This window comes from Chenopodium quinoa, unplaced genomic scaffold (genome assembly GCF_001683475.1).
Source record: "Chenopodium quinoa cultivar QQ74 unplaced genomic scaffold, ASM168347v1, whole genome shotgun sequence".
Lineage (NCBI taxonomy): Eukaryota > Viridiplantae > Streptophyta > Magnoliopsida > Caryophyllales > Amaranthaceae > Chenopodium > Chenopodium quinoa.
The window spans coordinates 669,471-741,559 of record NW_018745177.1 but is presented as its reverse complement, the minus strand read 5'-3'; the positions used below and the strand labels follow the sequence as shown (position 1 = coordinate 741,559).

The 72,089-nt window shown below is 39.2% G+C and overlaps 2 protein-coding genes and 2 pseudogenes across 2 annotated transcripts; 2 read left to right on the top strand and 2 right to left on the bottom strand.

The window, feature by feature from the left end:
• Positions 1–36,843: 36,843 nt before the first annotated feature.
• On the bottom strand, positions 36,844–38,088 carry LOC110710800. Its single transcript, XM_021889141.1, has one exon. It carries the CDS (start codon positions 38,086–38,088, stop codon positions 36,844–36,846), a length of 1,245 nt encoding a protein of 414 aa, XP_021744833.1.
• Positions 38,089–40,428: 2,340 nt separating this feature from the next.
• On the top strand, positions 40,429–44,110 carry LOC110710799. The gene is made up of 6 exons (XM_021889140.1): positions 40,429–40,776; positions 41,919–42,375; positions 42,596–42,990; positions 43,344–43,593; positions 43,639–43,823; positions 43,976–44,110. Exons 1-6 carry the CDS (start codon positions 40,429–40,431, stop codon positions 44,108–44,110), a joined length of 1,770 nt encoding a protein of 589 aa, XP_021744832.1.
• A 3,775-nt stretch (positions 44,111–47,885) lies between these two features.
• Positions 47,886–51,676, top strand: LOC110710854 (annotated as a pseudogene).
• On the bottom strand, positions 51,608–61,159 carry LOC110710798 (annotated as a pseudogene).
• Between the last annotated feature and the right edge of the window lie 10,930 nt (positions 61,160–72,089).

Here is a 72,089-nt window from a genome sequence, read left to right as displayed (position 1 = left end):
TAAGCTGTAGCGCCTCATTATGGAGTGTAGCTCCTGACGACAACTCTGTCATCTGGCGCCAAGCTCCACGGTGCGACGCCAGTCCTGTCGTTTGGCCGACAGTTCGGATTATTGGTCGAGTCATCACCTAGAGTCTAATTAATCTTTTTTTAACTAATTCGGTTAAATTTTGCTGTCAATAGTATTTATTTGAGTCGATGATCGAGTTTAGGCACTAAGTCCCATGGTCTTACATAAGAGTCCAAGCATGTCACTTACACTCAACGCACACACCAATACACATACTTTGACCATGTTTAAGAGAGTCTTGTGTGCGCGTTTTTTCTGTCATTTTTTTTAAGGGGGTAAGTCGGATATTAATCCTCCAATAAGAAAAAAAAAACTATACTTAGTTCCCTAAAAATATGTACATTATTTTTGCCAAAAATATGCACCCTTTTTACTTTATTCTTTTTTTTCTTCCTTAAAATAAACCGTAAAGTCAAGTTGATTCAAGTCAAGTAATTAAAACGCAAAATGGTTTAACTTACAACGAGTGGTCAAGAAAGGAAGGACGGTTAATCAAAGACAACCTCTTCGTACAAGTACAACTTTTCGACAAACCCATAGCTCGTAAGAGAAAAGCTAAGACTATAATGGAAACACAAGAAGAAGTCAATGATCTTAGGAACCAACTAGTTACCGTGACTGAGACACTGAAGCTTCTCGCACTCAAGATCGATGATCCCGTGAAGCAACAACAAATGGACCTCATGCAAGAGAGTCTAAGCAAGCTGTCTAGCGACTACAAATTTCAAGGGCTTACATCACAAGGGGTCTCGGTGGACAAAGATCTTCTTCCGCAGAAGTTCAATGCCAACGACATCCCAAAATTTAGAGCAACTGACAACCCTTACTTTCATTTAAGAGCATTCGAAACAATAATGAGTATTAAGGGTATCGATAAGAAGGTTTTCCCTTCTCTGTTCTCACTATCTCTCGAGACCGTTTGCCAACAATGGTTCTTTTCTCTCGAGAAAGAAAAGACCTCTACCTGGGAGTCCATAGCAAAGGCTTTCGTTGATAGATACAAGTGCAACATTCAAGTCGAGACTGACCATAGGAACTTGAAATCCTCAAGCAGAAAGAGAATGAAGGCTTCACCTCTTTCTTTAACAAATGGAGGGAAACCTCAGCTAAGATGATTGAGGTGCCAAGTGAAAAAGAGTCTGTGAGGCTGTTCATAAAAAATCTTCAAGAAAAATATTCCCAGCATCTCAAGTATCAAAATAATCTCCATACCTTCAAGGCTGTTTATGACATTGGGATCAATATTGAAGACGACTTGGCTAAGTTAAAAGCTGCCAACAATAACTCCAACAGTGGCTGGAAAGGAAAGAAGAACGACAATCCTTCTTCTTCCAAAACCGCCCACTCAAAACAACGTTAGCACTTTTAATTTAGGAAAAGTTCTTGCTATGAACAATCAAGGACAGAAGAAACCATTTAGGAGGAACTTTACTCCTATTGGCATGAAGTATGACACCGCATTTGATCGATTAAATGCAAAAGGTCTTATAACTCCTATTGGTGTAACACCCCAATAATTCTCTCTTTAAACTTGTGAGGACCCTGAACAACATTCAAGAGAATTACTGGCGTGCTACCGCCACGTGTTCAAACTTTAAGGCTTTATCAGAAAATAGCAGCGGAAAAACTAAATCAGTTATAAATAAGTTTCAAAACCAACGAATGAAACCAAATTAAGTCATACAACTTGGAACCATTAAGGCCCTTATTCAAAACCCAATAAAAGTAGTAAGTGATTAATTCCAGTGTTCGAATAAATTCAAACCCAAAAGAATTAATGTCAAATAAAATCGAATTAAAATAAATTCAAACTTGCAAAAGAAATAAAATGCAAACAATCAACTCTCTACTCAAGATCCCACAACCCTGATGAATGCTGCATGTGTAAGAACCTGTGGTAATTCTGCTCCCCAATATTACAAGTGTAAAAATTGGATCGTCACAGGGTCATTGAAAGGCGAAGGCCATGACCAAAGGAAGACACACAAAGCACGCAATCAGCAAAGCTGAGTACATACAAGCTGCAAAATAAATTAAGAAACATAACATGCTACTAATAATCAATCATCATGCATCATTAAATTATAGACTCAACACACGACTCAACTATTTATATTACTAAGACTCCATTAATTAATAATAGGTAAATCATTATTTTTATTCATTGGATTACGCAATAGACAAGGTTGTCCAACCCATGCTCCATTTGGAACATCAATAAAAGAAAAACCCCATGCCTCCTTTTGGAAACATCAATAAACATCCAACGACCACGGGCGCGACTCCGTGACCGTAGTTAGTATGAGATCTCACCTAACTCCTAGTTTGAAAAATATTTGAAATAAGAGACTCGTAGATCAGACGGCCTCGAGAAAAGTACACGGCTAATACCCCATGTACCCCAATCTCTGATTGTCATTACTCCAGAAGTGCACCAATCCAGAGTTTTATTGCTCATCCATCTTGCACTTTACGTGATTTACAGGTTTAGACTTGGTGATGACTCATATGCATAACAATACAATCAATCTAATATCAATTCAATCAAGTAAAACAACTTTTCAATTTCAATTCTTGATTTATTTGTGGCAAGCAACATTTATTATTTATTCCTTTACTACCTCGGTGTAAAAACACCTTGAGTGCATAAGGCACCCCAAAACCTTAACCTCGTCTTAGAAGACTTAAATTCTTCCTTTACTCATCCTGCTTGCATAATCATGAATGAGTAATAAATTAATCATTACACCAATAATATACCTTTTCCTCTAATTAAGCGCACCTTGCATAATTAGAGCACAAATAATACTTGCAATATAAAATAGTGCATGTTATACGAAATTCACAATGTATAACCAAACAATTTAACTCAGTCATCCCTATACATGATACTAAGTTCTCGATTCGTCGTCCTTAAACATGCACCTAAAAGAAAGGTTTCGTAACTTGTATGTACCTTGAGCAAACGAATTGGTATGCCACTTTACTAACTAGAAATCACCTTCAATAAACTCCTCTCCTAAGCCAAATAATAACATCTCAATCAATACCCAATCAATCAAATTTACAGCAATACTAACTTACTTTAAAACCTTCAAAATCCAAATCAAACAACACTTTAAAACCTTCCCTTTAGTTAAAATTAAAGGCTTATATATAGTTCTTTAAATTTTCTTCATAAAAATCTTAAAATACACTCTTATACATGAAATTACAGCAAGTTCAAAGTCTAATAAAAATCTGAAAATTATATAAAAACCCCTAAAAATCTCCCTTTTTAATGGGTGATTAAACCCTCTTTATAAAACATTAAAAGTAGTACTTAGAAACTATTTCCAACACTTAAAACTTCAATAAAAACATATATTTATGTTTAATTAACTTTAAACATAATTATTAATCAAACTCAAGGATAATATTTTAAGTAAAAAAAACAACTTCGTTAAAATAAAAAACCGCCCAAAAATCATATTTAGAGGCTGAATTTGGCCACGAGAGGGTGGTTCTCACTACCAAAGGTAGTGAGTCTTTCTTAAAACGTTGTTTCCACATGGAAAACACTATTATTTCATCAAAATCGGATGAGTTCAGAATCTGATCGGGATTAATATTAACGAACGAAAATCTAAAAACTAAAACACGAATTTACATGTTCAAAATAATCTGGAATTAAGTTAAACTAATAATTAGTTATAATCACCAAAATTTCAAAACATCATTACTATAAAAGCTCTAAATCAATTGTTCATAAAAACCCTAAAATCATGATTTTCAATAATTAAAAACCCTAGGTTATAAAATTTACAAAATCTGAAAATTATGATACTTATAAAATCAGAAATTATAAAGTTTAGTCATCAAAATACAACTTGATACTAATTAAATTACTTTCAAACAATAACATCAATATCCATAAATCAATAATTATAATTATACAAATTAATAAAACAAAGGAGAGAGAAAATAAGACTAACCTTTTGGTGTGGGAAATTTTTGGGGATTAATGGGGTATTTATAGGAGAGAATGTTGTAGGGTAAGTAAGAAGATTGGGCCTCATAAAATTATTGGGCCAATTAGGTAAATGAAATGGACTAGGCTTTGTTTGTATGATCATGAATTGTAGAACATAGGTTCATAAAATAGTTTGTGCTAAAATAATTTTTGACCAATATTAATAATTTGAAACTTTTGTAATTAAATTCCGGAAAAGTACAAATAAATATTATAAATAAAATAAAATTTCATTTATAAAATATTTAAAAATACAGGGGATTACAATTGGACCATTTGGGGACCCACCAGTCGAGAAGAGGTCGGTTATTGGAACCCCAATGCACACTACAAGTATCACCAAGGTAGGGGCCATCTCACCGAAAACTGTTGGAAGCTTAAGGAAGCTATCCAAGACTTAATCGATGAGAAGCTGTCGTTGCCCCCTGCCAGTAAGAAGCCAAGCATTGACAATGCACCACTCGCTCATACCCTGGCTATTTCTGATGAGGAAAACAAGGCTGACCCCTCATCTCTCATTAGACCTGTCAAAGAAATCCATGCCACAGAAAAGGAAAAGGAAATCTTTTTCGATGTCAAGGATAACCTTCCAGAACCGTCAAGTAAGGAAGATATACAATTGCTCATACTGTCTATGATGGAGGTATCGCATCTACTACGTGAAGCTCTCAAGGCTATAAAGGAATCCCAAAAGAAATGTGATGAGGTTCCACTTCCGAAAGATGAACCTAAAAGGGAATTCACACCAGTGAGAACGACTTTTGAGGCAAAGCATTTTCCCTTACAAGTCACTGAAAAACCTAAGAAGAGCAATAGAATCTACACTCCAATTGGGATCCCATACGCACAAATGTTCGAAATGCCTCCGAGAGTGACGAGATCAAACCTCTCGAACCGAGACCATTCGAATCGTTGAAAAGGAAGGATAGATATTACTGTCAGTATCATCAATCAGGGGGTCACACTATAGAAAACTGTTTCAAATTCAAGGATTTGGTTCAGAAAATGATTGATGAAAAGAGACTAGTCCAAGTTCAACAAGAAGAGGATGCAACCATTAATGGAGTTTGGGACAGTGATGAAGAATATGTTTATCTAAAGGACATAGTAGTACCTCCACCTTTTGTGTCATATACCACAGATGACATTTGGGCTGAAGAAGACTCATCGATTGACGTCCTCACAAGATCTGGGAGAATGCAACCTCCCGTTTCAACACAACCTATGCCAACCACACAACAAGTTCCCATATCTATCATTAAAGACAACGATATCGTTAAGCAGTTTAAGAAGACAAAGGTTGAGATGAATGTATGAAAACTTCTGGCAACATCTCGAGAACATAGGTTGGCTGTAATGAATGCCTTGGACAAAATTGGGATAGATTCTGACACTACTCCTGAGGGATTAGCCAACTTCCTCACAAGTGACCTTCCTAGTCCGATTAATTTCATCACTTTTTCTGACAAAGATTTACCCCCAGAAGGTGACAAACATTACAAGGCATTAAACCTCACAGTAGTTTGCAAGAGGATGAATGTTCCTATGACTCTTGTAGGCAATGGATCGACCATCAACGTCTGTCCACTTAGAACTGCGAGGATGCTTGGCATAAGGGACGAAGATTTAACTCCGTCTACACAAGGAATAAGGGCCTACGACAACACTCGTCGTCAAGCTCTTGGCAAGATTACCCTAAATGTAACGGCAGGAGCAATAGAACATGCTAATACTTTCCAAGTGGTAGACATTAAAGCTTCATTCAACTTGTTGTTGGAACGCCCTTGGCTTCATGATCTAAAGGTCGTCCCTTCATCTCTCCACCAACAAGTAAAAGCTATAGTTGGGGGAATTCCAATCACCATCGATGCTTCGCCTATGAGGATCAAATCTATAGAGAATCCGATCATTAATGTGGAGCACGATAAGGACGATGAAGATTTATGGGGCTTTAACGAAGAAGTCTCCTTAATCCAGGAGGATGAAAGGACCCCTCTTTTCCATGACCCCCATTCCAACATGATTGTCAATGCCATGCTGAAGAAACAAGGACATTTTCCTGGGATGACCCTTGGAAAGAAGAACAGAATGGCAAAACTACTGGAGTCACCTGGCCTCCCTAAGTTAGACACTTTCGGACTTGGTTTCGAACCGACTCGGAAAGATCTCAAGCGAGCCTAGGAAAAGTCAAAAGCACGTAGGGACGCTCGCATTCAAAAGAAAGCAATCCCAATGGATCAATACCCTCTTACGCTTAATGGTCAATTTATAAAAGAAGGAGAGGACTATCCATGCCATGAATTTCCCGAGCCATTTGTTTTAAACGGCATAAGACAACCGGGATTCAAGATTTTCTTGGATGGCTATTTCACTGATGAAATCCCAACTCCTGTCTACAAGGAGAAAGCACCCCCATGCTTTGACTTTAACGTCATGGGATTACTGTTTGGGCGAGAAAAGAATGAGCCAACTTATAAAGAGGATAACTCCTCGCTCATTGAAACATTCCTACAAAGTGAAAGCTTCGATCCCTCGAAGCTAATCACTCCAGCTAAAGGATCCCTACAAGGGTGGCGCAAGACTATCAAGGTGACTACTCCAAGCGGAAGGAAGATATCCATCACGACAGGGCATGGACCGATGTTTGAAGAGTCGTCTGAGTCTGAGTTAGAGTCTTTCCACTTAGAGTCTTCTAAGTCTTTAGTAGTAACACCTCCCCCTCCTATTTCTCCTCCTAGGATAGTAAGTGATCCAGTCCCTGAGGACATATCACTCTTTGGTGTAGTGATCTCAGAGTATAATAATATTTCTCATTCTCCTTACTTCTCGTGTTCTTCTCTAACCCAAGATGACGAGCATTGCTTAACTAACAATGAAAAAGACAAAGAAATTATTAAAGCAATGGAAACACTCGAAAAGAAAACACCGGTAATTGAAGAAACTGAAACAGTTGATATCTCAAATGATTCAACTCATAAAAGAGAAGTTAAAATCGGATTAACATTGAATAAAGAAGAAAGAACCGATTTGATTAACTTACTTTAAGAATTTATCGATGTATTTGCTTTGTCATATGAAGATATGCCAGGCATTAATAGAGAAATAGCTCAACACACTATACCACTAATTCCAGGAATGAAACCGGTAAAACAAAAGTTACGTCGAATGAAACCTGACGTAGCTCTTAAAATAAAAGAAGAAGTTCAAAAACAAATAACTGCAGGTTTCATCAAGGTATCCAAATACCCTGAATGGGTCGCCAACGTCGTCCCAGTTCCGAAGAAAGACGGAAGGGTGAGAATGTGTGTCGACTATCGAGATCTAAATAAGGCAAGTCCAAAGGACGACTTCCCTTTGCCACACATCGATATTCTGGTAGATAACACAGCGAATCACGCGCTTCTTTTGTTCATGGATGGGTACGCAGGTTACAACCAGATTCTCATGGAAGAAGAAGACATGGAGAAAACAACTTTAATAGCACCATGGGGGACTTACTGCTACACGGTAATGCCATTCGGGTTGAAAAACGCGGGTGCTACTTAACAACGTGCAGCAACTACCTTACTCCATGACATGATGTATAAAGAAGTCAAAGTATATGTCGACGACATGATTGTAAAATCAAAAGACCGTCCAGGCCATCAAGTAGCCTTAAGGAAATTTTTCGAAAGGCTAAGAAAATACAATATGAGGTTGAATCCATCTAAGTGTGCTTTCAGGGTCACCTCAGACAAGCTTTTGGGTTACGTCATAAGCTCTAGAGGAATAGAGGTAGACCCAACCAAGATCAAAGCAATCATGTCAATGCCACCGCCCAAGACTGAGAAACAGATTCGAGGATTTATTGGCCGGTTGCAATACATAAGTAGGTTCATATCAAAACTGACAACAATATGTGAACCAATCTTCAAGAAGCTCAAGAAGAATGTACCAGTAATATGGGATGACGAGTGTCAAAAAGCCTTTGAAAAGATCAAAGCCTATCTCGCAAATCCTCCCGTATTAGCACCAACACTTCCCGGAATACCTCTTAGGTTATATTTGACGGTTACCAAAGAGACAATGGGAGCTATGCTAGCACAAGAAGTAGAAGGCAAAGAGAACACAATCTACTACCTAAGCAAGAAGATGCTCTAATACGAAGCACGCTATACACCGCTCGAGAAGTTGTGCCTTGCCTTGGTGTGGGCCACAACTAAGTTAAGACAATACATGCTAGTGCATACCGTCTTCGTAGTCTCCCGATTAGATCCACTCAAGTATCTATTCGAGAAATCTACACTCAACGGACGCATATCAAGATGGATAGTCAATCTAGCCTAGTTTGATGTAAGGTTCATGCCACAAAAGGCTATCAAAGGATCCGTGGTGTCAGACTTTCTAGCAGATTTTCCAATAGAAGACTCGACGCCAATACAAGACAATGAATTTCCAGATGAAGACTTAATGGTCACTGAAGATGATACTTGGACCTTGTACTTCGACGGAGCCTCGAACCAAAAGGGATGTGGTGTCGGAGTACTACTAGTATCACCTAAAGAAGAACATGTTCCAATCTCCATAAAGCTTGATTTCGACGTCACCAACAATGCTGCTGAATATGAAGCATGCGTGGTAGGCATTGAAACAGCTTTGGCATTGGGAGTAAAAAAAGTTAAGGATATTCAGAGACTCTTCTTTGATCATCAATCAGATATCTAAAAGGTGTAAAGTAAGGAGCGAAAGCCTAGCCCCTTACCAAACCTATTTGGAAACTCTTACCGATCAGTTAGACAAGGTAGAATATACATATCTACCTAGGGAAGAAAACCAATTTGCTGATGCCCTGGCAAGATTAGCCTCAATGGTTAGGATTCCTACGAAAATCGAGCAAATGCCTCTAACTATAGAAAAAAGACACAAACCGGCATACATCCAGGCTATAGAAGACGACGAAGTAGTCCAAGGCGAAGAAGAAGAAGAAGAAGAAGAAGAACCGTAGTACACGGACATACTCAATTATGTCACCAAAGGAGAATACCCTCCTTGTTTCGGGGTTTTCTGATGTCCTGCGGGAGAGTTACAATTCCGAGACTGGAACCGGACGCCTGTACCTGCAAAATAACGGAGACTCCTGTGAGCTCCGCCTCCAACGGTCAAGTTAGTAACTGATTAAGGAGTAATTAATGCGGAAATTAAAGTGATTAGGTCTCTCTAGGTGAGAGTGATTAACGTAGGTAATCTGCTTTGTTAGCGAGATCAGCCGGTTATTACTGTGTGTAATTAATGTGTTTTTTCCGTAATGTTTCCGTGTTCTCCCTTAATGAGGATTAAGGGAGGTATTTATAACCTTGGAAAACGTGCCCATCCTAGGTTTAGGTAAACCTAGGGCCGATTGGGCTTCCCTCGGAAGTTGGGCCTGGGTGGCCGGTTTCTCCATTAGGCATGGAGTATGCCACATGTCGTGACATAACAGGTCCAAGGTGGACGAATAAGCGCGTGCCACGTGGGAAGCCCTGACTGTTCCAACTGGGGGACACTTGGCAGGACCTGATTGGTCCACGTGGCGCATTCCGATTGGTGGGAGCAAAATCCCCTAATCATTTGCCCCTCACAGGTGGCACGTGATTGGTCACGTGTTACCTGTGACAGGTGTCGCACTGTAACAGGCGACGACCTGCTACAGGTGTCAGTCGGCGAAAGGACGAGAGATTTTCCCGCCCAAATTTTGAATTCTGAAAGTGACCCTTCGCCTTCTCACTTCGCCTATATAAGGGAGAGTTGTCTTGAGTCATTTTCACACTTTGAGAACCTTTTGAGAACATTCGGACCCCTGAACTTGCTCTGACATTTTGGACCTTTTCTGCCTACCGCCTGTTCTGACAAGCCGACTGCACCGGATTTCCAGAACTTCATCAACCGTCACTCGTTCAGGTAACTCAGTTCTCTTACTCTTAATTTTCTTTTTATTTTCTGAAATGGCACCACGGAAGCACACGACACGACCTAGGTTAGTGATCAGCCGGTCACCGGGGACGGCTGAATCTAGGACTAGGAGTGCCGCCTGCCCTTTTCCGGACCCATCTTTGCCCTTTATACAAAGTCCGACTGTATCTGTGTCTATGCAGAGCAGGATGGCCAGAACGAAAAAGACAGCTAGGATCTCAAATTCAGACGGCTCCTCCCACAGGGTGCCGCTTAGTGAAACATCTGACAAGGCGCCAGATGTGGAAGTGAAACAAGGCGGCCTGGATGCCGGCAATTCTGTGGGGGGAGTCATAGTGACCCCTTCCCATTTAAAAGTTAACAAATCTGCTCCTTTTCAAAGAGAGGAGGCGGGCCCCTCCGGGAGAGGGGAGGAGTCGTCCTCCTCAGACTCGTCGGAGGACGATTTCCGAGTCAAGCTCTTCTGGCCATGCTTCTTTGGGTACAGAAGAGAAAAACAGCCGCCTGCAAGAGGCGAGACTTTCTCACGCAGTTGAGAAGGGGGACAATTGGGCGGAACCATCCGCCTCTTACCGAGAGCTAAATACCCCCTACTACTGCACGGTACCTCGGGGCCGAATCACAGCCATGCAAGAGAAAGTGGAGAGCTTTATTTCAAACCACACCATGGGCCCCGACTTTCTAGTGTTTGTGCCGGATCCAGAAGACACAGTCGTCTGGCCGGCTGGTTCCAGTTATGAAAGCTCCTGCTTTGGCTGCTACGAGGCGGCCATCAAGGCAGGGCTTCGCTTCCCATTACATCCGGCAGTTCAACGGATTTTGGATGGGTATGAGTTGGGGTTATGGCAGTTAGCCCCAAACTCCTGGGTCAACGTACTCGGCTATGTGGCCGGGTGCGAACTGCACGGGGTGGAGCCGAGCTTCGAGGCTTTCGCCCATATGAACTATCTCAGCCGGACCCCTAAGACAGGCGGTACCGGCTGGTATCAATTGACAAGCCACAGGGGCTACCTCATGACAAGAGGTAAAGCAAACAAGTGGAAGGACTGGCGGAGCACCTTCCTCATCATTGAGAGTTCTGACATTGAGCAGAACAAGCGCTTCAATAGGTGGAACAGGAATCCGCCCCTTCTTGCAGGCGGCCGTAGCATGCCGCCTGTTCCCCCCAAGGCTAAGAAAGAGATCCTTGATAAAGGACTCTTTAAAGTAGAGTCGAGGGTCGACTCTACTTCAGGGGTACGAGAGCAAGTACCCCTGCACTGCGTCCCGAGCTTCAAGTGGCTCTATGACGAGTACTTTTTGGCCGCCTGCGGCCTCAGCAGTCGGTGCTCAAGAGGTAGTCGGCCTGTCGAATACTCTGTTGTTCCATACATTTGTTGTTTATCTTTTATTAACTTTGTTGTTTGTTTTTGCAGCTGACGCCATGAGCAAAATCACCGCCTCCAAGACTGCGGCAGCCATGTTGCGGGCCTCTATTATGCAACAAGCTTCAACCGACTCCCCTAAGAAGGGGGCACCCTTGGTGAGCTCCGAACCTTTCACCCTTTTTTTTGGAGTGTTTATGCATATACTGACTTTTTTCTTCTTTTTTAGACGGGTGCTCCAAGAGCTTCATCTTCCCAACAGCCGGACCCCATGGCCCGGAAGACGACTGTTGGGAGCTCTCCTGGTTCTGCCAGGAAACTGGTGGCGGCTGAGAAACAGCCGGCCACTTCTTCTAAAACTCCAACTGGGCCGCCTAGAGGTATGAAGTTGTCCTTGTAAATTTTAGACTTGCTCCCTTTGTTACTAAGTCTAATCCGTTTGTTTATGCTTGATGCAGCCGGCCCCCAGGAGCCTGACTTGGTAGAGATGGCCAAGTCTATGATCAGGGCAGTTCCTCCAGCTGAAAGGGAGGCGGCCAGGGGTGTCGGCACCCTTGACCTTGACGGGATTGCAGGGGTCCTTGCTGAGGTATACTTAGCATATTTTTGAGTATTTGAATTTCTGGACGCCTGTTTTCTTTTTTGTTTGGAAACTGACGCCTGTTTTTTTGTACTTAGGCCCTGCTCCGAGTTAACGGCCTTCGCAAGCCGCTTGATCGGAAGAACAAAGAGGTAAAGGCTGCAAAAGCTATGGCCGCCTCTGACTGTGATAAGGCAATGTTTCAAATTGCCCAAAATGAAGTACTGACCATTGATATTCTTTATTATCAGGCGCAGGCTACCGCCGCTGTTCGGGCTCAGTTAGAGGCGGCCCAGAAGAAGAATGACGAGCTGGAGGCGACCATCACAAATCTCAAGGCCGAGCTGAAACCTCTTCGCCTGAAAATGTACTCTTACGAAGCCATGGAGAAATCCTTGGCCAGCGTAAAGGAACGCCTGGTGACCCAGGAGAAGAGTCTTACCCAAGAGCTCTCGGAAAAGGCCGAGCAAGAAAAGAAAGAGCTGGTCCGGGAGATGATGGAAGACTCCGCTCAAATCCAGCGCATGACCTGGGGCCGCCTCTTCCCCAGTGCCGACTTTGCCTCTTGGGAAAGAACGTACCGCCAGTGTTCGGAAACATATAATCAAGAGATCCTGGCGGCTGCTGAAGAAGAGGCGTTGGGGGAAGCGTTGGAGGAGGAGCCGGTAGTGGCGCTTGTGCCGCTTGGGGGTAAGGCATCAAAAAAGGATGCAGCTGAAGCCGAGTCCAGCAAGAAGAGTGCTGACCAGGCGGCAGCTGCTAATACTGAACTGCCCCCTTCTTAAGCTTTATGTATTCTTTCCACGGCCTGCGTGCCGTTTGCTTTGTATTTACCCGGCCAGGGGGCCGGGGCTTTGAATATTTTGCTGATCTTTAATGACCGGCTTATTTTTAATGAATTTTTGTTTTGCTTCAAATTTGTCTAAGTATTCCATATCTAATATCCAATTGTTCTCTAGACCGACTGTTTTACATGGCCGAACGTTGCAGACAGGTACGGAGAGTTAGTACGCCGCCTATGCCCCTGGACGACTGGTTGTCTGTTTCCAGGATAGACGATCAGTCGGCCATTTATCCAATCAGTATTCGAACTATTTTGTCTGGATCCTTTTTAGGCAGGCGGTCCTGTCATTTGTAAATTTAACCAAGTAGGAAAGTGGTCTGACCAAGTAAATAGAGTATTACCTAGTCGCCAAGGAACTGAGTAGTAGAGATAATAAGCGGCGGGTACCGGTTGTTTCCCTTTATTGCCAATGTTTGTTGGCTTTTAACTCATAATTTGTTAACCTAGCAAGAGTAGTGGTTGAGAGCCCCTGTTTGTTAAAAACAGGCGGACGACTCATACCTTTTAGGCTCCATACTAAGTTTGAGTGACTATTAAGTTAACATAGGAGTTACTTAGTCTTCGTCACAATCTAGATTGAGTAGTAGAGGTACCAGGCGGCGGATGCCGGCTGATCCCCTTGATTTGCCAATGTTTGTTGGCTTTTAACTCAATAGGTTACCTAGTAGGAATAGGGGTTTGAGTGCCCCTGTTTGTTAAAAACAGGCGGACGACTCAAACCTTTTAGGTTCCATACCAAATTTGAGGGAGTGACTATGAGTTAACGTTGGAGTTACTCAGTCGCCGTCACTTTTGTTTGAGAAGTAGAGGTACCAGGCGGCGTAGGCCGGCTAGACCCCTTGATTTGCCAATGTTTGTTGGCTATTAACTCAATAGGTACCCCCTGCATTTATCCCAAATAATACAGGCGGTCATCTGACTCAGATGTCAACTGCTACCACTGGTTTGGTTAGTGATAGAGTTATCCTTGTCTCAAAAACGGCTACGTGGTTGCCCTTGGGGACAGTCGTATAGGTGCCGTGTAATTAGTTTATAGAACAATGTTCCACCCAAAAGGGAGCTGCTCTCTGCGACGAATTTCATCCGGAGGGATGCCGTCGGACGCCTGCTATGATGTTGGGACAGGTCGTATTAGTTTTGTAGATTTGATCAGTTGGCTTGGCGCCTGGTCTGATCATTCGGCCTGTGGCCTTGGTAAGTTCTTGGTGAACGTAGGTGCTAAGTAAAAGGAGGGTAGCCGCCTGTTAGGCACAGGGTCGGCCATGCCCTAATCTTTTTAGCTAAGTATTAGGGGGGTGGCTATGTGTTTGGAACCAGTCGGCCATCTTCTTATGGAGAGTAGCCGACTATATGCCCAGACGACATGCCCCTATTGTGAGTAAAAACTCAATGGAGAGTAGCCGACTGTAAAGTTACAGACGGCATGCCCCTCTGAAGATAGAGTGAAAAACTCAATGGAGAGTAGCCGACTGTAAAGGTACAGACGGCATGCCCCTCGTAAGTAAAATTAAACACGGAGAGTAGCCGACTATTTGTTAGTAAGCGTGCCCCTCTTAGTACAAATTTGAATAGTAAGTGCACTTTTATTAAGTAGCTCTTGACTATTTACATCATTCAAAAGAAATATTTCTTAAGATTATCTACATTCCAAGTTCGAGGCAACGGTTGTCCGTCTGGTGTTTCCAGACGGTAGGTACCGTCCCTGACTTCCTCATAGATTCGGTAGGGTCCTTCCCAGTTGGGAGTTAGTTTGCCAGACTCATTAGCCCTACCAACTGCTTCCATTTTTCTAAGTACAAAGTCCCCTTCTTTGAGTGGACGCCTGTGTACTTTTTTGTTGTATGATCTAGTCATTCTCAGGCGATAGATCTCATGGCGCAAGACAGCATTGCCCCTCTTTTCAGGAAGTGAGTCTAATGCCAGGCGCATGGCTTCCCAGTTTGCCTCTTCGTCATATAGCATTACTCGAAGAGTCGGCTCGTAGTGTTCTATTGGAAGAACAGCTTCCGCACCGTAAGTTAGGAGGAATGGAGTTTCTCCAGTCGCCCCTTTTTCAGTCGTCTTAATGGCCCAGAGAACATGTGGTAGTTCATCCGCCCATAGGCCGCCTGCTCGTTCAATATTTTTCTTGAGACCGTCTGAGATGATTTTATTAAAGGCTTCTACCTGGCTGTTTGCTTGTGGACGGCCGACAGATGCAAAGTAGTTTGCAATTCCTTGGTTACCCAACCAGCTTTTGAGAACAGGCGTCTCAAATTGGGGACCATTATCAAAAACCATAGACATGGGAACCCCGAACCGAGTGATGACATTTCTCCAAATGAATGAAATTACATCTTTCGTCTTGATTCCCTTTACAGCCTCCGCCTCTACCCATTTAGTGAAGTAGTCGACGGCAACAAGTATGTACCTTCTTCCGCCTGTAGCAGGCGTATATGGACCCAGAATGTCCATGCCCCACTTAGCAAACGGTAGTGGGCTGTGAATGGTAGTGAGGTCAGTAGCCGGACGGTGAATTAGTTTGCCAAACCTTTGGCACTTGTCACATTTTTTCACCATCTCCATTGCATCTGCTTCCAAAGTAGGCGAAAAGTAGCCCTGCCGCCTTGCCCTTTGAGAAAGCATCCTACCACCTATATGAGAAGCACAGTAACCAGAGTGAAGATCGTCTAGTATCTCTCGTCCCTTTTCTGGAGTAACACACTTTAAGAAGGGTTGAAGGTACCCCTTTTTGTGAAGTTCTCCCTTTATCATTTCAAAACAGGTGGCTCGTTTTTTCAGTGCTGCCGCCTGTTGAGTATCATCCGGCAGTGTACCGTTTGTCAGATATGCCCTGATTGAATCCATCCAGGTTGAGCTTCTGTCTAGGATTCCAATAGGGTTTTCCTCGATGCTTCTCTTCTCCATTACTTCCCAAAAAACAGTTCGAGGAGTATCAGAGGAGGCGGATGATGCTAATTTTGACAGTGCATCCGCCTGGTTGTTTTCTGATCTCGGCACTTGGATCAGATGGAAATCCTCAAGGGAGCCGACTGCTTGTCGGACCGCCTGCAAATACTTGATCATGGCCGGATGGGTTGCTTCGTATTCGCCATTGTACTGACTCACTATCAATTGTGAATCGGAACAGGCGTCTATTTTTCTTGCCCCTGCCGCCTTGCACATGCGGATCCCGGCTAGTAAAGCTTCATATTCTGCCTCATTGTTTGAAGCCTGAAAACTGAAGCGTAGAGCATACTCGTACCTGTCGCCCTCTGGCGACTGACATATGACGCCTGCTCCACAACCATTTGAAGTAGAGCTTCCGTCCACATATACCTTCCATACTTGGTCTGGAACTTGAGAGTCAGGAGGACGAGTCATCTCTACAATAAAATCAGCAAAGGCTTGCCCCTTCACTGCTTTTCTAGGCTCGAATGTAACTTCGAGGCTCTGTATTTCTATGGCCCATTTGATCATTCGGCCTGACGACTCCATGATGGTCAGTGGCCGCTTGATAGGTTGGTCTGTATACACGACGACTGCATGTGCCAAAAAGTAGGGCTTCAATTTTTTAACAGCCATGAAGAGTGCAAGACCAAATTTCTCCACTAGGGGATACCTCAACTCGGCATTTTTCAGTACGTGACTGACAAAGTAGACCGGGAGCTGACAGCCGTCCCTTTCAGCAAGGAGAACAGCGCTTAACGCATGATCAGAGACGGCCAGGTACATGTAGAGAACCTCTTTGGGCAAAGGGCTGACCAGCCTCGGCAAGGAATGCAAGTGAACTTTTAATTTCTTGAAGGCGGCCTCAGCATCCGGCCCCCATTCAAACCTTGCCTTTTTCTTAATTGCCTGGAAAAAGTATAGGAATTTGTCGCCTGATCGGCTTAGAAATCTTCCCAAGGCCGCCAGACAACCTGTTAACTTCTGAACCTCTCGGATGGTACGAGGCGACTGCATGTCAATGACCGCCTGCACCTTCTCAGGGTTCGCCTCTATTCCTCTCTGATTGATAAGGAATCCGAGAAATTTCCCAGACTCAACTCCAAATACACATTTCTTGGGATTAAGCATGACATGGTGCCGCCTGAGTGTGGCGAAAGTTTCTCAGAGGTCCGACAGATGATCTTTCTGAAGTTTGGTCTTGACAATCATATCATCAATGTATGCCTCGACGTTTCTCCCTATCTGATCAAAGAACACAATGTTTATCATTCGTTGGAAGGTAGCCGGGGCATTCTTAAGACCAAACGGCATGACCGTGTAACAGTATAACCCCTGATCAGTGACGAAGGCCGTCTTCTCCTGATCTTTCTTCCATAAAGGAATTTGATGGAAACCAGAATAGGCGTCCATAAAACTCATCAAGGCATGGCCGGCTGTTGAGTCGACCAGGTTATCAATTTTAGGCAGAGGGTAACTGTCTTTGGGGCACGCCTTGTTTAAGTCTGTGTAGTCTACACACATTCGCCAGGTGCCATTCGGCTTTTTAACAAGCACCACATTTGCAACCCAGTCTGGGAAGTAACATTGCCGAATGAACCCTGCATCAAGTAATTTTTTAACTTCGGCGGCTGCCGCCTGACTTCTTTCTTCGCCATGGTTCCGCTTCTTTTGCCGTACCGGCTTCTTTTTTGGATCCACAGCCAGTTTATGTACCGCCAGATCAGGACTAATGCCTGGCATTTCATGGACTTCGAATGCAAAGATGTCCTTGTATTCTTTCAAGAGTTTGTGAAAGTCATCACCAAGGTCTCTCAGAGCAGTCGTCCCGACTTTGACTGTTCGGTCAGGACGTGAGTCGTCTAAGATCAGGTCCGCATGCTCACCAGCCGGCTGAGGGCGGAACTCATCCGGCCGCTCCTCTGCCAATGATTTCTATTTTCCTGCTTTTCTTGCGGCCCCTGTCTGGGATGCCTTTCTCTTTTTGCCGCCTGCTTCTTAAACAGGCGCACTCTCCTTGACATTGTCAAGGTCTGTTTTTTCACCGCTTGACCCAGTGGCCATAACAGTGGGCTTGACATCCGAGAGATAGCACTCTCGGGCCATCCTCTGATCTCCCCTTAGGGAGCCGACTGTTCCATTATCCCTCTCAAACTTGAGCAACATAAGAGATGGGATTATAACAACCTTGGAATTATTCAGGGTTGGTCGACCCAGAATCATGTTGTAGGCCGAGAGTTCCTCTACTACTAGGAACCGGACTACCATGTGTCGTCCTTCCCCTTTTTCGCCCAGGCGGATGGGTAAATCTACTCGTCCCAGTGGGTGGACGACTCCTCCTCCAAACCCCACTAAAGGGTGGGAGGCCGGATGTATGCAATCAGTCTGATATTTCAGTTTCGACAGACATTTGCTACTGATGAGATCTGAGGAGCTTCCGATATCTATGAGGATTCGGCCAACTCTCTGGTTGGCCACTTTACATTCAATAACGAGAGGGTCGTCATGCGGCCCCCTTACGCCTCCTAGATTTTCTTCAGTGATGACAATCTCAGGAAATGAATATTTGGACGACCGTTCTTGGTGAACGGAATTTACATCTAACCGCCTGATATTGTCTTTGTTGCCCCTAATAGTGGGGCCGCCTCCTAAGAAGCCGCCTGCAATGGTGTAGACGACTGCATCATCAGTATCAGAGCTGTCGGCATGCTGATGCTTTTTGGCCGACTGCTTTTTTGAGGAAGTGTTCCCCGTAGATTTCTTGACATAAGTGTCAAGATCACCTTGCTCAGCCAGGCGGTCTAGGTACCGCATGAGACTGATGCAGTCATTGGTGTGATGACCAACATCATCATGATAAGCACATAATTTATCTTGGTTCCGGTTGTTTGCAGAACCCTTCATGGGGACCGGCTTCTCAATTGAGATCCGTCCCTTGATTTCTTTTAGGATAAACTGGTTATCCTTGTTAAACGCATACTTTGGGGAGTATGGTTTGAATTCTTTTTTCTTTTTCTGGGCCGGCTGTTTAGAGGAATCAGCCGCCCAGACCTCTTTTCTTTTCTCATCTTTGTTTGACGACTGTTTCTGTCGTCCTTCTCTTTTGTCGAACCTTTTCCCGTCCGACTGTTTTATCGTACAAAGATCAGTCGCCTGTATATAGGCTTCTGCTTCAATCAAGGCCTCTTGAAGAGTCGCCACCCTTTTTCGAACCAAATCAAATTTGAAGGTAGACCCGTCTTTGAGACCTCTGAAAAAGTCAGTATAAGCTACCTCATCCGGTAACCCTTGAATCTGTATTCTCATCAGGTTAAACCGCCTGATGTAAGAACGAAGCCCCTCCTTCTCGCCCTGCTGAATTGTTCCCAAATCAAGGGTCGTTTTCTTCGCAGGGATGTTCATGGCGAAGTTGGAGGTGAATAAGTAAGCAAGCGTCCTGAAGCTATTTACACAACCAGTCGGCAGGTTGCCGAACCATTGTTGTGCGATTCCTTTGAGAGTCGCTGGGAAACACTTGCACCAAGTGGGATCATCCAACCCTTGAAGGTACATCAGGTTGGTGAATGCCATCAGATGGTCTTCTGGGTTAGTAGTGCCGTCATAGGCGCCTACTAGTACATTTTTCACTTTGGCCGGCTGAGCGGCTTCAGTAATTTCCTTGGAGAAGGCCGACGGCTGTTCACCAAGTCTAAGCAACCGTAGCTGCCAGTCCATAGGTTGGACGTTTTTTGCTGCAGGTCCACCAAACGGAGGTGGCTGCAAAAAATACTGTTGTTGCGGCACAAATGGTAAGTTTGGTACCGCCTGGTCACTATGAAAGCCGGACTGACGGGAGGTGCCGCCTGACTGACTCTCATGGTACGACTGAGTATGCCTCATCGAGGCATTTCGCAAACTGTCTTGAAAGTTTGAAGTAGAGGCCGACTCTGACAATCGGTCACTCTTCTTCTGCTCTAGCAGTAGCCGAGCATCTGTGAATGTTTGCTTCGACCCGTCCGCCTGAATATGACGAACATGTTTCCTATTTCCTGTAGGATAACGGAATTTTGTGAAATCAAGGGCAGGTGGCTCCCGCTTCCTAGATTTAGGATGAGGAGTCGCCTCTCGCCCTTGAACTGGCTTCCTCTTCAGTGAAGTAGAGGGTTTCTTGGCCGACTGCTCCTTGACTGGAGCAGGCGGCTTCTTGTTGATCAACTCTTGAATCTCTCCCTTGAAGTCCCTCATGAAGGTCATGAGTTCGTTCCTTGTGATGGGAGCAGACCCATCAGTCGGCTGTTGCCGAACAGGCGGTGCGCCTGCTGGCTTGCTTCCTGTTTGAAGATGCTCCCGTTCCCTCCTTTCGGTATGACGGGTACGTCGGGCCCTTAGGGTCCCGTCTGAAGCTGTATGAGCTTCAACTTCAAATTCACTTTCGGAATCATGGTCCGACTGAACTTGAGGGTCGTCTAGGGGACGCCTCTCTTCAGGAGTCGGTACAGACTTGGATGCCATCTCAGAAGTACTCTCCCCACAGACGGCGCCAAATGTTTCGGGGTTTTCTGATGTCCTGCGGGATAGTTACAATTCCGAGACTGGAACCGGACGCCTGTACCTGCAAAATAACGGAGACTCCTGTGAGCTCCGCCTTCAACGGTCAAGTTAGTAACTGATTAAGGAGTAATTAATGCGGAAATTAAAGTGATTAGGTCTCTCTAGGTGAGAGTGATTAACGTAGGTAATCTGCTTTGTTAGCGAGATCAGCCGGTTATTACTGTGTGTAATTAATGTGTTTTTTCCGTAATGTTTCCGTGTTCTCCCTTAATGAGGATTAAGGGAGGTATTTATAACCTTGGAAAACGTGCCCATCCTAGGTTTAGGTAAACCTAGGGCCGATTGGGCTTCCCTCGGAAGTTGGGCCTGGGTGGCCGGTTTCTCCATTAGGCATGGAGTATGCCACATGTCGTGACATAACAGGTCCAAGGTGGACGAATAAGCGCGTGCCACGTGGGAAGCCCTGACTGTTCCAACTGGGGACACTTGGCAGGACCTGATTGGTCCACGTGGCGCATTCCGATTGGTGGGAGACTTGCTCTCGTACCCCTGAAGTAGAGTCGACCCTCGACTCTACTTTAAAGAGTCCTTTATCAAGGATCTCTTTCTTAGCCTTGGGGGGAACAGGCGGCATGCTACGGCCGCCTGCAAGAAGGGGCGGATTCCTGTTCCACCTATTGAAGCGCTTGTTCTGCTCAATGTCAGAACTCTCAATGATGAGGAAGGTGCTCCGCCAGTCCTTCCACTTGTTTGCTTTACCTCTTGTCATGAGGTAGCCCCTGTGGCTTGTCAATTGATACCAGCCGGTATCGCCTGTCTTAGGGGTCCGGCTGAGATAGTTCATATGGGCGAAAGCCTCGAAGCTCGGCTCCACCCCGTGCAGTTCGCACCCGGCCACATAGCCGAGTACGTTGACCCAGGAGTTTGGGGCTAACTGCCATAACCCCAACTCATACCCATCCAAAATCCGCTGAACTGCCGGATGTAATGGGAAGCGAAGCCCTTCCTTGATGGTCGCCTCGTAGCAGCCAAAGCAGGAGCTTTCATAACTGGAACCAGCCGGCCAGACGACTGTGTCTTCTGGATCCGGCACAAACACTAGAAAGTCGGGGCCCATGGTGTGGTTTGCAATAAAGCTCTCCACTTTATCTTGCATGGCTGTGATTCGGCCCCGAGGTACCGTGCAGTAGTAGGGGGTATTTAGCTCTCGGTAAGAGGCGGATGGTTCCGCCCAATTGTCCCCCTTCTCAACTGCGTGAGAAAGTCTCGCCTCTTGCAGGCGGCTGTTTTTCTCTTCTGTACCCAAAGAAGCATGGCCAGAAGAGCTTGACTCGGAAATCGTCCTCCGACGAGTCTGAGGAGGACGACTCCTCCCCTCTCCCGGAGGGGCCCGCCTCCTCTCTTTGAAAAGGAGCAGATTTGTTAACTTTTAAATGGGAAGGGGTCACTATGACTCCCCCCACAGAATTGCCGGCATCCAGGCCGCCTTGTTTCAATTCCACATCTGGCGCCTTGTCAGATGTTTCACTAAGCGGCACCCTGTGGGAGGAGCCGTCTGAATTTGAGATCCTAGCTGTCTTTTTCGTTCTGGCCATCCTGCTCTGCATAGACACAGATACAGTCGGACTTTGTATAAAGGGCAAAGATGGGTCCGGAAAAGGGCAGGCGGCACTCCTAGTCCTAGATTCAGCCGTCCCCGGTGACCGGCTGATCACTAACCTAGGTCGTGTCGTGTGCTTCCGTGGTGCCATTTCAGAAAATAAAAAGAAAATTAAGAGTAAGAGAACTGAGTTACCTGAACGAGTGACGGTTGATGAAGTTCCGGAAATCCGGTGCAGTCGGCTTGTCAGAACAGGCGGTAGGCAGAAAAGGTCCAAAATGTCAGAGCAAGTTCAGGGGTCCGAATGTTCTCAAAAAGTTCTCAAAGTGTGAAAATGACTCAAGACAACTCTCCCTTATATAGGCGAAGTGAGAAGGCGAAGGGTCACTTTCAGAATTCAAAATTTGGGCGGCACCTGTAGCAGGCCGTCGCCTGTTACAGTGCGACACCTGTCACAGGTAACACGTGACCAATCACGTGCCACCTGTGAGGGGCAAATGATTAGGGGATTTTGCTCCCACCAATCGGAATGCGCCACATGGACCAATCAGGTCCTGCCAAGTGTCCCCCAGTTGGAACAGTCAGGGCTTCCCACGTGGCACGCGCTTATTCGTCCACCTTGGACCTGTTATGTCACGACATGTGGCATACTCCATGCCTAATGGAGAAACCGGCCACCCAGGCCCAACTTCCGAGGGAAGCCCAATCTGCCCTAGGTTTACCTAAACCTAGGATGGGCACGTTTTCCAAGGTTATAAATACCTCCCTTAATCCTCATTAAGGGAGAACACGGAAACATTACGGAAAAAACACATTAATTACACACAGTAATAACCGGCTGATCTCGCTAACAAAGCAGATTACCTACGTTAATCACTCTCACCTAGAGAGACCTAATCACTTTAATTTCCGCATTAATTACTCCTTAATCAGTTACTAACTTGACCGTTGGAGGCGGAGCTCACAGGAGTCTCCGTTATTTTGCAGGTACAGGCGTCCGGTTCCAGTCTCGGAATTGTAACTCTCCCGCAGGACATCAGAAAACCCCGAAACATTTGGCGCCGTCTGTACTTGGCAGGACCTGATTGGTCCACGTGGCGCATTCCGATTGGTGGGAGCAAAATCCCCTAATCACTCCTCATGCTGACAAAAGAGAAAAACGAGCATTAAGGCTTTTGGCTTCCCAATATGTACTCATAGACAACGAGCTACATAAAAGGGTACCTAAGGGTCGAGCTCTCTTATGTGTAGGAAAGAAGGATGCACAAAGAGCAATGAGGATAGTCCACGAAGGAATCTGTGGCACTCATATAAATGGAAAAATGTTAGTCCAAAAGATAATGCGAGAAGGATATTATTGGACTACGATGAATAGGGATTGCCATCAATACGTAAAAAGATGCCCTCCATCAATAATAAAAATGACGGAATAGGGATATTCTTGGACTACGATGAATAGGGATACCCTCCATCAATAATAAAAATGACGGAATTTTTGCGCAAAATTGTTTGTCACACTTCTCTTGCACACAAAAACATACACATAATAATAGCAAACAAAATAAACTCATAATAGCATAAATATACAAAATATGTCTAAAATATAGTGAGTCTAAGGCAAAGTTCTATAAAAAGTCAAAATAAAATATACACAGGAACAAACTACGGCGCCAGAGGACGTATACCAATCATATCGTAAAATTGCGTTGTACAAGGAGTCACCTCTCCACCAGCTCCAGCTCCAGTCTTTGCAGGAGGAGGAAAACTCAATGTAGGTCCACTCTACCCAGGATCAACCTGAGGCTGAGGCTGCGGAGGCTGCTGCGATGACGAGCCTACCTCGTACATCCCACCACCTCTGAAAGCCGAGGTAGCCTCTCCCTCGCCTACCGGTGCAGCATGAGCATCCTCAGAAGAGGATCCCGAGCCCTCTACAACATCAGCACGAGTAGCCTCAGAGCGACCACCTCTACCCCCTGACGTAGTACGACGACGTCTCGAGATAGACCTCGCCGGATCCCTCCGCACCTCAAGTCTCGTGCGGGTGTGAGAAGCAATAGGCTGGCCCTGTAAAAAGAATGAAATCAGAAATAAGGCAAAATCGAAGCGATAATGCAAAATATATATAAAGAAAGACTACCTCTCGGATAACGTCGTCCCGACAGCAGGTGGCCGCATTCCTCATCCGGACGAGCTGGCTCCGGAAGGCATCTATACATCGTGCCATCGCCGAAACTACCTCGCTCAGGAACTGTCAAAGAAATAAGTCAGTAAATATGCATAATATATGGACAGAAATTGCAAATAAACCAAGCTTACTCGAGTCTGGTGGCGAGGAATCGATCGCTCTACGAAGCGCTCACCCTCGGGAGCCGGAGGAATCATCTCCTCGATCGGCCCATATGTCCCCTGCTAATGAATGGACATACGGGGTGGCACGAACTCAGTAGCACCGTCCTGATAAAGCAAAAAAGTCAGTAAAACATTACTTGGGGGCTACTTAATGGAATTTAAAAGCTGAAAAATCTTACCCTCACATCCTCAACCGGTACGGGGGCTGGGGCTAATAACGGCAATAACTCCTCAGCATAGCCCTGCCCAGGGATCGCGTAGGACCGCCAAGGGGTACCAGATCCCTCGGACATGCTCAATAATCGCGCAATCGTTGAACATGTGACGTGGTGGAGCACCAGGAACGACGAAGACATCGGAGGAATGCTGTCTAGCAACTCTCTCTCCTAAGTACGTGATCGCTCCATAAGTCCCCAGGAAATAGCGACGCTCAGCAGAATACTGTGCGGCCCCAGGGACTGTCCAGCCGCCCCACGGCCGGTACACCACCTCAGGCCCCTACAAAGAACATCAATCAGGCGAGAGTATACCTAAAGCATCGTAAAAAGCAAACAAATAAAAAAGAGATGTCGTACCGCCATGATCCAGCTCCGGACATGTGTAGTAGACATATCCACATGGCGGCCGACCCAAGAAGAGCTCACTGGAAATCCGCGCGGTGATGGTCTCGCCGGCGCAGAAGAGGGGAAGTACTCGTAGAACCAGATCTACAAGGAGTAAAAAGTGTGAGTAAATGCTAGCTAATATGTAGAGCTAAACTTTATGGGGAATAATGTTTACCTCTACGACCTTCCAAAAGGCAGACAAAGCGACATTCGTCCCAAAGGATCGGTGTCGACACGAGTCCCTTAGTGCACGAACGAAGTCAGCGTAGGCCAAGCTGGCCCAGTCATAAGTCCCGATCTGGTTAAGATCGCGGACAGCAGGAAGGTAGTAAAGCAACGCCCTACTACCCTTGTCAGGAGAGAATGTCCCTGACAACAACATCAGTGCAAAGATGCGCACCCACTGTTCTCGGGTAGTCGCATCGTCATCAAAAGTCGCTGCCAGCGTCGAGCGACGAATTCCCCTAGCACTAAACTGAGTCGTCTCGACCTCAGCTTGGGCCCGAATAGCGATCGGCCCCAACAACTCCTCGACCTCCGCAAAAAAGACGTCGATTCCACTGTCGAACGGTAGTGGCACAGAATTGAACTCCAGTGATGTAATGAGACTGAAGTCCGTAGGGGTGACCATCATCTCGCCCCAAGGGAAGTGGAAAGTGTTGGTGGTGTCCCAGAAGAACTTCACTAAAGTTCGCACTATATGGTGACCCCCACTGGAGGCAACCATAGCCTCGGAGGTCTCGAACAGGGTAGCCAGTTCGCAAGACTCCCATAGGAGTCTTGTCTCCCGATCCCTAGCGATGTACATCTTGTACAAATCGCCCAAACCATCACAGCCGGAACCGTGATAGCGCGTCCTCCCGACCGTGATGCCTCGTCTCACCCTCTCAGAAATATGGTGGACGGGGGCGAAGAACAGGATCCGCTCATCCCACTCGGGAAGTCGACCAAGCGAAGTAGAAGGTGTGACGTCATCTTCTACGGGCTCATGCTCCCGTCGGGTGTTTCGGGATCGTGAACCCGAACCTCGCTTTCTAGCCATACTACATTATGAAAAATCATCATAAATTAAGGTTCTATAGTATCTAAGGTTCGCCTAGCCGCATGATACTATGTTCGCAAAAAACAGAGTACGTAGTAATAAAACAGAGCACAAATTCAAATTGAGCATAACGGCATTTTTCAAGCAATCAAACAATTTCTTGCAACACTATAGTAATTATTGTGACAAATTGGACAAGAATTGCTAGCAAAAACATCAACAACAAATTACATTGTTCTTCACGACCTTAGGAGGTCCAACAATGGCAAATTGCTCATTTCTTCACCAAATTGAGTAAAACAAGTCTCAAATTACTCCCAAGGCAATATATAAACATAATCAAGCAATTTCATGGCATAAAATTTGATAAACAAAGCGAATTGAGCATTTTTAATTTCGAATTTACATGAAATTCATGAATAAACATGCCAAAAGTTCATAGAAACTAATGTGAGTTCGAAGAAAACTTTAATAGATCGGGAAAGTAGATGAAAAGAGCTTTGATTTGCAACGAATTTGAGTGAATTCGGTTGAGAAACGAGCAAGAACCGAGCAAATGAAATGTTCTGGTTTTTTCGAGCAGTTTCGCGACGAGCAAAGCAGAAAATGAAGAAGAAAGGGGTATTTAAGGAAATCCCCGTGCTAGCGCCAAGCCCTAAACATTGGCGTCAAAAATTAGGCTTGGCGCCTGGCGCCAATCTCAGCGCCTGGTGCTAAGGCTAATTGTGTGGCGCTGATGGCTTTTCAGCGGCGCCAGAACGCCCAGCCACTTGGTGAGGTTGTTCTACCTTTCTGCAACATACTTTTGGGTTCCTTGGTATGCCAGTTAGCCCCTCTAAGCAATTTGACATGATTTTTAGTAATCGGCTTGATTACGTAAAGTGATCGACCTGATGAAAGATCGTCACACTTAGCTTAAAGCGCCTAAGCGTTGACTCATTAACAAAAAGCACCGACATAATGGTTCATTCGCAAAAGGCACCGATATACAGGTTCGAAGCAGCAGAAGCACTGACATACAGACATAGCAGGAGCGAAGCTCAGGCGAACTTTTAAAGATCGACATATGGAGGTCTTCGGTAATTTCCTTAGGAAAATTATCGCATCAAATGAGGATGACTTCAAGCGAGGATATCTTTGACGAAATTCCCTAGCTTGCGGAGAGTTGTCACAAACAGCTGAAGGTAATTTCAGGCGAAGTTGTCTTCGATCGTTTTCCCTTAGGCATGGAGGATGGTCAAAATGCGAAAGGAGATTGTTTCAAGAGAAATAATCTTCGATAGTATTCCCTTGGACGTGGAATATTATCAATGCGGATGAGGATTGTTTCAAGAGAAATAATCTTCGATGATATTCCCTTGGACGTGGAATATTATCATAGCAGAGGGGGATCGTTTCAGGTGAAGCAATCTTCTAATTTGGAAGCAGTTACGGGCGTAGCGATTTTCAAGCGGGATGGCATTCTCTAGCTTGCAGGAGGTCATCAAAACAACAGCGAAGCAGCAACAAATCGGTTACTTTCAGAGACGTGTGCTCGGCGGTGTAAGATACGCGTTTCTTGACTCTTTTATCTGTTTAACTAACGCTAGTTTGCAGGTATCGGCGTTACAAGATTGATTTAGGATCGCAGAACGTTCTGAATCATTCTTCGTCCCTATTGATACTTTGACTTTTGTTTTCGAAACTTGCGTTTCTCCAAACTCAGTCAAAGTGGGGGCTTCTGTAGACTTCCATTTGTGTCTCCCCAAAACCAAACCCGGTGATGAGTACCTTTCACGTCGAATCATAATCGAATGAAGCGAAAGTGTGGAAAGTCTAGTGTTGCGGATAGTTTTAATTTCTTTTCTCTTCTCTCTGTTTTTAAAAACTTATTTTAAGAAAACATCCAATCCAGTTTTGTTGGTCCATGATATGGGTCCAATAGTAGTATAGTTGGATGGGGCTTGACACGATCTTTCCAACGATATATTATAAGCCCAATTCCGATGAATATTGAGGAAGTTATGGCCAATTTACCAAACTGGGCCCGGTTTGAGCATTATATACGGCCCAATGATCTAGGGGAGGGCCTTATATGATTTATCATTCCTAATGCAATTAGGAATGGTTTTAGTCTTCTAGATTCTTCTAGAAGGTTCTTTTCATTCATAATTCAATTAGCATTGATAAATTGACTTTTGTTGACTTTTCAGAGTTTTAATTAAAATCAAATAGCATTTTCAAGGAAATTATATGATTTTATCCTCCAGTACGACAAACTTATCTGATAATCAATAATCTTGTTAGGTTTAATTTGATTATAATTTCAAGTGATCGCCAATAATAGATTTATTTGTGCATTAATATTCAACCAACATAGATTAAACAGGTTTAGGGTTAATCCTATTGATTGCATGTTAATTAAAAAGCGCACATGAATACGACCAGAATAAAGTAGAGGCCTATTATTAGGGCAGGTTCAATCTCTTTTAGGTTGGATTTGTACCTTCATCCCCGAACCCTTATTTGGTTCTAGGCCTTATGGAGTTGACGATCTCTTGGATCGTCAAGGGGTGTAACCTTCACCTCGTGAACGGTTTACAAGTTCCTAAAAAAACTTGTTTGGCGACTCTTTTGCTCTATCTTCTTCCCTTTTGGACGCCACCGTACTTTAGTGTATGACCACAGTGGGGTTCAAGCTAGGGGTTTAACGCTTGAATATATTCCCTACAGTTTTTGGTGACTCCACTGGGGAGGATTTCTATTTTAATTCCTGAATTTGTTTCGGCAATGATTTAGAATGAGTGGATGAGACTCGAAAAGTTCTAAGTATTTCATGTGCGTAATTTTGATTAACATTATTGTCATATGCATAAAAAAGATCTCATTGGAAAGACCATCCGTAATGAGTTAAAAATATAGGATTTTACACGTAGGAAATTTGAGAAATATCTTTCACAACTAGGACTGAAATAACACCGCGCGAAACGACCATCCCTTGGGTCTCGATGCTGAGGATGAATGGTGGAACATGAGTCGTTGTTGGTGAAACGAATCATCATCTTATCCATACTCTCCTTGTATCTCCTCTCTATTTCAGCCCTTCGGGAGTCCATTCGGCTTTGCATCTCGGCTTCCATTTGAGTTTAGAGAGCTTGCACCCTGTGTTCCATCTGATCTTGCATCTGAGAAATGATAGACGGCGTGTATTGCTGTGAAGAACGGGACACTAGACCCATCCGGTTGCCATAGTAGAGCTCTGCACTTTGGCCAAGTCCATTCACACGACCCTTCTTATTGCGCCCAGGCCACCCACCGTCTCCCAGTACAACTCATTGGGAATCTTCTGAATCCCCTGACTCCTTGTTTCTTCGAGCTTCTTCTGGTAGGTCTCCTACAAAATATTGAAGATAATAAAAAAAATTGTTAAAAAAACAACCAACAATATAAGGTAAGGTTTCTTATTCTTGATTATTCAAGCTAATTTGGCCTATATGGCTGAAATTTTAGGTGTTTTCAATCAAATGGACTAGTTCTTTCTTCTAACATTCTAATATCAAATAATTTTAGGTGCCTATGGATAGAAATTAAGAAAAATAAGCACATAAGTCACTTTATGACCCTTATTCATCCAAATTCAAGCAAATTTGGCCTATATGGCTTAAACCATGCCTATTTTCTATGTTTTCAATCAAATGAACTCGTTCTTTCTTCTAGCATTCCAATATCAAATAATTTTAGGTGCCTATGGATAGTAATGAAGAGAAATGAGCACATAAGTCACTTTACGACCCTTATTCATCCAAATTCAAGCAAATTTAGCCTATATGACTTAAACCATGCCTATTTTCTATGTTTTCAATCAAATGAACTCGTTCTTTCTTATATCATTCCAATATAAATTAATTTTAGGTTACTATTGATAGAAATTAAGAAAAATAAGCACATAATTCCTTTTACGACCCTTATTCATCCAAATTCAGCAAATTTGGCTTATATGCCTTAAACCATGCCTATTTTCTATGTTTTCAATCAAATGACCTCGTTCTTTATTCTAGCATTCTAATATCAATTACTTTTAGGTGCCTATGGATAGAAATTAAGAAAAATAAGCACATAAGTCAATTTACGACCCTTATTCATACAAATTCAAGCAAATTTGGCCTATATGGCTTAAACCATGCCTATTTTCTATGTTTTCAATCAAATAAACTCGTTATTTCTTCTAGAATTCCAATATCAATTACTTTTAGGTGCCTATGGATAGAAATTAAGAAAAATAAGCACATAAGTAAATTTACGACCCTTATTCATACAAATTCAAGCAAATTTGGCCTATATGGCTTAAACCATGCCTATTTTCTATGTTTTCAATCAAATAAACTCGTTCTTTATTCTAGCATTCCAATATCAATTACTTTTAGGTGCCTATGGATAGAAATTAAGAAAAATAAGCACATAAGTCAATTTACGACCCTTATACATACAAATTCAAGCAAATTTGGCCTATATGGCTTAAACCATGCCTATTTTCTATGTTTTCAATCAAATGAACTCGTTCTTTCTTCTAGCATTCCAATATAAATTATTTTTAGGTGTCTATGGATAGAAATTAAGAAAAATAAGCACATAAGTCACTTTACGACCCTTATTTATCCAAATTCAAGCAAATTTGACCTATATGGCTTAAACCATGCCTATTTTCTATGTTTTCAATCAAATGAACTCGTTCTTTCTTCTAGCATTCCAATATCAATTACTTTTAGGTGCCTATGGATAGAAATTAAAAAAATAAGCACATAAGTCAATTTACGACCCTTATTCATCCAAATTCAAGCAAATTTGGCCTATATGGCTTAAACCATGCCTATTTTCTATGTTTTCAATCAAATGAACTCGTTCTTTCTTCTAGAGTTCCAATATCAATTAATTTTAGGTTCCTATGGATAGTAATGAAGAGAATTGAACACATAAGTCACTTTACGACCCTTATTCATCCAAATTCAAGCAAATTTAGCATATATGGCTTAAACCATGCCTATTTTCTATGTTTTCAATCAAATGAACTCGTTCTTTCTTCTAGCATTCCAATATCAATTACTTTTAGGTGCCTATGGATAGAAATTAATAAAAATAAACACACAAGTCACTTTACGACCCTCATTAATCCAAATTCATTCAAATAAGCATATAATGAGTTCCACTTTGCTAATTTGCCATATATCAAGTCATATAATAAGTTTTTACCGCAATCCTTTTGGCTTTAGTGTTGGCAGCCACTTGGCCTTTTCCAGGCACTTCCTTGAAGTGTGTATTCAAGAAAAGATCATGGGCATTTGGTAATTGGCCTTGATTTTGTGCTGCCTTTAAATATACATGCAGAAAATCAATGAAAACATGTTAGCCCACAAAAGTTCATTAATACACTAATGACTTAATTGTTACTGGACATATGTTAGGAACCTTACCATCCTTTTAGCATGTTGTACAGCTGACATTGAACCTTGAAAGTGGGTCGGTTCAACGACATTTTCCATGGATCCGCCTCTTTTGTTCTTCTTGTTTTGTTCTGACCGCTTCTTATATTCTGGATCATTGGCAACAATTCGCATCATGGCTTCGTGGACATCTTTATTAAGCCATTTTGGTTTGACACCATTCACCCTCTTTGTGATGTGGTAGAACGTGTCACGTAGGCGATTTGCAAACTTGAATTCGATAGTTTGCTTCACATGGTCATTTAACTCAGGTGCCCACTTGAATTTTTTCTGCAAATCATGAAAATGTCTGTATTAGAAATTCAACTCCATCAATATACTTTATAAAACATGTATTATGTTAGGTTAAAGTTATCATACGCAGAACAAGTTCCAAAGTGCTCTCTCGAATCTTCATCAACCTCTCCATAATTTTTCCAAGGCTCAACATAGTAGCCGGTTAGCGTGTCGGAGAGCATATACTTCACCGGCTTTTCATCAAACCTATATAAAGGATAGACATTCATGTAAGTAGATAATTAAAAAAAAGTGAACAAAACATGGTAAAAGTAATACAAATTCACTTTATCAAAATAATTACGAATTTAAGGATATTTTATTACAACTACATATGCACCAAAGTGTGGAAGGGTCCAACTCCCGCAAGTCATTAGGTTGCGGGTCTTGTAGCTCCTGTTGCTGTTGCTCCTGTTGCCCCTTTACATGCCTATGAATCTATCTCCGACTGATGATTTCTTAAGAGGCCTCCAAATCATGTGCCTCCTCTTCCTCCATTGACTCATCCTCGTCATCACGTACAACCTGAGATTTCCCCTTAGTCTTTCTCCTCTTGGACGTTTCTCCTTTATTTCCTCCTTCCATGATGACCACCTGAAAAAATTGTTAGTACCATGATCGCACATTGTAATTTCATAAATTAGATCCATATTACATAAAAAAATAAAATGAGACAAAATATGTAATGCAATATTACAAGTCCGAGTAGTCATTAAAAACTAAAAATTCAAAGACAATAGTTAAAGGAGTAACTACATATTCTCCTCTTCATTACTCTTATCACTATTACCACTATCATTATCACTATCATTATTACTATCACTAGTGTCATCTAAAAATACATCGATGTCCTCTTCTTCGTCACTATCACTGGAGTCAATGCTATCTTCTTCTTCTTCTTCATCGCTTGAGATAACAAAGCCATCGTCATCATCATCATCACTATCAAGTTCATAGTCTGGAATGTCAGTTGGGTCACATAGCGTTGCATGTACTTGTGGTGAAGGAGCTTGCAAAAACTCTAAATCCACCGGAGCATCAATCACCGACCTTGCTTGAGTTCTTAATACAGCCCACCATTGAACCCGATCACGTTTAAGGCTAGGGTAATATGCATAATACACTTGAGACACTTGGTAAGATAAGACAAATGGATCATACTTGGGATATTTCTTAGTATGATTTACTTCGACAAGCTTGTATTGTTCATGAATGTTCATTCCTTTACCACAATCCATCCAATTACAACTAAACAAAATAGTCTTGTACTCTTTTTCGGGACTGGTGAAGACAAGTTCATTATGTTGTTTAAAATGCCAAAGTACTCTCCACCATCCTCACTTGAGACACACACCCCATAATTCATAGTAGAATTGTGTTTGCCATAGGACTGCGTGTGGAAATTAAAGCCACCGACAAATATCTGGTTCCAAGTTCGAACACGCTTGAAAGGCCTCATAGACAATGCTCGCAACACATCGGAACTTGGTTTCTGTTCCCTCACCTATAACCGTTACGAATACAAATGTCACACTAATTGAAATGAAATATATTGTATTATCACAAGTTAATCGATATGCAATGTTCGAAAAGTATTATCACCTTGTGATGAAACCAATCAGGGAATTCACTTTTTCATTTCTCCATGACATCTTCTCGACGCAAATAAGTTCGAGTACTAAGAATGTAGTCCTCAAACTGCCTAATAAATTAATGATACATGGTTAATCATTGCAACAATTATATTAAATTTAAGGGTTTTTCAAAAGTTTATCCTAAACATATATAACTTTCGTATTCACCAAGAATGCCGATATTTCTTAAAACGAACAAATGAGCACGTTCGAGCTCCTTGTCATCTAAATACCGAGTTTTACGTACATTTGACACACGACCCTTATCCACCGTGAACAGCTCTAGGATTTCATCGTTGTTAGCCGTGGATTCCACATCAGCATTCACATTTCGACCTAGATCTTGTGTTTTTGTGTCAACTGAGGGCTGAAAGTAATTGGAGCAGAAGTTTGATATCTCTTCAGTGAGATAAGCGTTGCATATGGAACCTTCAACACGAGCCTTATTACCAATTTTTCGTTTCAGGTGATTGAGGAACCTGTAATTATTTTTATATAGCCGTAGAAGTATAAGTAACCCTAAGCAATGAAAGAGATGAAAGTAAGAGTTGAGAAAGGGCCTTTGATTTACCTTTCTAAAGGATACATCCACCGATATTGAACAGGTCCACATAACTTGCCCTCATATGGCAAATGAATTGGTAAATGCTCCATGGAGTTGAAGAAAGATGGAGGGAAAACCTTCTCAAGCTTGCACAGGATCTCAGCTATGTTTTTTTCCAATCGCTCCATGTCGCCAACTGTAATTGTGTAGCAACATAAATCGTGAAAGAATTGGCTTATCTCTGTAATTGCATTCCTTATATGGCTAGGGAGCAATTCTCTCAAAGCAGTGGGCAACAACCTCTCCATGAACACGTGACAATCATGGATTTTCATTCCATGTAACTTACCTGCTTGCAAATCAACGCATCTGCTCAAATTGGAAGCGTAACCATCAGGAAACCGCAGCTGTTTGACCCACTCACACAAAACCTTTCTCTGAGCCTTGTCAAGAGCAAATGGAGCCTTTGACATGAATTCTTTTCCTCTATCATCCTCTTGAAGATGTAGCTGGGGCCGTTTATAGTATTTGGCAATGTCATTCCGAGCTGATGTCGTATCACAAGAAGGCTTTTTCACGTCCATTATAGTGTGAGTCAACTGATCAAAAAAGTTCTTTTCAACGTGCATGACATCTAAGTTGTGACGAACAAGCAAATGTTTCCAATATGGAAGGTCCCATAGAGTGCTTTGCTTGAACCACCCCTTTTTTTGCATTCTTGAGACGTTTCAGTGCCTCGGGGCCATCTGTTGCCTTCGGGAGGTTTTTCACACATTCCCAGAGTTCCTCTCTATAGGGAATCTTTCAAGCATTACCCTTAACTTGAACCCCACTGTGCTCATACACTAAAGTACGGTGGCGTCCAAAGGGAATGAAGACAGAGCAAAAGAGTCGCCAACAAGTTTTAGGAACTTGTAAACCGTTCACGAGGTGAAGGTTACACCCCTTAACGATCCAAGAGATCGTTAACTCCAATAGGTCTGGAACCATGACTAGTAGTTTGGGGATGAAGGTACAAATCCAACCTAAAAGAGATTGAACCTGCCCTAATAATAGGCCTCTACTTTATTCTGATCGTATTCATGTGCGCTTTCTGACTAACATGCAATCAATAGGATTAACCCTAAACCTGTTTATCTATGTTGGTTGAATATTAATGCACAAATAAAACTATTATTGGCGATCACTTGAATTATAATCAAATTAACCTAACAAGATTATTAATTATCTTATTAAGCGTGATTACAAGTACCAATTCCCTTTAAACATGCATAAAAGACGTGATCAACCAATAACAATAAATATTAAGCAACATAATAATCATAATAAAAATAATAATCAAAATCATAATAATAACAATCATAATTATCATAATCATATTAAAGCATAATAATAGTAAGATCCTAGGCATGATACTAACAAGATTAATAACAAACCATAGCATATCACTAAGCATCAAAGATCAAATATATAGCCCTAACATGATACTAACATGAATATTAGGAAAGAATATAAGAAGCATCGCAGGAATCATAATAAGCATATTTGATATTATAACATTTTCCCTATACATAATACTAGGAATCATTGTTGTCATTCTAAACATCAAATTAAGGAAAGCATCCTAACATGATACTAGGAATCATAATAACAACCTAGACATGATTTCTATATCATAATAACAATGCAAACAATTAAAGCACTTACTTGGATGCCTCGTATCTCTTTCTAATAACAAAATACACGCGTTAGTAACTTCAAGGAAAATAATAAAACAACAATTAAATTAAATAATTGAAAGAGAGATTTGGGACCAAACCCTCATAAATTAAAACCTTTCACGTCTAGGGCAAAGGCAACTTCGAACTTGGCTAGGTGTGTCTAGTGCTTGTGAATGCGGAATTTTGTATTTTGAGAAAAGCTAGTTTAAAAAAGAGAGAGAAAGAAAGTGATAAAGAATTTCTTGATGAGAGTTGGTGAATGAAAACGGAGTTTTTAGAAAGCTATTTATAGAGAAAATCAGCCAAAAAGATAGAAAATCGAAACAGAGTTCTGGCGCGCATAAAACTTGATTAGCGTCGACGCTGACAATTAGCGCTAGGCGCTGAAGGTTAGCGCCAGGCGCTAATAATCAGTTTCACACATTTTTGTTTTTATCATATCTTTTGATCCAGAAGTCCAAATAAGGCATATAATATGTCGTTGGAAAGATCTTGAAGTCTACTTTCCAACCCAATTAGAATCAGATTAAAATATTTTGTAGATAAAAATATATGGCTAAAATAGTGAAAGGGTGTTAGTTTTGGATAGAGTTTCATGTCTCATTCATATCTTTTTTCGTTATAGCTCGGATTTAATATTATAATATGTCATTGAAAAGATAATTTTAAGATCTATCCAACCATATAAAATTTGGATAAAGATTATGAGTCACGAAAATAAAATCTGAATATATTCCAATTCGTACAAAACAAGGATTCTCAAAAGGAGTAGTTTTATTCAATTTCAAACTCTTTAAAACATAATTATCAATCCTAACTCCATTAGGATTTAAAAGAACCTTCAAGAATATTCTAGAAGACTATAATCAATCCTAATAGCTTTAGGAATGATAATTAATAATAGGCCCTCCCCTAGATCATTGGGCTGCATATAAAAACCAAATCGGGCCTAGTTTAGTATTTTGGCTATAACTTCCTCATTATTCATCGGAATTGGGCTTATACTATATCGTTGGAAAGTTCTTTTCAACCCTTATCCAACTACACCATTATTGGACCCTTATCATGGATCAAACTAGACTGGAATGCTCGTTTTTCATAAATAAGGTAAGAAAATAAATATTTTCAAAAACAGAAAGAAGAGATATTTTAATAAAAACATCCTCATCACTAGACTTTTCACACTTTCGCTTTATTCGATAATCAAATGACGTGAAAGGTATTGATCACTGGGTTTGGTTTCTGGAAGACACAAATGGGTGTCTACACACTCCTGACATGATGTGAGGTGGTGAACCTTTTTCGACTTTGTTTTTACAAAATGCAGTTTTACTATTTTAAAAAGGATGATTTTTCGGAAGGAATTGACGATGGAAATCAAACCAAGAAACCTTACCACCATGTTCGAGCCAAAATGCTTTTCTTTTCTCCATGCAATATGGACAAGCCTTCTTACCGGCTGTGGTCCAACCAGATAACATACCATAAGCCGAGAAGTCACTAACGATCCATAGGATGGCTGCTCGAAGATTGAAATTCTGTTTTCTCGAAATATCGTAAGTATTTGCCCCAACTTCCCACAACTGTTTCAACTCGTGTATGAGCGGTTGCATGTAAACATCCAAGTTGCCCTTAGGGTTTTTAGGACCAGGAATGAGTAACGAAAGAAACATGAACTGTATTTTCATACACATTGACGGAGGCAAGTTATAAGGGGTCAAAATGACAGGCCAACAAGAATATTGTCCCCCAAACTGACCATGTGGAGCAAATCCATCCGTACATAGGCCAAGTCGAACATTACAAGGTTCAGAGGCAAACTCGGGAAAGCAACTATCAAGGTGTTTCCACGCTTCACTATCGCTAGGGTGTGCCATTGTGCCTTGAACTCGAGGATTTTTAGCATGCCATGTTATTTCCTCGGAAATGTTTTTAGTTGCAAAAAGCCTTTGCAACCTAGGTGTGATAGGGAAATAAAATAGAACATTCAAAGGCATTAAGCTACCTTTAGAAGTCTTCTTGTATCGGTCGCTGCCACACACCCTACATGTAGATAATTGAGCATCATCTTTCCAAAACAACATACATCCTTTCGGGCATGCATGAATCTTTTCATGGGGCAGCTCTAACCCCTTAACAATTTTCTTGACCTTATAGAATGTCTCGGCCATGTGGTTGTTGTTAGGAATCGCTTCATTAACCAAAGAAGCAAATCCATCAACACATCTGTGCGGCAAATTATACTTGCACTTTAGGCTAGTGATTCTAGAAGGCATCTCTAACACAGACAATGAACTCCCTTCGTATAACGGTTGTTCAGAAGCCCTTAACAAATCAAAAAATAGCTTGGCTTGTGCATTAGGCTCCTCCTCTAATGAAACAACCGCCTCTTCGGAATTCCCTTGATCTTGAGACTGACCAAATGCATCCAAAACCATTTCACGATATTCATTTGACTGCCTTCCATGAGTTCCTGGAAACCCTTCCCCATGATACATCCACTCATAGTAATTAGGTAAAAAACCACTGCGATACAAATGAAGTTTAACGTATCCGCATCCCAAAGACGTTTGTTTTTGCATTTAAAACGTGGACACCTAAATTCATTCGGGTTGCTACTCTCGGGATGATCTTCCACATATTTAACGAATTCATCTACCCCCTTCAAGAACTCAGGATTAATAGAATTCCCAACCTTCCTTTCGTACATCCAGCTACGTTCTTTTCGTTTCATGATTACAAGTTCTACACAACTAACACATATGCCATTAATCACATTAGTCAGAAAGCACAATATATATTCATTATAGATCAAAGTGTTATGGAAATGCAAATGAGAAGAGAAATGATTTCCAAGGGTCCTTATCACTCCAACCTAACCCATCCTTGGACGTTCAATCTCACTAGTGAATGTATGCCAGGATTTCAATTCTATGGAAAATCCGGCAGCATCTCCCTACAGTTCCCCAAGTACACGATATAAGCGATTAGAAACACCTATATATGTACCTAGAGAACATTGTAGAGAAATGACAAGCAAGGATCTTCCTTAGAATTAAAACAAAGGAATACATTCACCACCTAAGTGATAATAAACGTACAAGGACAGTCCCAACCAAGGACTATTCAAGACATACTCCTAATGTGTATGCCTTGAACGAGTATCTAGGTATATGATTATGCAAATGATTTATTTAAAAATATATATACTTAACTAACATACATAATATTAAACAAATATATCAAGATTAAACTAAACAAGAGAAACATATCATAACACCATACTATTAATATAAACCAAATCAAACCACACCAAAGTAAACTAATATATCATATTAAACTAAACCAAACCAAACTACCGTTTTATATATTAAATTAAACTAACATATTTATAAAAAAAACTAAACTAAATTAAGATACTTTATATTAAAATAAATTAAACTAAAACACATTATATTAACATAAACTTAACTAAACTACATTACGTTAAACAAAACTAAACCAAACTAACATTGTTTTTTTAAAGAGAAGGGAGCAATTAATTAATTATAAGAGATGACCAATGTGACTAAATTAACCAAACTAACCTACATACATACATTATAATTAAAACCCAACACACTGTCTAATAACCAAACTAACGTACATACATACATTATATTAGGGTTTGTAATGTAACTAACCTTTAGATCTGCACTTCTTTTTAACAATTAAGCCAACAAAATTGTACAAATCCTACAAAAAATTAAAAATAAATAAAATAATTAAGGGTTTATAATTAAACAAAATTAAATTGAAAAAAAAGGGGGGAGCAAAGGACAACTTACTGGAATTTTCAGCCGGAAGCAATGTAGGTGCTTCAGTCACGGCGAGGGGACGGAGGTGCGCAAAGGCTGCGTTGTGGTGGTTAAAGGTTAGCCGGTGGTGGTTTTTTTGATAATTAAAAAAAAAATCAAAACTTAGAGGGCAACACTTACCTAGACGCGGCAGTTGCGTCGCCGGAAACAACCACCGGCGTCGGGGGAACACTCGACAACTCTCTCTTCCTCCTTCTCTTTCTCTTTCTCGTTCTCTTTCTCCTCTCTCTTTCTTTCACCCTTCTTTCTCTCTTTCGTTCTCGGTGGTGGGTGTGCGTCGACGGCAGGCATCACTGTGCTTCGCCGGCAGGAGTTAACGCACCGCCGTCTACTTCTCTCTCCTTCTCTTTCTCTCTCTCCTTCTACTTCCGTCTTCCCCCCTTTTTTTTAGGTTAAGCCAAATGATTTAATTTTGGGTAATTTAAAAAATAACACATAAATTCCGACGAAAACAATTCCGTCGTAATAATAACCTTCCGACGGAATATTTCGTCGCAAATTCTTTACGACGGAATATTCCGTTGGAAGGTTATTATTACGACGGAATTTTTTTCCGTCGGAAAATTAACGACGGAAAAAGCATCGTAAATCATATTTTCCGTTGCTACATTGCGACGAAATGTACTCCGTCGAAAACTGTGAACTTTGCGACGGAAAAAGAGGTCTGTCGCAACAATTCCGTCGCTATTTAGCCTATTTCTAGTAGTGAAAAAAAAATGTTAAGCCATATAATGTATATATCTATTGGGCCGTGGTTATGTTACGAGCCCTAATCTCTCTAGGTTGTATATATACGTGTGCATACGCTAATACAAACACAACACTCAATTCTCGCTATTCTCTCTATCTTGACATGGTATCGGAGCCAAAATACTCTAAAAACCCTAAAATTCTACTCTAAATTTTTGAAAAAAAAAAAATCTTCTGAATTTCTATTCTAAATTGCTACTACTCTACATTGTCGAATTGCTACATTGCTATCTTGCTGACTTTCTGAAATTTTCTTCTGAATTATTCTTCTGAATTTCTACTATACATTGTCGACTTGCTACATTGCTATCAACAATGGTGAATGCTAAGTTACAACTATTTTGTACCCATTGCAATCGATCGGGTCGTGATTATGACGCTTGTCTTCTTGTCCATGGGCTACCTGAATGGTGGCTTGAAAAATATGGTCGTTCTTCTTCTCTGGCTACTACTCTACCTCGGGCTGCTGCTCCTTCTCCTTCTAGTCAATCTGCCGCCACTACCCCAATTTTGGGTGAGGTATTTGATAAGTATGATGTTGCTAATTTTTCTTCTAATCACTCTGCCGCAACTACCCCAATTTTGGGTGGAGTATTTGATAAGTATACTGTTGCTACTTCTCCTTCTAAGCAATCTGCCGCCACTACCCCAATTGTGGGTGGGGTATTTGAAGTTCCTACCGATCGTATTACCGGTGATTATTTTTCTCTATCTTGGATTATTGACACGGGGCCTCACATCATGTAACGGGTGACGAGTCTTCATTATTTGATACTCAATCTATTTTACCATGCCCCGTTGGTCTTCCCGATGGTGCTCAAGCCTTTGCAACAAAGGAGGGTCGTGTTTTCTTGGCGGATGGAATTATTCTTGAACACGTTCTATTTGCTGCAATTAAATTGCAATTTGATTTCGGTATCTAAGTTGATTGATGATTCTAATTGCTTTGTCCGATTCACTAATTCTCTTTGTGCTATACAGGATCAATCCTCGGGGAGCTTAATTGGAGGCGGTGAACGGATAGATGGACTATATTAATTCCGGCGTCTCCCAAAAGTATGTGCACTCACGGTCCGGAGATTTCTACATTTGAGTTGTGGCATCGTCGTTTGGGGCATCCGTCGGAGAAAATTGTCAAACTGCTTCCTGCTATTCGAGGTAGTACTAGTACTAAGTGTTTACATAAAGCTTGTGAAATCTGCCCTCTTGCTAAACAAACCCGAGATAGTTTTCCTGATAGCGATAGTTGTGCTAGTCGTATTCTTGAAATGATACATTGTGATTTGTGGGGAGCATATAACACGGCTTCTACTTGTGGCGCTCATTATTTTTTTACGATTGTTGATGATTTTTCACGTGGTGTTTGGGTTTATTTATTGAATGACATAACTGAAGTTTATTCTTCTTTTTGCTCTTTCTTTGTTATGGTTAAAAGTCAATTTGATGTCAATGTTAAATGTGTGCGGAGTGACAATGGCACATAATTTAAACCCATGATCCCATATTTTACTGAAAATGGCATTCTTTTCCAAACCTCTTGTGTTGGCACACCTCAACAAAATGGTCGGGTAGAGCGTAAACACCAACATATATTGAATGTGAGTAGTGCTTTGATGTTTCAAGGCGATTTGCCGATTACTTTTTGGGGTGAGTGTGTCCTTGGGGCGGTTTATTTGATTAGTCGTACTCCTTCTACTTTGCTAGCCAATAAAACTCCATATGAAATTCTCTTTGACAAATAACCCAATTTTGATGCTTTGAGGGTGTTTGGTTGTCTTTGTTTTGCTCATAACCAAAAATCTAAGGGTGACAAATTTGCTCCTAAGAGTCGTAAGTGTGTTTTTGTGGGTTACCCTCATGGCAAGAAGGGTTGGAAGGTGTATGACTTAGAGACGGGTGATATCTTTGTCTCACGTGATGTTAAGTTTCATGAAGATGAATTCCCGTTTATGCATAATGAAGAATCTAATGATCCTCATGTTGGTGTCGAAATGGTTGGGGGGGGGGTTGATGTTGATTTTTTGGATGATCTTAATCAAGTGCTCGAAATTGGAGAAGTTTCTACTGTGCACGGGTCTAATGAAAGCAGCCCGCAGCCCCCTTCACCATCTGCTACTGCTGTTGTACTTGTTTCTGCTGCTAGCTCCGGGACAGCAGCTGCCTTGGGGTCGGTTGCTGCTGGCAGCATGCTCCGCGGCTCACCTACGGCAGCCAACACAGACCGCAGCCACCCCGCGAATTCTTCTGCCTCTGCCACTGAAGGCAGTCCGCACTTGGCTGCCACGACCTCAAGCCTTGGGCCGTGGACAACGTCTTAAGCATCCTCCAAACTTGCACAAAGATTATGTCGCACATGCTATCTCTAGTCCATCTATCTCCTCTAGTTCATTGTCTACTCCATGCTCCTCAGGTACTCCCTATCCTTTAGCACATTTTGTGAATTGTGATAAATTTTCTTTGCGACACCGTGTTTTTATTGCAGTTGTGGATACTGTGGTAGAGCCCCGTAATTTCAAAGAGGCTATGAAAGATGAAGGGTGGAGAGAGGCGATGCAAAAAGAAATCTCTACTTTAGAAAATAATCACACTTGGGTAATGGAGAAATTACCTCCGGGCAAGAAGGCTCTTGGGTGTCGATGGGTTTACAAGGTTAAGCTCAATTCTGACGGCTCTATTGAGAGGTTGAAAGCTTGTCTTGTTATTTTTGGTAACCATCAGGTCGAGGGTATTGATTATAACGAGACGTTTGCTCCTGTTGCTAAAATGGTTACTGTTCGTGCATTTCTTGCTGTCGCTGCTGCGAAAAATTGGGAGTTGCACCAAATGGAGGTTTATATGACACCTCTGCCTGGTTTTCATGGTTCTAAGCCGGGTTTGGTGTGTCGTCTTCGAAATCTTTGTATGGTCTCCGGTAAGCACCTCGTTGTTGGTTCTCTAAGTTGGCCTCTTCTCTGAAAAGGTACGGTTTCATACAATCGTACTCTGATTATTCTCTTTTTACTCTGCAATCTAGGGCTATTCAGCTTAGTGTTCTGGTGTATGTTAATGATTTAATAGTATCTGGTAATTAATGATTCTGCTGCAATTTCATCATTCAAATCATATTTGAGTGACTGTTTCATATGAAAGATTTAGGTGTGTTGAAATATTTTCTTGGTATTGAGGTTGCACGTAGTCCGGAGGGCATATTTTTATGTCAACGGAAATATACTCTTGATATTATTGCGTAGTTTGGTTTGCTAAGGGCAAGTCATGCAGGTACTCCTATTGAGCAGAATTATACTCTGGCTAAATTAGAGTCTCCTCTTATTTCTGATCCTGAAATGTATCGTCGCCTTGTGGGTCATTTGATCTACTTATATTTCACTAGACCTGATTTGGCTTATGCGGTTCATATCTTGTCTCAATTTATGCAACAACCGCGTCAGGATCATTGGGAGGCCGTCCTTCGTACAGTGCGATACTTGAAAGGATGTCCAGGTCAGGGAATCCTTTTGAGCTCTGATTGTGATCTACATATTACAGGTTGGTGTGACTCGGATTGGGCTAGTTGTCCTTTGACGAGGCGATCTATTTCTGATTGGTTGGTGTTTCTTGGTGCTTCCCCTATATCTTGGAAGATTAAGAAGCAGGACACTGTGGCTAAGTCTTCTGCAGAGGCCGAATTTCGTTCTATGTCTAAAACCACTAATGAGTTGAAGTGGTTGAAGGCACTACTTCTTAGTTTAGGAGTCTCCCATCCCCACGCAATGAGTTTGTTTTGTGATAGTCAATCTGCATTGTATATTGCGCGGAATCGGTCTTTCATGAGCGTACTAAGCACATTGAGGTTGATTGTTATTATGTCCGTGATGCGATTCAGGATGGTATTATTATTCCGTCGTATGTGAAAACGACGGATCAACTTGCAGATATTTTCACTAAGGCATCGAACAAGCAACAATTCTTGTATTTACTTGGCAAGTTGGGCATTTGTAATTTGCATGCTCCAACTTGAGGGGGGGTGTTAAGCCATATAATGTATATATCTATTGGCCGTGGTTATGTTACGAGCCCTAATCTCTCTAGGTTGTATATATACGTGTGCATACGCTAATACAAATACAACACTCAATTCTCGCTATTCTCTCTATCTTGACAAAAAAAAACACTTACCATTATAATTAGAAGCTGAGAAAAATAAAAACCATAAAGTAATTAAGACAATAAACTTGAAAATCGAAGGGATATAATAAATGGAAGGCAGAAAAAACTTGAATCACCCAAAAAGAAGGGAAGAGAAAGTCTAAGTAGATGAAGAGAAGAGAGAAGTTCTAGTATGTGAAAGTGGGAAATGAGAATGAAGGAGCGAGAAATATGTTTAACTTGGATGGGTGAGTAAAACCTTCCGTTTCTTTCCGCCGCCATTCACTAAAATACTATACACCGGGTTTTATTAAATATTTGTGTACTTTTAAAATGAATTTAATATGATTTAAACTCCTATCTTATTACTTATAAGTAATGACATAAACATGTTGAATAATTTAAACTCCTATCTTATGACAACATTAAAAAATGATTCATACCAAAAAATAATACTATCTCCGTTTCTTTTTTTAGTTGACACGTATTCCTTTTTAGGAAGTTTTTTTTAGTTGTGTAAGGAATATTTCAAGCATTACCCCTAGCTTGTACCCCACTGTGATAATACACTAAAGTACGGTGGCGTCCAAAGGGAAAGAAGCTAGAGCAAAAGAGTCGCCAACAAGTTTTAGGAACTTGTAAACCGTTCACGAGGTGAAGGTTACACCCCTTAACGATCCAAGAGATCGTTAACTCCAATAGGTATGGAACCATGACTGGTAGTTCGGGGATGAAGGTACAAATTCAACCTAAAAGAGATTGAACCTGCCGTAATAATAGGCCTCTACTTTATTCTGATCGTATTCATGTGCGCTTTCTGACTAACATGCAATCAATGGGATGACCCTAAACCTGTTTATCTATGTTGGTTGAATATTAATGCACAAACAAATCTATTATTGGCGATCAGTTGAATTATAATCAAATTAACCCTAAACAAGATTATTAATTATCTTATTAAGCGTGATTACAAGTTTCAATTCCCTTTAAATTAAACATGCATAAAAAGGTGTGATCAAGCAATAACAATAAATATATATATCAACCAACATAATAATAATCAAAACAATAATCATAATAATAAAAATAATCATGTTAAAGCATAATAATAATAAGATCCTAGGCATGATACTAACAAGATTAATAACAAACCCTAGCATGTCACTAAACAATAAAGATCAAAGCTTTAACCCTAACATGATACTAACAATCATAAATATTAGGAAGAACATAGGAAACATCATACTTTTAATCATACTTGATATTAAAGTTACCCTAGACATGATACTAGGAATCATAATAACAACTTAAGCATAATTTCTACATAATAATATCAATTAAATCATTAAAGAACTTACTTGGATGCCTCGTACCTCTTTCTAATAACAAAATACACACGTTAGTAACTTTAAGGAAAATAATAAAATCAAAGAATTAAATTAAATAATTGAAATAGAGATTTGGGACCAAACCCTCAGAAATTAAACCTTTCACGTCTAGGGCAAAGACAACTTCGAACTTGGCTAGGTATGTCTAAGTCTTGCGAATGCGGAATTTTGTATTTTGAGAAAAGGCTAGTTTAGAAAAGAGAGAGAGAGTAATCAAGAATTTCTTGATGAGAGTTGATGAATGAAAACAGAGTTTTTAGGAGGCTATTTATAGAGAAAATCAGCCAAAAAAATAAAAAATCGAAACAGAGTTTTGACGCGTAAAACGAGGTTAGCGCCAGACGCTGACGTTAGCGCCAGGTGCCAAGCTTAGCGTCAGGCGCTAACTTAATTATTGACGCGTTTTCTGAAATCAAATAGAAATTGTCGTACAGGAGGATAAAATCGTATTTTCCTCAAAAAAATTCTTTTATTCTGATTAAAACTCTAAAAAGTCAACAAAAGTCAATTTATCAATGCTAATTGAATTAGGAATGATAAATCCATATTAGGCCCTCCTCTAGATCATTGGGCCGCATATAAGGCTCAAACCGGGCCCTGTTTAGTAATTAGGCCATAACTTTCTCAATATTCATCGGAATTGGGTTTATAATATATCGTCGAAAAGGTCTTTTCAAACCATATCCAACTACACTATTATTGGACCCATATCATGGACCAACCAAATTGGATTGGCTGTTTTCTTAAAAATAGATTTTCAAAAACAAAGAGAAGAGAAAAGAAATTAAAACTATCCGCAACACTAGACTTTTCACACTTTCACTTTATTCGATTATGATTCGACGTGAAAGGTACTCATCACTGGGTTTGGTTTTAGGGAGACACAAATGGGTGTCTACAAGTTGACACGTTTTATTTTGGGGTAAATTTTGTGTCTTGCATTTATAAGCTACCCCACTTGCTTTTTTCATGCTCTCTCACTCTCTCTCCTTAATATATGTACCTAAATCAAACGCGTCAACTAAATAGACACGGAGGAAGTAAAAGACAATAATAAATTACTCAAAACAAAATTCCCTAAATTAGGCCCAATTCAAATAGTTTGTTACTAAATTTGGCCCAATTTAAGAATAACCCAAATGAACTACTCTTTCCTTGCCTTGCTCCCATTACAAAAGACAACCCGTGTCCATTAGTTGGCTAGCATATTTCCTTCAAGGAAAACAATACAATTTTATTTTATTTTTTTTTTTTGAAAAAGAAAACAATACAAAGTTAATGTGTTGCAAACCTTTTTTTTTTTTTTTTTTGAAATAAAACTCTATTTAATTTTATCCATATCAAACCAAAAAAAGTTATAAACACAAGTAATAAATCTATGCAAAAAAAACATGTTACTAAATTGCAATTCATCAATTCATCTTACTTAGCTTTGATCCAAATTAATTTTTATTTTTCAAATCAAACTCATTACATACTTCGGGAAAAAAAAAGAAAAAAAGAAAAACCCCCCATATTACCGCAAACTTCCCTAGTTAATTTTAAAATGCGCAAACTTCCCTAGTTAATTTTAAAATTATGGACTCCGTATAAAATTTACAATGTTTGTTGCTTCATTTTGTTTTACAATTCGATTTATTGTATCTGTTTTTCATAATGTCAGAGGATGCAATAATAATACTATGTATATAATTCAGTTTATGATACAGTACATACTTTAATTCAATTATATGAACTTTGAAGTAAAAGGCAAGTAATTGATTATTGTAGAATCGTGGTCTCCTGGATCTAATTTGTGGGTAATAACATTGTCATGTATCATCTCGTGGATCTAATTGTGGGTAATAACATTTGTCATGTATCATTATAATTAATTTTGTCTGGTTGAAGAACATTGTTGATTGCTTTTTTGTCCCAAAACTAAATTAATTTAAAGGTGATATTTTTTATTTCTATCTTTAAAAAATCTATTCTTTGTTTGCTTTATTCTATCTTTAATGTTTTGTTATGCCTATTATATTTGGTACTACATATTTAGTGTATTTTATTTCCTTCTTTTACTAGGTATCTTACAGGATTTTTTAAATTTATTTTTCTTCCATTTTTAGTATTTTATATTATAATTTCCCGTAATTTTGTGAAATTTAAAATTATATTTTAACAATATGTGAATGTTTAATTTTGATTATTTATTCACATAATTTATTTTAGTATGAAAAAAGCAAATAAATTTAATGTTCGCTATATTTAACTAAAATAGTGATTGATGGTTTTAATTAAGTTTTTCTAACAAGGATTTTTTTTTTTGTTTTGTGATTGGATTTTAGCCTTGACAATTTAAACCATGGCAAAGAGAAAGAGAGATAATGATGTTTTGGTGAAGATGGATTATTGCCCTTACCTTGATACGGTAAACAGGCATAATTTAGATTTTGATTTCGAGAAGCATTGTTCCAAGTGTTTTAAAAAGGAGGATGTTTATGCTTGTTTGGTATGCGGCAAGTATTATCATGGAAAGCGTTACGACTCACATGCATTTGAACACAGCCGTAACTACAAACATCATGTTTTTCTTAATTTACAAACGGAGAAATTTTACTGTCTTCCCGATGGATATGAAATATTTGACTCGTCTCTAGATGATATTCGCCACGTTCTAAATCCAAGGTTTGTTTCTAATATATTGTCCGTATCAAATTAATAATACTCCCTCGTTCCACAATCATTTATGCATTTAAGTTTATTTTTAATTTTTTTTTATTGTGGAACAGAAGAAGTATTCAATGACCTATATATTTCAATGTGTATCTTTAACTTATATATTATAAGTTTTGTTTTGTTGGTGATTTATCTTTGATATTTTGTATTTGTAAAATCAGGTTTACTTCGGAACAGATTGAACTGCTAGATAAAAAGCAAGCTTTGGTCGAGAGCTCTTAATTGTTCTTTTTACCTCCCTGGATTGGTATATCCTTTAACTTCACCTAAATATTACTTCCTTAGTTTTTTTTACCCGCTACACTTTCGCTTTCACTTTCACTTCACATAACTATTACTTCTTTCAGTTTTTTATCCACTATAATTTTACCAATATAGTTCTTAAAAAAAAAGGAAGAAGTAATACTCTTCTTTCTGTCTTGTTAAATTTTCTAGTTCCTAAAGTGTTTTATGTAATAGTTTAAAAATATGCTGTTTTCAGGTTGGACTTAATAAGTTGAAGGAAGCTGATTTTGCCAACGTTGTGATTCAAGCACTTGTACGTGTTACACCTTTGAGGAACTTTTTCCTAGTGCCAGAGAATTACAAACACTGTAAATTTTCCCTAGTTCATCGTTTCGGAGAGCTCATTCGAAAAATTTGGCATCCAAAAAATTTTAAAAGACAGGTATATTATATATTAGCATATATAAATTTCAAAAAACTTTAGTAGATTTTGGTTATTTCAATTTTTGATTTATGATTACTCATCGTCACTTGGTAAATCTCAATATAGATGATTTCACTTGTAGATGCAATGAGTATAATTTAATTGAATCATTATCATTGCAGGTGAACCCCCATGAATTTTTACAAGCTGTGATTAAAGATAGTGATAATCGGTTTCAAATGGGTGTACAATCTGACCCAGTTGAGTTTATGTCTTGGCTCCTTGATACTCTATATTTGCATCTCACAAGTTCAAACAACAATACAAGCATCATTACCCAATGCTTTCAAGTAATATCTCTATCTATTTATTTATGTACAAACTTGATACAATTGCATGCATGCTATTATGCTAGTATTATGTCTTGTCTCAATACATTTAATTGGTACTCTTGCATGCTACTATGGTAGTATGTCTTGTCATAGTACATCTAACTTGCGAAACTCTCCCTTGGGTATAGGTAATAGACACATGTTCAAGTGTAAACTCGATTAATTAATGCAAAATCTCCAAGTAGTTTTTAAGGAATTACTCCCTCCGTCTTATAATATCTGCCACATTTGACCAAAAAGGCTCACATTTTTTTGGTCAAATGTAGCATATATATATATATATATATATATATATATATATATATATATATATATATATATATATATATATATATATATATATAGGGGAAGGCTCATGTGAGAATTTTTCTTATGTGAGAACACTCTTTATGTTCTTAATTTTTACTCATATGTTCTAAATTTTAAATCTGATGTTCTAAACTTTTCCTTAGGTGTTCTATATTAAATCAAATGTTCTAATTTAGTACTCACATGTTCTAAATCATAAATTAGTTAAGTATGATGTCATAAATTTTAAATAACTTGTCCCAAAATTTTAACTTAGATGTTCTAAATTTTAAAAGGTGTGTTCTAAGATTTTTAATTATATGTTCCAGATTTTAAAGCGTATGTTCTTTTTTTTTTACTCGTATGTTTTAAATTCTTTACTCACACTTTCTATATTCTATATCAGTTTGTTCTAAATTTTTATTCACATGTTCATAATCTTAAATCAGATGTTCTAATTTTACTCATATGTTAAAAATATCATAAAGCAAATTTTATAAAATTTTAATCACTTGTTCTAATTCTTAAATCAGATGTTCTAAACATATTATTCACACAAATGTTCTAAATTATTACTCATATGTTCAAAATTTTAATTTGAGTCACATGTTCTAAATTTTAACTCGTATGTTCTAAATTTTTACTTACATGTTCTAAATTTTAAATCAGTTCTCATATAAGTATGAATTCTCACATATGAACATATTCTCACCGGATCCCTCCCCTATATATATATATAAAATGAAGATTTAGAGTAACATGGAATTTAACTTAATTTTCACAACGTATGTATAGGGAGAATTGGAAGTTGTCAAGGAGATCCAAAGTAAAGGTATAAGAGAATATGGTGTTGCAACTACTGATGGTGGTACATCTGAAAATTCTAATGCTCACATAGAGACATTCACAGTGCCATTTATAATGCTTGACCTGGATTTGCCACCTCCACCACTCTTTAAAGATGCCTTGGCGAAAAATATAATCCCTCAGGTACGTATCCCTTGCTCAAAGCCTATGATTTATGTTGTCTGTGCATATATGGTGTTGAGGATTTGGAAATAACGAGTACTTGTTAAAAAAGATCGTTTGATACAAAGTGTAAATGCAATTATATTCTAATGGTTATGCTTGTTGTTTCCAATCAATAATATATACCTTCTTGCCCCTTTATTATAATCTTTGTTTTTTGATGCAATTTTTCCATATGCAATTATATTCTAATGGTAATGTGCAGGTTCCACTTTTCAATATATTGAAGAAGTTTGATAGGGAGACCATAACAGAAGCTGTGCATCCTCAAATAGCTAAGATGCAGTATCGTGTCACAAAACTACCACCTTACGTTATTATGTACCTACGGCGATTTACCAACAACTTCGTTGAAAAGAATCCTACCATTGGTATATGATCTCATCTTGTTATTGATATTTTCACATCATTTTCTTCTTCCATTTTTTAGTGCAAAGTAGCCTGATTCAAAAAAATTTCTCGTATGTAGTTAATTTTCCAGTGAAAAACCTTGAGATGAAGGATTACATTGCTATGAAAGATGCCGAGAAATTGAGGTCAAAATATGATCTAATGGCAAATATTGTCCATGAAGGCACGCCTATCCAAGGATCGTATAAAGTCCGCGTTCAAAGAAAGTCGGAGGATCAATGGTAATTTTCTTACTATTATCTTGGATTCGCAACTTTTTTTTTTTTTTTTTTTTTTTTGTGAATTTTTGCTTAATTTACATTTGAAACTTAAGAGTAGTAGTCTTAATTTTTGACTTAGTCAGACATTTTTTCACTTTCTTTTGTTGGATATTTTAATAATTGCAGGTATGAGGTCCAGGATTTGCATGTTTCTGAAACAAAAGCTGAGATGGTTGCCCTTTCAGAAGCATATGTGCTGATGTATGAGCTGCAATCGAATCTTTGAAAGCCACACAAGTAGAATAACAGTGATTTCCTTAGGCTTAGACTTTATATTATAGGCCATTGCTCATTTGAGAATCTAGGTATCATATCATCTGAAAGAGAAGCAAAGAGCCTTGACTCTGAATCTTTAGGAGTGTCGTCGGAATTTGTACTTCCACTATTCTTTGCTCTAGAGCTTTCAGCATCATCTTGAATTGGATCCTTGGCAATCTTGGCTTCATTGTTATTTGAGGGACCCCTAGGGAATCCTCCATCGTCTCCGGGTGGATCATCTTTATCTTCTCTCTCATCACCTCCCAATGGACCTTTACAACTGTCTTCGTTCTCCTTAGGCAGTTTTTTTTTTATTTCATGCTCATCATTATCTGGTAAAATTATTACCACTATCATCTCTCTGTTCACTATTTGATGGATCACTGGAGCTTCCAACATCATTGGATCCGTAATCATCATATTCTCTCTGTTTTAGTGCAGAAGGGTTGCCAACATCAGTGGGTTTAGGTGCACCTTGAATCATGTCTGGCTGAGGCTCTACTCCAACACATCTAAGATGCAACTGTTGTACCAAGCACAAGTGTCACATAACTGATCACCAACAATTGGGAGCACTAAGGTGATCCAACAGGCAAAGTAAATTCTGATGAGAGAGAGAGAGAGATTTGGAAAATACCTGAAGATACAAATTCACTTCAGGTCGTGACAAGAATGGAAAATCACCCCCCAGATTTTATGAATGCTCGTCTGGCTTCAGGATACCTTTCACCCACTTCATCTTTAAGCTCTTGTGGAATCGCACAATAGTCATTTGTCTGGGGACATGGCAGAGGGTCACAAACATGAATACATGTACACGAAAATCATATGCCATGTGAAAAAATCCACCTCAAGGACAGGGAAAAGAAAAACCTACCAACTGTTTATTTTTGTTAAAAAAATATCTAAGAGAGCTTCATGCAGTTTGATTTTTTAAGAAAATATTCCCTGTGTTCCCATCTTAGTATCCAATACATGTTTCTCCCAAATCCTAACTTGAAATTTTAAAATTATAAAACCTCTTACTATGTATAATGTATTACATAGTCAGGTGACAAACAAAACAAAATTCTTGTGAAAAAAAATCATGCCAAACAATAACGGAAACGGAAATAATAAATAAATGTATAAGGGGAGAAACATACATCCATTATTGTTATAGATGTATCTGGTAGAGAGGGCCTTTTCTTGAGGATAGCGACATGCTTAGATTTTTAAAAAGAAAAATGAAATAAAGAAAGTTGCTACAAAGTAATACCTGCCTCACAAAAAATATAAAAAATATAAATAATAATAAAAAAATAAAGTATGAATTAATAAAAAGAATGCATCAGCTGCACAGAACTCTGGATTATGACCCTATTTAATAACTGAAACCAGAATGGAAATAGAATCTAATGGTTGATTAATCGAGAGAGTCATCATGAATGAGGAATTCTTGGACTCTAACCGTTAGAGTCATTTATGACTCTAACAACATATGTTATGACTCTAACAGTTAGAGTATGTAGAAATCCGAGCTATTTACTTAGATTTCAGGTTTTGTGATGATTTGAAGAATATTTGCCTCTCTCTCACTAGCAAAAGATGGAGAATGTTTTCTCTGTATTTACTGCAAAAGCGGCGCTCAAATCCTTAAGGATTGACAAACCTAAAAGTTACAATATATACAAGAAGCAAGCCACTAACAAACTTACACCTAATAAGGCTGCACAAAAGAACAAAAGAAACAGCTGGACAAGAAAGAAATACATAGTGTACAAAAAGCCTATAAAACAATATTACCCCTGGAGTATGGGGGTTTTCTTCATCCCCTCCTCAAGTTGGACTTGGGTATGAGACACAAGTCCCAACTTGAAAGACAAAAATTTATGCTGCTGTTCTGTGAGGGACTTGGTCATTATATCTGCTAGCTGAAGAGAGCATCTCACGAAAGCTGTGTAAATGAAACCTTCCTCAATTTTCTCAGGAACATAATGACAATCTTTGGATAGATGCTTGGTGCGCTCGTGAAAGACAGGATTGTCAGCTATGTGCATTACAGCTTTGTTATCACAATACAGGGGAATTGGTTTTGGAATAACAAAACCCAAATCATCAAAAATACCATCCACCCAAACCACTTCACTTGTAGTTTGAGACATACTCCTATACTCAGATTCACATGATGACTTAGAAATTGTTGCCTGTTTCTTAGTTTTCCATGAAATCAAACTTCCTCCCAAGAAAACACAAAAGCCTGTTAAAGATCAACCTGAGAAGACACAATATCCGTTGTCTGCATCACTATAGGCAATGATACTAAGGGAGGAATTGTTGGGATAGAACAAACCCCAATCAGAAGTACCCTTTAGGTATTTTACCACATGTAAAGTTGCCTGCCAATGAGGTTCTCGAGGGAAGCTCATGAATTGACTTAATTGTTGCACTGAGAAAGAAATATCTGGTCTGGTTAAGTTAAGATAGAGAAGTTTTCCTATCAAGCTTCTATATCTCTTAGGGTCAGTCATAATTTCTCCTTCCTGAGTAGATAATTTGACATGCTTTGGGAAAGGTGTTGTAACAGGTCTACATTCACTGAGACCAGTATAATCTAACACATCAAAAACATATTTCCTCTGGTTTAACAGAGTTCCTTTGCAAGTGCTGGAAACTTCCAATCCAAGAAAGTATCTCATCTCTCCCAGATCTTTGATGGTCAATTGTTTGTCTAGCTGCTCCTTTAGAACACCTATGTAACTCTCATCATCTCCTGTGATGAGAAGGTCATCCACATAAACCAAAACTATGGTTTGCTTCCCTTTTTGTATCCTTGAGAACATGCTGTAGTCTCTAGTTGCTTGACTGAAATTTCTCTCTTTTAGAAACTTTGTGAGTTCCTTATTCCATTGTCGAGAGGTCTGTTTGAGTCCATACAAGCTCCTGTTGAGCTTACACACCTTTCCAGCAGGAGATTTTGTATAACCTTGAGGAGGCTTCAAATAGATCTCTTCATCAATATAACCATGCAGGAATGCAGTATTGATGTCAAGTTGATGTAATTTCCAGTTTTGAACTATAGCAAGGGCAATCAGAAGTTTCACACTGGCAAACTTTGCCACTGGTGAGAAGGTATGCTTATAATCCTTTCCCTTCAATTGCTTGTCTCCTCGAGCTACTAATCTTGCCTTCAGTTTCACTACCTTCCCATTTTTGTCATATTTAACCTTATAGACCCATTTTGAATCTAAGGACTTTTTATCTGATGGCAACTCTGAGAATTCCTAAGTTTTATTTCTCTCAAGTGCAGTCAGCTCTTCTTGCATTGCCTCTGTCCATTCTTTGCTTGAAGATGCTTGAGAATACCCATTTGGTTCTGAGATTTTCATTACATTATTGAAAGAGGCTATGTAATCACTGTCATATAACTCTTTCTCATTGAGCTTGTGAACATTAAAGAAGGGGGATTGATCATCATGATCAATTTAATTACTTGGTGGAAGATCCACCTAGAAATTCTTAAACCTGCTAGGAATTCTTCTGTCTCTGGTTGAATTTCTAGCCACAGGAGTTAACTGTTCTGCCTCCTGCATTTCAGCTTCAAGATTGTCTTCAAGTTCTGCTTGTTGTTCTGTTTGAACAGCAACAGTTTCGTCATCATTCCTTGCAACATTTTCTTAAGGGTTCTCATAATCAACACTTTCTTCACCTTCAAGATCAACTTGAATATCTTGATTAACCAAGGGAATGCTGTTGTATTTTCCCTTGTTCTCAAATTCTGTTCCTTTCAGATGCAGAAAAGGAAAGATCTCCTCCTTGAACTTCACATGAATACTAGTAAACACCTTTCTTTTCTCAAGATCATAGAGTTTATACCCCTTTTGTCCAAGGGGATATCCCAATAAAATGCATCTAATTCCTCTTTCTGCAAACTTATCAGGATTCTTTCTAGCTTCACCGGCATAACAAAGACAACCTATGATTCTTAGGTGTTCATAATCTGGTTTTTTCTTCATTAGTCTTTCAAAAGGTGTCTTCCACCCTATTACAGCACTTGGCAAAAGATTTATCAGGTGTGTAGCTGCAAGAATACATTCCCCCCAGAATCTTTTGGGAAGTCCTGCATGTATTCTTAAGGCCCTTGCTGTTTCCACAAGATACCTATGCTTTCTTTCTACACAACCATTTTGCTGAGGGACACCAGCAATGCTTATTTGGTGTGCTATTCCTCTTTTTGAAAACATTTTGTTGCATTCAGATTGAACAATTTTAGTTCCATTGTCTGATCTGATGGTCTTCACTCTCAAACCAAACTGATTCTCAGTGTATGCAAGAAAATTCTCTATCACATCTCTCACAATTTCCTTATTTTTCAGCAAGTGCACCCAAGTGTCTCTACTATATTCATCCACTATAGTTAAAAAATATGTCGAACCATCTATATTAGGAGTTCTATATGGACCCCATAAGTCAATGTGCAGCAAATCAAAGATATTAAGAGCTATACTATTGCTAGTAGGTAAAGGAACTTTATGATGTTTTGAGACAGAGCAAGTATCACAACAGAAAACCTTAACTGACTTGCAATTACAAAAATCTAAATGTTTCATTTTAGACAAAGAACCATTACCAAGTCTAGAATGCATAGTGTCTAAAGAAATAGTGTTATTACAACTCACAATCTCATAATTATTTACCAAGCTTTCTGTTAAGATTGTCTTGCTGGTTGCTTCTTGTTGTTTATTCTCTTTCTTCAAATTAAACTTGTATAGATCATTTGTCACTCTCCCAAAATCCAAGCTCTCTCCATTAATAGGGTCCTGAAACACACACCCATCTTCATCAAAGATAATTCTGATGTTACTGGATTTGATTATCTTACAAAGAGATAATAAATTGTTCTTGAACTCAGGGAGGTACAGAACATCATGCAAGACAATCCTTGATCCCAAATTCACAGTTCCTATCTGCAATACCCTTTTGATTGTTCCATCAGGTAGAACAACCTTTACTGGTCTTGTTAAACTCCTTAGACTGATAAAGAGTTTTTTTGTTTCCAACCATATGGTCTGAAGCCCCAGAGTCAATAATCCAAGAGTTGTAATCAAAATTTTCATGAAAGCTAGCAACATTTGAAAAGGAAATTATATCTGCAAATCCTGCAAAATTGCTTAAGGCATTTCCCTTTCCTTGACTGCTTCCTGCTCCTTGTTTTTCTTGGAAAACTCTCATGACTTCCTTCACCACAGCAGATATCATCCCTGCATTTGGCTTATTGTTTCCACCATTTCCTGCCTCATATTCTTCCTCATATAAGGGAGAATCAGGATCTTCTTCCACCTTGCCTACATTTGCAGCATGTTTCTTTCCTTTATACCACTCAGGATAGCCATAGATCTCAAAGCAGCCTGATCTATCATGACCTTTCTTCTTACAGAAATCACAAGTCACATCTGATTTTGACTTCTTGATTTCCCTTCTTTGGTTTGCACCTTCAGTCTTCTTTCCAGTTCCAAATCCTCTGATGTCCTTATGAAATTGAAAAGATGATGATTCAGTCAGTTCTTGCATTTCACTACTGACCCTTTTTTGCTTCTCAGTTTGCTGCACCAGATGAAAGGCTTTGTTGACACTAGGTAAAGGATCCATGCTGAGAATATTCTCTCTAACATTCTAATATCCTTTGTTCAGTCCCATTAGAAACTGAATCACCCTATTTGTCTCGATCATTCCCAGCATCTTCTTGTACATACTGCATATACATTTAGCCACTATACCACATGTACATTCTGGTATAGCTTCAATGTTGTACATTTCATCCCATAATTTTTCCAGCTTGCAATAGTACTCTCCCACAGACATCTCACCTTGCTTAAGCTTCCCTAAATCCTTCTTAAGTTGATACAAGAGAGGTATGTTACTCTTTGAGTATCTCTCAACAAGATCATCCCATAGTTGCTTAGAGGTTTACATAAGGCTTAGCCCTCCAGCAACCTGGTCTGTGATGGATCTAAAAATCCAACACCTCACCATATAATCATTTCTCTCCCATCTGTTGTAGTCTTTGTGACCTGCTGCAGGTTTAGGAACCTTTCCTTCAATAAATCCCTTCTTTTTCTTCGCTCCTAAAGCTAGCTTCACATTTCTGCTCCATATCATAAAATTACTTCCATCGAACAACATTGGTGTTAAGGAAGCAGCATGATTATCAGAATGTGATAGGAACAAAGGGTCCTGATAGTTCATCTGAGCATCAGGGACTTCATTATCAGGCATCTTGAAAGAAAAGAGAGCAAAGAAAACAGATAAAAGAGATTAAAAATTTAAACTTTCAGGAAGATTAAACCTGGTTGCTCTGATACCATGTAGAAATCCAAGCTATTTACTCAGATTTCAGGTTCTGTGATGATTTGAAGAATATTTTCCTCTCTCTCACTAGCAAAAGATGGAGAATATTTTCTCTGTATTTACTGCAAAAGCGGTGCTCAAATCCTTAGGGATTGGCAAACCTAAAAGTTACAATATATACAAGAAGCAAGCCACTAACAAACTTACACCTAAGGCTGCACAAAAGAACAAAAGAAACAGCCAAGAACAACTGTACAAGAAAGAAATACATAGTGTACAAAAGGCCTATAAAACAATATTACCCCGGGAGTATGGGGGTTTTCTTCAGAGTCCTAGAATTCCTCATCATGAACTTCACCTAAGATACAACAAAATCAACAGAATCGGCAATAAATGGCTCGTGGGGGCCATCTCGAATACCCGTCAAGACATATCGTTCCAAAAGGAATGAAGGTCCCAACTCACACTGCATTATTTGCACAATAATCAGAGCATCTCCTAAGTAACATACAAAAAGAAAGGGACATTGAGTGAACAAAATATGGTATAATACAGTTATACTCTATTTTCCAATATTTCTGGCAAAAGTTCCAAAAATATAATTATGCTTATTAGTTTATTTGTAGACATCAATTTTGCAATCATGCAACTAAACTTTGGGATCCTGTAGTATTTTCATAGGGTCCATGGAAATCAAATCATCAACCTACAACGGCTTCAAGGGATTAAATAAGAAATATAAAGAATACAATTCTCAATAATTTACCAAGTCTCTGAGGCTTGTGTCTTTTCAATGCTGATGTGAACATAAATTTCTCATTAAGGATTTTGTGAATAATACTCATCTTTTTAGCTACTTGGATTATTTAAAAGATCCACAAGAAAGTATAATTACAAAAGGTAAAATATTGCAGCACTTAGAGCCATTCACAAATTAAAATCTTTAGCCTCACAATGAGAGACAATGTTAAAATGGGTGAGAAAAAAAAGGGAATTCACTAGAAAATATTGTATGGAGTTGCAAACTTGCAATATCAGTTGGCTGAAAGCTGATATAACAAAGTAAATTTCACTTACATAGGAGCCCAAGGCATAGAGGATGCAAAAGTATGTATATCCAAGATTGTATTTGAGAGAACTAATGATTTGACTCGTCTTGGACGATGTTGAGCAAACAATTGTGCTAAGAAGCCTCCAAGCGATGTTCCATAAATGTGAATCTAATAAGTGAAGAAATGTTAGGATCCAACCGAAGTTTTCAGAATCCCACATATTAAGCAAAACTATACGATGAATAGAGAGGCCATGTCTAAACTATAATAATATTGACAATTGGACAATATGATCAGGCTCACTTTTAAGTTAGAGAGTTAATAATTTCGAAGAGGAATTTTAAATAAAAATTGATTAATAGAAAATTGGTTGCTTTAGTTGTAGGATATCATTACAGGTAGTGTCCTTTTGAATGGCACATATAGCATGCATTTTTTTTTTAGCTTTATTATTCTGCCTAACCAAATCAACCATGGAGCATGAAACATCCCCCCCCCCCCAAATGCAATAAATATTGCCTTGCAACTGACTAGTGGTTAACACGATAATAAAGTTGGAAGATTGATTGTATTAATCGGCTCAAAAGGCTAAAAGCTTGAGAACATCGTCTATGGATTTATGTCATAACTCTCCATGAGTTCTATTACAAATTTCTAGATGATGAACTAAGTTGAGACAAAAGCTATTTATAATTCTACTACAATGTTCCTACTTGGCCTAGTGCCTCAATTGTTGCATCTACTCTTCTTGTCCTCTTCCTCCTCTTTCTTTGTCCTCTTCTTAAGTTACCATGGTAAAAGGTAATAGGCAAAAAGGGTGACCTGCTCCTTGCTGCAGCTTTAGGGAGCCGTTGTGGGAGGTGGGTTGTTGTCCTGCTGTTGCTGTTTTCTTGGTCTCCTCCTGCTGTAGGTCAGTGTGATTGGAGGTGGGTGCATTGCAACACTCCCCCCCCCCCCCAAGAGAGCCACCTTGTCCTCAAGGTGGAAGGTGGGAAATCTCTCTGTGATAGTCGCGGCATCCTCCCAGGTAGACTCGAATTCAGGCAATCCGCGCCACTTGATTAACATGGTGCACATATCAGGACGACCAACCTTGTGTTTAGCAGCCAACACACTCTCGGGCTCTACCACCAATTCAATCTCAGGGGTAATTTGATCGGGAATGGTGGGTGAGCTCGGGACATCTCCTACAGCCTTCTTGAGTTGAGATACCTGAAACACGGTGTTAGGGTATGAGCACGCAACAGAAATGTAAAATAGAACGAGAAATTAAAGGTAAAATGTAAGATAAGCAATAAAAAGAGCACGATTTTTAACATGGGAAAAACCCTCTAAATAGAGGTAAAAACCCACGATGACGAGCACCAAAGAGATTCCACTATAATAAAATGAGAATACAAAGTTACCCTAATAATAGGGTATTAAGATACAACTCTTACAATTAAACTCTCAAAATAAAAGAAAAGAAAATAGTGGAATAAATTACAAGGAGGAGATTAACTAGGGAGACTAGTGTAAATGGATGCGTAATTTTGTGAGTGGGCAAATTTGTATAATGGAGGTTGAATGTATATTGGTTGGATGCCTCAATATGAGCCAAACTCCAACTATTTATAGTTGGTTAGGTCGGTGGTAATGGATGCCCCAAGATGTATGAAGAATTCTCTAGATTTGCTTACATGATAATATTGCTTCTAGAAAGTTGGCCATTTTCTAGAATAATCAACATAATTATAGAATATTTGACATACTCTAGAAGAAAGAAGAATTGTATTAGGATTCTACAAAAACTTGGTCCATATGAAATTTTGGGCCACATCTAACAATCTCCAATTCTCCACCTTGGACCAAATTTCATGGGCTCGTCGTATGGGCCCCGAAGGCCTTAGATAGAATGGAAACCCACTAAGTCCAAACAATGATCGAACTTAGTGGTAGGAAGTGGCTTTGTGAGCATGTCTGCAGGATTTTCAGAAGTGTGAATCTTCTTCATAGCAATTTCTCCTTCAGCAATTGTATCTCTGACATAGTGAATTTTGACTGAGATATGCTTGGTTTTGTTGTGATAACCATCATTCTTGGTAAGAAAGATAGCACTTTGGCTATCAGAAAACACATTAGTAACTCCTTGTGAGACACCAAGATCCATGACAAGACCTCACAACCGTGTAGCCTCCTTTATACCTTCAGTTGCAGCAAAATACTCGGCTTCAATTGTAGAGAGAGCTTTGTATCGTAAAGAAGGTTTCCAGCTTATTGCACCTGAACACAGAGTGAAGATATAACTAGAGAGAGACCTTCTACGGTCGAGATCACCGCCATAGTCAGAGTCAACAAACCCAACAATATCAGTAGAAGATGTTAGGGTTCTATCATATACCAACCCTAGATCCACAGTACCTTTTAGGTAGTGAAATATCCACTTAACATCATTCCAATGCTGTTTTCCAGGGTTGTGCATGTACCTGCTCACCATGCTCACAACACATGCTAAATCGGGTCTTGTGCGAACCATAACATACATAAGGCTACCAACAGCACTAGCGTACGAAGTGCTAGATATTTTCTCAATTTCTTCCTCAGTTTGAGGACAACATGCTGATGATAGCTTAAAATGGGCAGCAAGAGGAGTAGAGACAGGCTTACAGTTGTTCATATTAAACCTATTCAAAATTTTCATGATATAATTTTTCTGAGATAGGAACAACTTACCAGCTTGTCGATCTCGATTTATTTCCATGCCAAGATCTTCTTTGCTGCTCCAAGGTCCTTCATCTCAAACTCCTTGTTGAGATTAGATTTCAAGTCGTCAATCAGAGACTTGTCACGAGATGCAATGAGCATATCATCCACGTACAACAACAAATAGATGTAAACACCATTATGCTGCCGAAAATAGACGCAGTGATCATATCGACTGTGTGTGTAACCTCGTCCAACCATGAAAGAGTCAAATCTCTTATACCATTGTCTGGGAGCTTGTTTAAGGCCGTACAAGGATTTCTTCAAGCGACAAACAAGATTCTCCTTTCCTGGAGGAACAAATCCCTCGGGTTGCTTCATATAGATCTCCTCTTCAAGTTCACCATGGAGAAAGGCAGTTTTGACATCGAGTTGTTCTAACTCCATGTCAAACATAACAACCATAGCAAGAAGGACTCTAATAGAGGTATGACGAACAACAGGAGAGAAAGTCTCATTAAAGTCAATACCTTCTCTTTGATGGCATCCTTTGACTACTAGACGTGCCTTCCATCTTGCAGGTTCAACTCCAGGGATTCCTTCCTTTTGCTTGTAAATCCATTTGCAAGTGAGTGCCTTTCGACCTTTTGGAAGCTTGACCAAATCCCAAGTGTCATTCTTGTGAAGACTTTCAATTTCTTCACTCATCGTCACAAGCCCTTTATAAGAGTCGGGACTTGTGATGGCCTCTGAATAAGATGATGGTTCAACTCCAATTGGAGTTTCTTCACCAACTGATAATGCATAGACAATAAGATACTCATCACTCGAGTATTTTGATGACTTTTTGATTGGCCTCTTCGAACGATCCATTGTAAGATTGTAATCATCAGGTTGTTGTTGTGGGCTTTGTGGCTGGCTTGAATCACTGGTAGATGGAGTATCACCATCATGGCTAGATTGTGTACTTGATGAAGAATCATCTTCGGTAGTGTGAGAAGGGCTACTAATCTCAAACTCCACCTTCTCACCATCTTCATGTTCTCCACTATAGGACTCCAAACTAGATGATTTAATCATAGCATTTTCATTGAAAGTAGCATCGCGACTAAGAATGACTTTCTTAGACTCAAGATTCCACAATATATATCCCTTAGATTCAGAAGAATAGCCAATGAAAAAGCATTTAACAGCTCTAGGAGCTAATTTGCCATCATTAATATGAGCATAAGCAGTACAACCAAATACTCTAAGAGGAGAGTAATCAACTGTTGTACCTGAATATATCTCCTCTGGAACTTTGAAGTCAATGGAAGAGTGTGGAGAACAGTTAGCAATATATGCTGCCGTGGATACTGCTTCCGTCCACAAATCTCGGCGATGCCACAATCCAGCAATAGAGAGCATACATCGAGCTCTTTCTAGAAGAGCTCAATTCATACGCTCGATAACTCCATTTTGTTGTGGCTTCCCATGCAATGTCTTGTGTCTAGCAATTCCGACTTGAGCACAAAACTCTTGAAATTCATATTCGCAGAACTCCAAACCACGATCAGTCCTAAGCCTTTTGACTTTCTTCCCAATCTGGTTCTCGACAAGAGCTTTCCACTTCTTGAAAGTGAAGAAGGCTTCATTTTTCTGCCTTAATAAATAAACCCAGACTTTACGGGAGAAATCATCAATGATAGACATGAAATAACGTTTTCCAGAATAAGAGGTGACCCTACTAGGTCCCCACAAATCAGAGTGTTCGTAATCAAGAATATCTTTAGTTATGTGAGTAGTAGTAGAGAAACTTACTTTCTTCTCCTTTCCATAAACACAATGCTCACAGAATTGCAGCTTACCCGTTCCAGGAGAGCCAAGATGTCCACGTTTTCTCATGATCTCCAATCCTTTCTCACTCATGTGACCAAGGCGCATATGCCACAATTGAGTGAGTTGAGAATCGAATAGCGAAGATGATACGACTGCTGCTTCTGTTACTGTATGTCCTTGCAAGACATACAAACTGCCATGCTTATTAGCCTTCAAGGCAACTAGGGCACCTTTTGTGACCTTCAAAACTCCACCTTCAGCCGAAAACTTGTAACCAAGAGAGTCTAGGGTACCAAGAGATATTAAGTTGCGTTTTAAGTCAGGAACGTGACGAACCTTAGTTAAGGTTCTGACAACGCCATCATGAGTCTTGATTTTGATTGATCCTATGCCAAAAGCCTTACAAGAAACATCATTTCCCATTAATACTGTACCATAATCAACAGATTCATATGTGGTGAACCAGCCCCTATGAGGACACATATGATAGGTGCAACCAGAATCAAGAATCCATTCATTGAGACTTTTCTTTTCAAAGGATACAAGTAACATTGTGTCACTTTAAGAATCAGCCTCAACGTTGCTAGCTTTAGCGGATTTTTGAGGTTGTTTGGATTTTTCTTCTTTTTCCTTCTTGTTTTTCAATCTGAAACAATCAGAGACTTCGTTCCAGATTTCTTACAATAACGACAGGTGATATTTGGTTTACGTCCCCTAGATTTAGATCTTTTCTTTTTGTGTGAATTTCCTCTTTCTTGAGATCTCCCTCTTACATTTAAACCTTCTCCTTTATCTTCAGTATGAACTTTAAGGTAAAATTTTTCTTTTGATAAAAGATTTGATTTAACATATTCAAAAGAAAGTGAATCATTACTTCCATAAAGCATGATTTCCTTGAAGTTTTTGTAAGAGGAAGGTAGGGAGATGATTAATAAGACAACCTTATCCTCATCATCAATATTCACATCCAAATTTTCAAGATCTATTATGATAGAATTAAATTCATTGAGATGGGTTTGGAGAGATGTACCTTCAGCCATGCGAATGGTGTAAAGCCTCTCCTTGAGTCGGAGTTTGTTTGCTAGACTCTTGGTCATGTAGAGTGATTCCAACTTCAACCATAGACCGACACCAGTCTCCTCATGTATGACTTCTCGAAGAACCTCCTTCGTAAGACATAATTGAATGGAGGACAAAGATTTCTCATCTAGCTCTTGCCATTGCTCGTCGGTCATTGAAGATGGCTTCTTTTGTTTACCATCCAATGCCTTCTTCAATCCGTTCGAAGTAAGAACGACTTTCATCTGGATCCTCCAGATGCTGTAGCTTATCTTACCATTAAATTTCTCGATGTCGAACTTTGTAACGCTCGACATTATAAACCTTTAGCTCTGATACCACTTTTTAGGGTATGAGCACGCAGCGGAAATGTAAAATAGAACGAGAAATTAAAGGTAAAATGTAAGATAAGCAATAAAAGGAAACACGATTTTTAACGTGGGAAAAACCCTCTAAATAGAGGTAAAAACCCACGATGATGATCACCAAAAATATTCCACTATGATAAAATGAGAGTACAAAGTTACCCCAATAATAGGGTATTAAGATACAACTCTTACAATTAAACTCTCAAAATAAAAGAAAAGAAAATAGTGGAATAAATTACAAGGAGGAGATTAATAACTAGGGAGACTAGTGTAAATCGATGCGTAATTTTGTGAGTGGGTAAATTTGTATAATGGAGGTTGAATGTTTATTGGTTGGATGCCTCAATATGAGCCAAACTCCAACTCTTTATAGTTGGTTAGGTCGGTGGAAATGGATGCCCCAAGATGTATGAAGAATTCTCTAGATTTGCTTGCATGATAATACTGCTTCTAGAAAGTTGACCATTTTCTAGAATAATCAACATAATTGTAGAATATTTGACATACTCTAGAAGCAAGAATAATTGTATTAGGCTTCTTCAAAACTTGGTCCATATGAAATTTTGGGCCACATCTAACACACGGGATGAATTCGACAATGATCTGCAGTGCTAGCCTATATGCGACTTTTCCCACTCTTTGGGACACCTCAAAGGGACCATAAAACCGAGCCTCAGCTTCTCAAATGGATGTTTAGCCAAGGATCTTTGACGGTATGGCTGAAGCTTAAGGAACACATGTTCCCCCACCATAATTTCCACCTCACGACGCCTACCATCCGCATTTTTCTTCATTATTTGCTGCGCTCTGAGTAAATTCAGTTTTAGCTCTTCTAGCACCAAGTCCCTCTCTTGCAAAATCTCCTCCACTTTGCTTACCACAGTCTTTCCTGTCCCCACTTTAATGATTTTGGGAGGCTCCCTTCCATAGAGTGCTTGAAAAGGAGTCATTAAAGTGGAGGTGTGTGGAGTGGTGTTATACGAATATTCCGCCCAAGGCAGCCTCCTTGCCCAAGATTTTGGTTGCCCCCCCCCCCCCCCGCAAAACAACGCAAATATGTCTCCAACCGCTTGTTTACCACCTCGGATTGGCCATCCGTTTTTGGGTGGTAAGAGGTGCTTTTCCTCAAATCAGTTCCTTGCAACCGAAATAATTCCCTCCAAAATATGCTTACAAAAATCCTATTCCGATCCGTGACTATACTGCTGGGCACCCCGTGAAGTCTGACTATTTCTCGAACAAATATCTCTGCTGCTCCATACGTGGTAAAGGGATGTTTGAGGCCGATAAAGTGGGCATATTTTGTCAAGTGGTCAACCACAACCAGAATGGTGTCAACCCCTCTTGATCGCGACAATACTTCTATAAATCCATATTGATGTCCTCCCATACCCGCTCAGGAATCGGAAGTGGCTGCAATAATTCGCCAGGAGATTGTTGTGAGTGTTTGTTTCGTTGGCATACACCACACCCACGCACATACGCTGCCACATCCCTCCTCATTCCAGCCCAAAACCATTCCGAGCCCATCCGCAAGTATGTCTTTGTTTCCCCAACGTGACCCCCCTCCTATGAGTCGTGATACACCTTGAGGAGAGTGTCTTTGAAGCAAGAGTTGCGGGGAATCACCACCCTTCCCTTATACAACACTCGTTGATTTTCCAGAGAGTACCCTAGCGCCCCTTCTCCCTTCTCAATGTTAGCCTTCAATTGTTGAATGGTCGCATCCCCTGCAATCTCTTTTTCCAACACTTCCCAGTCAATGAATTGCGTGGTTACCAGTGCCTTTAGTTCTCCTTCAAAGTCGTCCTCGCCCCTCCTAGACAAGGCGTCAGCCACCCCGTTTGACACCCCAGGCTTATACTAAAGATCGAATTCAAAGACGATTAACTTCCGAACCCATTTTTGATATTCAGATCATATATCTCTTTGCTGGGCAACGAATCCCATCGCTTCGCACCACGAATCTCCTCCCTAAGAGGTAGTGCTTCCACTTTTGAACCGCCAAACAAACGACCATTAATTCCTTTTCGTAGATCGATTTCCCTCGACCCCTCGGACCCAACACCTTACTAAAGAACGCGACATGTCGTCCCTCTTGCATTAACACCGCTCCGATCCCCGTTCTCAAGGCATCCGAATCCACTACGAAGGTTTTCTAGAAATTCGGCATGATTAGGACAGGCGTTGTTGTCATGGCCTCTTTCAATTTTCTAAATGCTTCATCTACCATCTCCGTCCACCCATAATTATCACGCTTAAGCTGATCAGTAAGTGGCTGGGCTAATTAAAGTATTAAGCATAAAAGGGAACTTTTTTAAAAAAACTTTTTTTAATGTAAATATACTTAATTTAATAAATAAAAATAAAAACTACAAGGGAAAAAAAATTAAACTTAAATAATAAACATATTTCATATGTGCTTTACAAATTAAACATCGTCTTTTGACTTAATACATTTAGTATGAATAAAAGATAATACTATATAGAATCATCCTCCTTGTTGTATGATGTTTTTGTGCTTTTCTTGATACGTATTTTTTTACTCAATATATTCATTATCGTCTTTAACTTTTTATTTCATCATCCATTATGTGTAATAAGATATTTTTTTTAAGAGAATACGTTAGACACTATAAACAAAGCAAGATAATATAATAAGTATTTACAAATGCAAATTTGAACACATAGCTAGAAAAAACATATTTTAGTATGAGAATGAACAATATTATAATCTAAATGAACATCTTTCAACATAAAAATGAACCAAGCATGAAAAGTCAAACAAACATCTTTTAATACAAGATTGAAAAAATATTAAAATTTAATTGAGCATTTTTCTGATAACAAACAAGTATAAAAATAAAAACAAACACTCCCTATCTCTTAATGTGAGAATGAACAAGTATTAAATTAAATGAACATGTATAGGTATGAGAATGAACGAGTAAAAAAATTACAAATGAACATCTTTCAATATGAAAATGAACATGTATTAAATTTCAAATGAATATCCTTTAATACATATATATGAGAATAAACATGTATCAAGTTTAATTAAAATTATATTAATATGAAAATGACCATAAATAAAAATAAATTTCATCTAAAATGAATAATTACGATCGATTTAATTTACTAGCCAAAATTCACCAAAGTTTTAATTAAAGTATTAAATTATAATAATTAATAATTGACGATTCAATTCCATTAATAAATTGATAATTTGTCTTTATATTTGAATAATATTCATTCTACAAATGAACATGAATTCCATTCAAATGAACATTTAGCGTAGCTTAAATTTACCATCTAAAATTCTCCAATAACCATTTTAATTAAGAATTAAGTAATATTACTTAATGATTGACGTTTTAATTCCATAAATCAAATTCATATATCTTTAATTTTAGTGATTCATAATTTGAATATTATTCCTTCTACAATTGCACATTATTTCATCCTAAAATGAACATATACTATAGATACATTTCATATATAGTCAAAATTTACTAAATAATAATTTTAATTAATGAATTGAAATAAGCAATATTAAATGATAATTGAGGTTTTGACTCCATAATCAAATTGATAATTCATCTTTAGTTTTGAATTTTCAATTATTATAATTTGAACATAATCATTCTACAAATGAACATGAAGTCCATCTAAAATGAACATTTATAGCAGATTAAATTTACACGAAGTTTATATGAGCACTATTAAAATGTGATTGACCATATATTTACATGAGAAAAAGTATATAATGAAATTCAAAATTTAAATAACTATCTGACAATATATTTTTGATCATGTATCCAAATAAGTATAAGTATGTATCAAAATTCAATTAAGATTCTCTGTAACAAATATGAATGTTTCACGATACTGAAATTTCGTAGAATTAAAGAAAAAAATTAAAGAAGTATATATAAATGAACTTTATATAAAAAATTTAATGATAAAATATTATAGTTATATAACCATATATATTTATATCATAAATGAACATCTATCAAAATAAGAATGAACATTTTATCAAAAATACAATTCGTAATAATCCTATAAAATAACAGAAAATTACAACAATTGTTCATTGTTTTCAATTTTCTAGTCTAATAATCCTACATATGAGAACGCAACATAATTTAATTCAAAAAACTAGAAAATTCCATACTCTAACATAACTTAACCATAATAACATCACTTCTTACCAATATTTTAATATCTAGAAAAAAAGAATATATCAAACACTAATAGTATAATTCATCCAACATTTAAAGATTTCTTTTTATGCTTTGACAATTAATTTAGGGAAAAAAATTTAGGGTAATGATGAAATCGACATTTATCGATTATATGAAATTGTGAATTAAAAAAAAAAAGAGAAATTAGTACATCATCAATGAATTTGCGTCGACGATGAAGTTTTGGTTAGTGGTGACGTGAATAGATTATGATGAAACTCCTAAAATGTAATCCCCCATATTTTTAAATATATTATAAATGAAATTATATATTATTTATAATATTTATTTGTATTTTTTCGGAATTTAATTTCAAAAGTTTCAATTTTTAATTTGGGTCGAAAATTATTTTGGTACAAATTTTTATACACACCTTCATTCTATATTTATGTCCAAACAATCAAAGTCAATCTCACTTTACATACTTGATTGGCCCATCAATTTTATGAGGCCCAATCTTACTATTTACCCTACACCACTCTCTCTCCTATAAATACCCCATACATCCCCAAATTTTTCCCCACACAAAAAGGTTAGTAAACTCTCTTCTCTTTATTTTATTTCTCTTATTTTCCCTTTATTTTTCTTTTCTTTTCTTTTTTTTCTTCTTTTCTTTTTCCTTTTTCTTTCTTTTATTTTTCCTTTTTCTTTCTTTTTCCTTTTCACGTGAGTTTTCACTCACGGTCACCACCACCGCCCACCACCAACTGCCGCCTGCTGCCCTCACCACCGCCGACCACCTGACGCCGGCGACCACCAGCTAGCCCTGCCGTGGCTGCCCCCTTTCTTTCCCCTTTGTTTTCCTATTTTGCTTAAAAGTATTAATTTTGTTTATGTTTTGATTTTATGGTATAAAGTTTATATTTTTAGTATCAAAATCATGTTTTTAATAGTTTAAACTTATAATTTTCAGATTATAATGTTGATTTAATTTTCAGATTTTATAATTTTAAAACCTAGGGTTTCAATTTATTTAAATTGGGATTTTAGGGTTCTTATGACTAATTAAATTGGGGCTTTTGCTCCTATTGAATTTTTATGGATTAACTAACCATAAAAACATGTTTTTAATGGAGTTTTAAGAGCTTTTAATCAAATTTATATTGCTGGAAATTTGTTTAAGTGTTAATTTGTGATTATTGGTTGTTTTCTAGGAGGCGATTATTTCTTAGGAGACTTTTAAGTGATTAAAAGTGGCATAAAGGATTGTTTATACGAGGTACGTACATGTCTACTTCGTTGTAAGTAGTATCATGTTTAGGTACCAAAGAAAAGACCTTAGTTTCATGATTAGAGAGCACTTGGATGAAAATTGTTTGGTTATACATTTAATTAATTCATGTGCTTATGTTTATGAGACATGTTTTGGTGAATTGATTATGTTTGTATGGAATTATGGATGCAAACATGTTGAATTATATTGGATTAATTGTTTGTATGGAATGTTGATACAAGCATATTTTTATTGGATCGGTTTGTTAACCACATTTGGATTATTAAAGGATTGAAATTGAATGGTTTAAGTGGAGTGAATTTATTAATTATTCCACAAGGTTGTTATTTATTTTATTACTCAATCATGAATTGTTAGTATGTTGAGTAAAGGTGGATTAAGTCGAAATGGCTAGGTGAGTTGACTATGTTCAACAATTTGGATAATTTGGAAGTTTAATGAAATTAAAAGTCAATTTGTGATGTGATCACCCTTGTTCTAAATAAGATTAAAGTTAAATTGATGTGTGATTTTTATGTATGGTCTATTTGATTGAGTCGGCTATTAATTAAAATTGTAATCACGTAAAGTAAAACTCTGGAAAGCGTGCACTTCTAGAGTATTGACAATTATGGGTTGGGGTACACGGTGGTAGCCCGTGGCTTTCCGTGGCTTGTTTGATCAACATGTCCTCTTTTCTTTTGGTATTTACATTTTTTTTTATAATGAAAGTTTAGATGGGATCCTAGACTAACTTTGTGAGAATGGAGTCGCGCCCATTCTTGCATCGCGCTAAACTTTTATTTGAAATGGTCATTTGGGACCAAAATGATTTGGTGGATTGGACAACCTCGTCTATTGCTTACTCCAAATTAAATAATTAAATTAAATATAAAGAGTCAAGTGTTTGGAATTGATTAGCAAGTATGTTGAGTTGATTGAATTGTTTAAGTGTGGAGTCTTGATTAATGAATTTGTGTTGTATGTTTATTTACTTTAATTAGTTAAGCATGCTAGGTTTGGTACGTTGTAGCTTGTATGTGCTCAGCTTTGCTGATTGCGTGCTTTTGTGTGTTTTCTTTTGGTTATGGCCTTCGCCTTTCAATGACCCTGTGATGATCCAATTATTACACTTGTATTATTGGGGAGCAGTATTGCACAGGTTAGCTTGATGATGTGAAGTTCGGTGATTTGACATACGCATTGTCAAGGGATTGGTGTGATTGAGAGTATTCGTTCTTTGTGTTGAACTTATTTATGTTTTACTACTTTAATTATGTTTTGGGACTTTGATTATTGGTTTGGTTTTAAATAAGGGCCTTTATGGTTCCAATTTGTAAGCTTTGACTTATTGGGTTTCTAAATTATATTATTTTAATATTTAAGTTGGATTTCCGCTGCAATACTTTGATAAAGCCTTAACGTTTTAACACGTGACGGTAACATGCCAATGGTTCTCCTCTATTTTTATTTAAAGTAAGTGGTTTGGAAAAGGGAGAATTATTGGGGTGTTACATAAAAGGGAAAAAATGAAGGTTTTTAGAGAGAGATTGTGGAAATGGTGATGGTTTTTGGATAGAGAAAATGGAGTTTTTTGAAGAGAGAAAATGGAGGATGAATGTTTTTGGGAGAGAAACAATGGAGGATGAAACTTTTAGAAAGAGAAAATGGAGTGTGAAGGTTTTTGGAGAG

What these genes read in the sequence shown, in the direction of transcription:
- LOC110710800 (XM_021889141.1), bottom strand. Translation starts at nt 38,088, where the DNA reads ATGCAAAAACAAACGTCTTTGGGATGCGGATACGTTAAACTTCATTTG.
- LOC110710799 (XM_021889140.1), top strand. Translation starts at nt 40,429, where the DNA reads ATGGTGAATGCTAAGTTACAACTATTTTGTACCCATTGCAATCGATCG. An exon ending in CTACCCCAATTGTGGGTGGG is followed by an intron (nt 40,777 to 41,918) that starts GTATTTGAAGTT and finishes CAAAAATCTAAG; the next exon opens with GGTGACAAATTTGCTCCTAA. An exon ending in ATACTTGAAAGGATGTCCAG is followed by an intron (nt 43,594 to 43,638) that starts GTCAGGGAATCC and finishes TACATATTACAG; the next exon opens with GTTGGTGTGACTCGGATTGG.